General features: G+C 40.7%; 4 protein-coding genes and 1 pseudogene across 4 annotated transcripts; 1 reads left to right on the top strand and 4 right to left on the bottom strand.

Moving 5' to 3' along the window:
- Positions 1–3,088: 3,088 nt before the first annotated feature.
- Positions 3,089–6,445, bottom strand: LOC143394611 (mast cell protease 1A-like). Its single transcript, XM_076849304.2, has 5 exons — positions 6,391–6,445; positions 4,649–4,796; positions 4,056–4,188; positions 3,607–3,864; positions 3,089–3,250 (listed from the first exon to the last, which is right to left on the bottom strand). The coding sequence occupies exons 1-5, from the start codon at positions 6,443–6,445 to the stop codon at positions 3,089–3,091; spliced, it is 756 nt and encodes a 251-aa protein (XP_076705419.2).
- Positions 6,446–23,041: 16,596 nt separating this feature from the next.
- LOC143394612 (mast cell protease 3-like) lies at positions 23,042–25,376 on the bottom strand. The gene is made up of 4 exons (XM_077109058.1): positions 25,177–25,376; positions 24,529–24,664; positions 23,801–23,830; positions 23,042–23,203 (listed from the first exon to the last, which is right to left on the bottom strand). Exons 1-4 carry the CDS (start codon positions 25,374–25,376, stop codon positions 23,042–23,044), a joined length of 528 nt encoding a protein of 175 aa, XP_076965173.1.
- Positions 25,377–34,666: 9,290 nt separating this feature from the next.
- On the bottom strand, positions 34,667–38,030 carry LOC143394613 (granzyme B-like). The gene is made up of 5 exons (XM_076849307.2): positions 37,937–38,030; positions 36,193–36,340; positions 35,632–35,764; positions 35,185–35,442; positions 34,667–34,828 (listed from the first exon to the last, which is right to left on the bottom strand). The coding sequence occupies exons 1-5, from the start codon at positions 37,989–37,991 to the stop codon at positions 34,667–34,669; spliced, it is 756 nt and encodes a 251-aa protein (XP_076705422.1). The 5' UTR covers positions 37,992–38,030.
- Positions 38,031–42,584: 4,554 nt separating this feature from the next.
- Positions 42,585–44,166, top strand: LOC143393759 (nuclear receptor subfamily 5 group A member 2 pseudogene; annotated as a pseudogene).
- Positions 44,167–51,138: 6,972 nt separating this feature from the next.
- On the bottom strand, positions 51,139–54,487 carry LOC143394614 (duodenase-1-like). Its single transcript, XM_076849308.1, has 5 exons — positions 54,433–54,487; positions 52,686–52,833; positions 52,124–52,262; positions 51,680–51,937; positions 51,139–51,300 (listed from the first exon to the last, which is right to left on the bottom strand). Exons 1-5 carry the CDS (start codon positions 54,485–54,487, stop codon positions 51,139–51,141), a joined length of 762 nt encoding a protein of 253 aa, XP_076705423.1.
- Positions 54,488–55,037: the final 550 nt, after the last annotated feature.

Here is a 55,037-nt window from a genome sequence, read left to right on the forward strand (position 1 = left end):
ACTCTGGCCCCCTTCGTTAGTGCTGATATAATCATTACTGCTGTGGATGATATAGTTGACACCTGCTGTTTTCTTTGAAGCAAAATATAGTTTGTGATTATTGTTTTAACAGTTGACAACTGCTGAACTCTCTATTTCGTATTATTGGTGGTGATTAATGTTGGAGACATCATAGTGGGAATTGGGTATTTATTTTAATGCTGTGTATCCTTTGAAATCATCTTTAGTGTTGCTTACTTTGTCCATTCTGTAAGGTTCTGGGAACCAATAGATATATATAAAGTTCACAAGTTAGAGGCTTTGTTGCTGAACTAAACTCTACCAAAGACAATAAACTTTACTCCACAAGTGGAATAATGCAACTAAATCTTCAGCTATCCTTTAATACAAAGAATAAAGAAGACAAAAACCAACACTAATAATTAGAGATTATGAGTGTGAAGAGAGAGGCTACAGAACAGGAGAAAGTCCTGGCCTGCTAATCCTCCAATAGGGGATTAATATCCAGAATATACAATAAACTTAAAGCCTTAACACAAAAAAACCCCACTCCCACAAAGCATTCAGTCAATAAATGGACAAAAGAACAATACGGAAGTTTCTCAAAAGAAGAAACACAATGGGCAACACATATATGAAAAATGTTTTCCATTTTTAGAATTAGGGAAATCAAATCAAAACTGTCCTATGATTTCAAGTGACTCTAGTCAGGTTGGCAATGATCAAGAATATGAACAACAATAAATGCTGGCAAGGTTGTGGGCAGAAAGGAACACTTGTACATTGTTGGTTGTACTACAGACCAGTACGAGCACTCTGGAAAGCAGTATGGTGACTCCTCAAGGAACTAGGGATAGAACCACCATGTCATCCAGCTATCCTACTCGTTGGTATTCCCCCAAATATAAGAATCGACATACTACAATCACCTCCATGGTTATTGCAGTGCAATGCACATTAGCCAAATTATGGGATCAATCTAGATACCTGTCAGTAGATGAATGGAACAAGAAACTGTGGTATATATATGCAGTGGAGTTTGACTCAGCCATAAAAAAGAATAAAGTTATAGCCAGTAATGAATGGAAATGGAGAACATCATGCTAAGTGAAATAAGCCAACTCTGAAATCCAAACGTTGAAATTTTAGTGTTTTACACTGAAACTAGAATAACATTAAGGAAAGTGGAGGGAGCAATAGATATTACAAAGAATCAAGCAAATATAATTAATTATACCAATTAACAATTTGGTTAATTTTACTAATTAAATATAATTAATTATTAGATGAGCAAAAGGGAGTCAAGTAGAGTAGATGAAGGAGAATGTGAGAGAAGAGTTTAGATCAGAGGTAGGAGAGGGGATTCAAAAGATTGGCATTATGAGCTGAATTGATTTTCATGTATGTGTGAGTTTGTCAGGATGAACCCAGTTACAATGTTTCACTGTAAACCTTCAATAAAAAAAAATAAAAACGATTAGAGAAAGCTTCCATTTTCCAAGCACAACTAAGCCTGCCTCTCTTGGTTCAATTGTGGGTGTGGCTAGGCCTCAGTAATAAGTAGGGTTACTTTTCACATTGGCCCATGCTTAAAGTCAGACCCCAGATTTCAGAAAAATATGAACTATGATTCGTGTCTGAGTTTGTGTATATGCCACAAAGTTAAATCAGGACAGACTTTCTCACACTGTGGTCCTTCTTCCCATCTTCCTCCTGCCTCCCGGGAGGGAAAGTCTTAAGCACTGACAGGACTATAAAGTCTCTATTTCCTCTAGATCCCATAATCAGCAATTCTGGATCTGATGTGATAATGTGCTCTACCATGTGACATCAGGACACTTCAAATAAGTTTTATTATCTTGAAAAGAAGATGCCTGTGATTCTTGTAAATTTTAAGCTGAGATGCAGGCCAGGAAAGCCACAAAAATACCACATGGATTCCATGATGACTGCTGCTTTGCAGAATGTTCTTCTGTCCTGTTACAGAGGCAGGCTGGCTCACATAGATGGACATTATAGTCCAGAGTACCAATCAATGAGTTCTGTCCCAGAGGCCAGACGGTCAGTGGTGCCCAAAAGGAAGAGTCTGCAAGGGATCAGGCTGCTGAGTATGACCTGTCTTTGTTGAGCTCTGAGGTCAGGAGCAGGACTCCTCTGCATGAGGAGGACTGATATGGCCTTGACCTAGGTGTAAACTCTGGACTAGAGTTCTGAGGATATACCCTGCCTCCTGGTCCTTTATGAAGGGGGCAGAAGGTGAACTAGTGCTCAAGATCCATCAAGGATGAGAATATTGGTGAACACAGATAGAAAGGGTGCTTGGATCCTCACAGGATTCCAAGGAACCTGGACATGGGTGGTGGAGAGAAGCTGGCTGAGACTGAGATGGAAGGTCATTTGGAGTTTTGGGAGGATGGGTTCTCAGGAGACCAGACACTGCACTGGGCTCTTGCCCCATGACCGGGTATGACAGAACTCAAGTTGCATCTGGGGGTACTGAAAATTATTCCTGAAAGTCTTCATGCTTCCAAGCTGCCAGTTGTGCTGACTTGGAGAGGGAGCCATGCATGAACCACACCTTTTCAAAAGGCTCCTACCATTACCACTAGGGTGGGAATTATGTAATTTCCTTTCTAAATCTGGGTTCTTTTGTGTTTTCATATTGGCCCTGAAGGTGGGTAGGGTAGGGATGTAGGTACAGAATGAGGTAAGATGGCACTGTAGGAATGAGTTTTGTCTAGAGAGGGTCCTTTTTCCCTGGGTAGCTTAAACTCACCATCCTGCAGGCAGCTGGCATTGAACACTAATTTGGAGCCAGTATCAACAAAGCAAGGTTTTATATTCTAGAGGTGGAAGGTGGAGTGTGCCTGAGGGGAAGAATGTAAGGAATCATCAATGTGAGCAGTTCCTGCTGGACATACAGTCAGCACCTTACAGAATGTTATGCTGGTGAAGAAAGGAGGAATCCATCATTTCAGTTGCAGAGATGAACGTTTATTAAGCACCCGGCAGTCTCCCCTCAACGCCTCCACCCGGTGCACTTTGGGCCTATGTTGAAGAAAGGATGAAGATCCGTTCTGAAGCCCTCTCAGTCTTGCCCCTGGAGTTTGAAGGATTTCATTGTTTTTTTAATCCAGCGCAGAAAGCTTGAGATCCTGGTGTAGACACTTGGAGGTGTCCCCTCCTCTTCCCCAAAGGACACAATGCCCTGGGCCACATTTTCACACACAAGGGGACTTCCTGAGTCTCCCTGTGGGCAGAGAAAAGAAGCTCTTAGCTGACCAGGTTCATATCCCGCACTGCCCACTCCCCAGGTGTGTGTGGGCACTATTAGAGGGTTGTGTAGGTGAAATCAGGACCAGGGCAGTCCTCATTCAGTCTGGGGGGCTCCAGCCTGACCCTGACTATTCCCTCCAGTTGACTGATGCCTCTCCTTTTCCAGTAAGTCTCTGTTCATGAAGTGACCAAAGGGAAATCAGTCTCCAGGACCAGAGACTGAATTGGTGAAAGGCTGAGTACATAGGGGCATAAGTATTTCCCTTTGCCCTGATTCTCCTCAACTCTGCTGGGCCCAAGGCAGGGAATAGCCAATGTAGGTGAACTTACATGAAGACAATTTTTCTTCTCTTTTGGGTTCCCCACACAAATCTGGGTGGTGGAGTCATATATACTTTTGAAATGAGAGAGACATTCCTCGTCTTTTTGGATTTCCAGCTGTACTTCATGCAGTTTTGTTGTGGATGTGTTTTGGCCAATGTGTCCCCAACCGGCCAGAGTGCACACCATCCCTGGTGTAACCTGGGAATTTCTTGAGGGTAACTTGAGGAGGCTCACCTCAGCATTCAGGTTGGCCTTATTTTTCAACTAAAGGCAGATAAAGGGAATTCTGATCAACCAACAACTCACGAAAATCGACACAGACATGGGGTTGCATTCTTCATGGCACTGGGACAAGTGAAGGGGTCAATTTGACAAGGAGGGATGGAAACAAGGCCATGAGGATTTAACCCTCTAGGATTAACCTGTGTAAGACCCAGTGGAATGGCATGCCTCACCTGAAGTAACATGATGTCATTGAATGGCTTTCTTTTAAAATTTGGATGGGGGATGGCTCTTCTTATAGGGATGACCTGCTGGGTCGCCTCTTGCTCATTGATGTCATGGGCCCCCAGGATGACAGTGATGGTTCTGTTCCTAGAGCAGACAGTGAGGTAGAGTCACAGGGGATACAAGTCGGTATCCCTGAAGGAAAATGGTTGGCCCAGGGCAGGGGAGGTTGGAGTTGGGAGAAGCTACATGGGAAGAGGACTTGTGGCTGAGCATCTCTTCCCTTTGCTTCCTGGCAGCCAGGGTTGGTGCAGGTCCTAGACTATTGCAGTGTGCTCAGTCATGTACAGAACATGTACAGTCGTGCACAGAGACTGTCTCCAGGTGAGACTCTTAATTTCACATATTTGCACTCTGGTATCTGGGGCAAAACCCACCTCCTTCCCATTCAGCCTTGATCCACGTTCGCCTTTTGTATAACAAGCCACCTGCACTGACTGCTCCTCTCTCTCCATAGCTTACCTGCCCTCCACGGAGCTCTTGTCTTCAGGCCCAAAGGAGAGGATTCCCTGTGATGTTTTCTCTAGAAGGGTGAACTCACCTTTTCCAGCAGTGGGCTGCTGTTAGGACAAAGTCCTCACGAACAAGGAAACCCCCACAGCGTTTTGTTTTATTTGGAGTCTTTATATGAAGAAATGCCATGTAGGGATGGGAATGAGGCACAGCTTCCTGGCCCCCGATGATTTTCCCTGAAAGAAAAGTTCTGTCCTGCCCTTGGTGCTCATGGAGCCACAGGCTGAAGAAGAGGACACTGGGGTAAACTGCAGGGAAGGCAGGATTGAGTGTGGTGTTGTTACCCTTTAGGGGTGCTGGGTTCATTGTCCTTGTTCAGCAAAGAATTGACAAACAGGATGCAGAGACAGCAAGCAAGCAGCAGGTTTATTGCAAGAGGGACAGAGAGAGAGGTCTAAAGAGAAGGTTCCACAACATTCAGAATCTGGTGGGAGAGTTTGATCTTCTTTTATGGTCCAAGGAATTTCTCCTTTTCTTATCATCTCCCCTGTCCACCCTCTCCTCACTATTATTGATTGGTGCTGTGAATACTTCTCTTTTAGTTATTCTATTGGATTCCCCACTTAGGAGCACAAACAAAAAAATTTCTGTCTGTTTGGGTCCCTGGCTTGTGTCCTCCCGCATTTTCATCAAACAGGAAGTAACCTCACTAGAGGACCCTCTATGCTCCTTTGTTCTTGCCCTGCCCCTGGTCTCCTCACTTGCTATGTAGCCTTGGCTGGCTCAAACCTTATACATGTCCCTAGGGGAAAGGTCTAAGTAGCCAGCAGCAGCAAACATGGGCCCTGAGTGTTTGCCAGGCAGCATTCCAGGCTTGAAGAGAGACCCACAAGACTCAGATACTCCCTCTGACCAAGAGCAGGGTAGTCCTAGCTCTGTAATTCCTGCCTCAGACGTCAATGTTGACTGACAGGATTTGAGTTTGGAACAAGTAGTAAAGTCCCTACAGATCCTGGTCAGTCCTTTCTCTGAAGTGTCCCAGAATCTTCTTTCCCCTCATCTTTCCCCCTTAGTTCCCACTGAGCTCCTACTGGGTTCTGCACAGAAAGTCAGGATGCTGAGTTGTGTTTTATGTTTGTCTGTTGGAGCCAGACACCAAGTAGGTTCCCAGTAAAGGTCTTGGCTGTGTGAGGGAATGGCTCCTGATTAGCCTGTGACTGAGGTTGGAGGGGTAGTGCTGGTGAGATTGTGAGCACCAGGGACGATGGGGTCTGACAAAGCCATTGCACCCATCTGTAACTGAAAATGACCTGAGAGAACATGGGGCTGAGCCAAGGCACACGTATCTGTTAAGGGATGAGACTGCCTACAATTCTGAGATCAGATGGATCTTTGGCTTCATTCCTGGGCAGTGTGAGAATGACAAATTTGGAGAAGCAGGTGGATATTGAAGGTAGATATTAAGATATTAATTTAAAAACATAGTGGGCTTTACCTTGATTACAGAAGCCAGCCCCTTTCTCTCAGCTGCCTTTTCTTGGGGAATTGGTTATTTATGTTTTCATATGTGTTTGTGAAAGGGCCTGCTTTCCAGATTAAAGGTTATAGCTGGGAAAGGGGAAGGTGGCCACTGACTCTCATGAAAACCAGCCTTCTGCCCGGCTCCTCCTTTGTGCTCCCATCCCCATGAGGCCCACCAGTTTTTGGGTGAGGTTCACCTTGCTAAGCAGAAAGTTGCTGGAGTTGCGCCTGAGCCAGGATGGTGGGTTGTAGGGTCTGAGCAGGGCTGAGCTTGGGGTTGGGCTTCAGTTGTTGGGGATAGTCACTCACCTGCCTCTGTCCTTGGGCACAGAAGAAAGACCAACAGGAGCAGGAGTGGCTTCATCTTCCCAGGAAGGCCTCTCTGGTCAAAGATGTTGTTGTGTCCTCCTGGTCTTTAAACTCCCAGTGTTCTCCTCTGGTGTGGTGGGGGCTTTTTCATCTGAGATGATCTCACCCTTGCCTCACTGTCTGATCAAGATCTGATGGTTGAGTTAGAGTTTAGCCATGGCTTAGTTCCCACCACTCTTGATTCAGTGCTGACCACAGAAGCAGAAACAGGAACCTATGGTCACAAGATGGGGTGCTATAGGTGCTAAACATTGGCCAAAATGAGTCCTGTGGTCTCAAAATATGCTCATTTCTGTGGTTCTCATTGAATGATGATCATGGAAGGATGATAATTTGTTGAAACCATTTTCTTCATAGGATGTTGTAGATGAGATTCTTTGGCTGTGGAAGAAGACAAGAAAATATTAGTGAATAGAGAAGATGGTGGGGCTGGGGTTACAGGGATGGGCAGAATGGGGTGAGAGCAATGCTGAAGACCGTGTGCCTCAGTGACCCATGTACTCAGTGTTCAGGAAGCCCAGTTTGGTCATGGTTGCTGAGGACAGCTTGTTTCTGCTCCTGTGTGTGTCAGCAGGCTGGTCTTGAGATGCAGAGAGGGGAATAGTCTGAAGGCTCCCTGCCTCACAGGTCAGTGCTTATGCTGGCTGTCACCTGGGAACCTCCTTTCCTCTCCAGGAGGTTCTGCCAATGTGGTCTCCCTGCAGGGGTTTGTTCCTTGCAACATGATGATTGGCTTCTCCAGAGAGACCATTCACTCCTAATTGCAAGGAAGCAGAAGTTGTGTTCCTTTTCACCCAAATTTTAAAAGTCAGATGGTATCAACTCTACCATATTTCATTGCTTGCATCAATCTCAACCCCACCCAGAGTAAACAGCCAGGGACAGACCTTGTCTGTAGAGGGGGCATTAAATGATGCTGTAAGAAAAGCTGGTGGGATCGGAGACACACAGTTGCTGTCATTTAGGAAAGTGTTATCTGCCAACCACTTTGGGTGTTTGTAAAGTTGATCAGAGGAACTAAACCACTAATCCAAAGTCATCGCCTTTGGATAAGTTTGTGAGTCTGCTTTGTTTAAACCATGTGGAAATGGAAGAAGGTCTTTTCTCCCAGCGATATTCTGTTTAATAAATCAATGATACCACGTGAATTGGAATCCAATGCCAGAGAGCCAAAGTAGTAACCTTTGTGCACTGTTCAGAGATCTGCCTTTCTGAAATCCCACTACCATTTGCTACATAAATGACCCTGATGATTCCCCCTGCATGGAAAAAAAGGAAGGATCATGAACTCAGAAATATTCTTTGTTTGGAACATCTCTGTTCTTTTAAAAAAATTTGTTCTTTTTAGTGAAACATCACAGTAGAATGTTTATTTTGACAAATCATACATATATGGATTATACCTTCCCATTTTTGTAGTTGTACATGATGTGGAGTTACACAAGTCATGTATTCATATATGAACAGAAGAGAGTTATGTCTGATTCATTCTACTGTCTTTCCCATTTCCCATTCCCATCTCTCCACCATAGTCCCATTTCCCCCTGACCAATAGAGTGAACCTCCACTCCTGCCTCCCCTCTGCCTATTGTGAGTCGGCATCCACATATCAGAGTGAACATTTGGCCTTTGGTGTGTTGGGATTGGCTCATTCAGTAAGCATGATGGCCTCCCATTTCATCCATTTATTGGCAAATGGCATATTTTCTTTCTTCTTTATGACTGATATTCTATTGTGTATGTGTACCACATTTTCTTTATCCATATTTGTTGATCATTTGTTCTTCTTCTTGTTTGAAGTGTCTGTTCAGTTCCTTTGCCCATTTGTTGATTGGGTTATTTGTTTTTATGTTGTTAAGCTTTTTGTATTCTTTATATATCCTGGAGATTAATGCTCCATCTGAGTGCAGGTTTTAAAGATTTTCTTTTATTCTTTAGGCTTTCTCTTCACACTATTAATTGTTTCTTTTGCTGAGAAGAAGCTTTTGAGTTTGAATCCATCCCATATATTGATTCTTGATTTTACTCCTTGTGCTCTAGGAGTGTTATTAAGGAAATCAAATCCTAAGCCAACAGGATAAGGAATTGGGCCTGCTTTTTCTTGTATTAGGCACAGGGTCTCTGTTCTAGTACCTATGTCTTTGATCTACTTGAGTTTTGTGCAGAATAAGAGATTGGGGTCTAATTTCATTTTGTTACATATGGATATCCAGTTTTCTCAGTACCATTTGTTGAAGAGTCTATCTTTTTTCAATGTATATTTATGGTGCCTTTGTCTAGTAAGTTTAGATAACTGGGTTTCGGTGGATTTATCTGTTTTTCTTCTGTCCTTGCTATTGGTCGTCATGTCTGCTTTGGTGCCAATACCACGGTATGTTTTCAAATTTATTTTTTAATTCTAATTTGGTATATACAACAGCGGAATGCATTATAATTTATGTGACACATACAGAGCAAATTTTTCATATCTCTGGTTGTATACAAAAGGTATTCACATCATTTGTGTTTTCATACATGTACTTATGGTAATATCCATCTCATTCCACCATCTTTTCTACCTCCATGCCCCGTCCCTTTGCCTCTCACTCCTTTGCCCTTTCTTGAGTTTGTCTAATCCTCCAGTGCTCTCTCCCAACCCCACTTTTAATCAGTCCCCTTATATCAGAGAAAGTGTTTGGCATTTGTTTTTTTTTTTGGGATTGGCTAACTTCACTTAGCATTATATTGTGCAACTCCATTCATTTACCTGAGAATGCCATGACTTTATTTTCTTTACCATGATATTTTTGTTACTACAACTCTGTGGTATATAGTTTAAGCTGGTATTGTGAAACCTCCAATTTCACTTTTCTGTGGAAGATTGCTTTGGCTATTTTTGTCCTCTTATTTTTTCAATGAATTTTTGTCCTCTTATTTTTTCTATGAAGTACATCATTGAAACCTTAATTGGAATTGCATTAAATCTGTATAGTGCTTTTGGTAGTAGGGTCATTTTGAAACATTAATTTCTTCTTTAGTGTTCTATAGTATTCATTGTAGAAATCTTTCATCTGTTTTGTTAGATTGATTCCCAGATACTTTATTTTAGTTTTTTTTGTGGCAGTTGTGAATATGACAGTTTTCTCAGTTGACTTATCACTGATGTATTGTAACACGTTTGATTTATGGCTTGTTAATTTGATGTCTTGCTACTTTGCTGATTTTTTTTGAGAGTTTTAGAAGTTTTTTGGTTTTCTAAATATAGAATCATGTTGTCAGCAAATAGGGATACTTTGCGTGCTTCTTTTCCTATTTTTATCCCTTTAATTTCTTTTTTTTCTGTTTTATTCCTCTGGCTAGAGTTTCCAGGACTATGTTAAATGGAAATAGTAAAAGAGAGCATCTCTGCTTTGTTCCAGTTTTTGGAGGGAAAGCTGTCAATTTTTTTTTTTTTAATTTAGAATGATGTGGGCCTTGGATTTAGTGCAGATAGCTTTCATAATGTTGAGGTGTGTCCTACTATTTCTAGTTTTTCTAGTGTTTTGAGCATGAATGGATGCTGTATTTTGTCAAATGCTTTTTCAGCATCAATTGAGATAATCATGTTATTCTTGTCTTTAAGTCTATTGATGTGATTAATGATCTTTTTATTGATTTCCATATGTTGAACCAACCTTGCATCCCTGGGAGGAACCCCACTTGATAGTTGTGCACTAGCTTTTTAATATGTTCTCCTATGTGATTTGCCAGTATTTCATTAAGAATTTTTGCATCTATGTTCATCAGGGGGATATCGATTTGAATTTTCTTTCCTTGATATGTCTTTGTCTGGTTTTGGCATCAGGGTGTTACTAGTTTCACAGAATCAGTTTGGTGTTCCCTCCTTTTCTGTTTCATGGAATAATTTGAGAAGGATTGGTTTTAGTTCTTCTTTGAGGGTCTGTAGACCTCATCTGAGAATCTGTCTGGTCTTGGGCTTGTCTTTTTTGGTAGGCTTTTGGTGGAACATCCAATTTTCTTGCTTGAAATGGATCTGTTTAAATTTCCTATGTCCTCCTGATTCAATCTGGGTAGATAATATGTCGCTATAGATTTTTCCATGTCTTCAAGATTTTCTATTTTATTAGAGTATAAATTTTTAAGATAGCTTGTGATTTTCATCTGTATTTCAGTAGTGTGTATTGTGATATTTCCATTTTCATGGTGAATTTTAGTAATTTGAGTTTTCTCTTTCTTTCTCTTTGTTAGCTTGGCTAAGGTTTATCAATGTTATTGATTTTTATTTGGTCTATTTTAGAGAAGAATCCATATGCTGCTCATAAGAAATTATATTCTCTTGTTGAAGGATGAAATATTCTTTATATGTCAGTTAAGTCTAAATTATTGATTGTATAATTGAGTTCTATAGTTTCTTTGTTCAGCTTTTGTTGGGAAGATCTATCTAGAGATGAAAGAGGTGTGTTAAAGTCACCCGAAATTATTGTGTTGTGGTCTATTTAACTCTTGAACTTGAGAAGAGTTTGATCAATGCAGATGCTCCATTGTTCGGGGCATATATATTCATAATTGTTAAGTATTGTTGGTGTATAGTTCCCTTGAGCAGTATGTAGTGTTTTTCTTTATCCTTTTTGATTGACTTTAGTTGGAAGTCTACTTTATTTGTTATGAGGATGGAAACCCCTGCTTGCTTCTGTAGTCCATGTGAGTGGTATGATTTTTCCCAGCCTTTCATCTTCAGTCTGTGAGTGTCTTTTCCTATGAGACGAGTCTCTTGGAGGCTGTGTATTGTTGGGTCTTTTTTTTTGATCCAATCTGCTAGTCTATTTCTTTTGATTGGCGAGGTTAGGCCATGAACATTCAGGGTTATTATTGAGACATGATTTGTATTCCCAGCCATTTTTGTTATTTAACATGACTTGCTTTCTCCTCTGATTAGATTTTCCTTTTGTGTAATCCCTCCCTCTGCTGATTTTCATCATTGTTTTTCATTTCCTCTTTTTGGAATATGTTGCTGAGGATGTTCTGTAGTGCAGGCTTTCTAGTTGTAAATTCTTTTTATTACATTATCAAATCTAAAGCTTAGTTTTGCTGGATATAAGATTCTTGTTTGGCATCCATTTTCTTTCAGAGTTTGATATATGTTTTTTCCATGATCTCCTGGCTTTGAGGGTGTGGGTTGAAAAATCTCCTGAGATATGAATTGGTCTCCCCCTATATGTGATCTGATTCCTCTCTCTTGTGGTTTTTAAGATTCTATCCTTATTCTGTATGCTAGGCATTTTTATTGTAATGTGCCTTGGTATAGATCTGTTGTAATTTTGTACATTTAGTATCCTGTAAGCCTCTTGTATTTTGTTTTCCATTCATTCTTCATGCTTAGGAAATTTTCTGATATTATCTCTTTGAAGAGGTTATGCATTCCTTTGGTTTGAAACTCTGTGCCTTCCTCTATCCCAATAACTCTTAGATTTGATCTTTTGAAGCTGTCCCATAATTCTTGGATATTCTGTTCATGGTTTCTTACTATCTTTACTGTGTGATCAACTTTATTTTTCAGATTGTATACTTTGTCTTCATTATCTGATGTCTTTTTTCCAAGTGATGTAATCTGTTGGTTATGCTTTCTATTGAGTTTTTTATTTTATTTATTGTATCGTTCATTTCAATGATTTCTGATTGTTTTTTTTTTTTTTCAGAGTCTCTGTCTCTCTTTTGAAGTAATCTTTTGCTACCTGTATTTGCTCTCTTATCTCTTTGCTGGAGTGATCAATTTTTGCCTGTAATTGCTCCTTAAGGTCAATCTCTAATTCACAGGTCATTTTAAGTATGAACCTTCTGAACTTCTTCTCTGACATTTTATCAACTTCGCTGTCCTTGGGATATGTTATTATAGTATCCTGGTTTGTTTGGGGCACTTTCCGACCTTGTTTTTTATGTTGTCTATGTGTCTTCCTTTCTTGCAGTGTGGATCTGAGATGTTACAATTTCTACCCTATATTCTTGTAGTACCCATGCAGATTTTCTGTATCTCACCTTGATGTTGGGCTTCCATACCCTGCTGTTGTCCCTCAATGTATGCTACTGCATGTAAAGTTAATGGTGGCAATAGCAGAGGTAACTTGAGATAATATTTAAGGTGCCCCAAGATGGAAGCAATGTCTCACAGAGGTGGGGCTGAAAAAGTGGACCTCACACTTACTTTGGGATGCCTGCTCTGAGATGCAGCTGCTTCTAGGCTGTGTGTGTTGTCAAAAAGTTAGGGGCTACTCTGTAGGGAAGGCTATGGTGATGACCCCAGTGTCCCAAGGTGGAAGTGGGTTAGGCTTAGGCTCTTAGGTATGTGTGTTGGGGGGTGAACTCAGACCTACCCTGGACTTGGATTCTTCACAAGTCAGTGTGGATGGATCTGGGCTGGGCCTGGACTCCTGTGGTAGTCTGGTGGTTGGAAGAGTCAGTCCTGTGCCAGAGTCTGGGCTCTGGTTGGTGCCTGCTGGTGGAGAGGTTGACACAGGCCACCTATGTGGGCACGTTTGCATATATTTGTTGGTGGATTGTATTTGTTCTCCTGTGAAGAGGCTGTTTAATTCCTTGGCCCATTTTGTAATTGGATTATTTGTTCTTTTGGTGTTAAGTTTTTTGAGTTCTTTATATATTTGAGGATTAATACTTTATCTGAGGTGCATGTGGTAAAGATTTTCTCCCAGTCCGTAGCCTCTCTTCTCACTTTACTGATTGTTCTTTTGCTGAGAAGAAGCTTTTTAATTTGAATCCATCCCATTTATTGATTCTCGATTTTACTTAATTTCCTTTAGGAGGATTGTTAAGGAAGTCAGATTCTAGGTTGACATAATAAAGATCTGGGCCTATTTTTTTTTTTATTAGGTGCAGAGTCTCTGTTCTAGTGCCTAAGTCTTTGATCCACTTTCAGTTGATTTTTGTGCAGGCTGAGAGAGAGGTTTAATTTCACTTTGCTACATATGGATTTCTGGTTTTGCCAGCACCATGTGTTGAAGAGGCTATGTTTTCTCCAGTGAATATTTTTGTCACCTTTTTCTAGTATGACATAATTATATTTATGTTGGTTTGTCTCTGTGTCCTCTATTCTGTACCGGTGGTCTAAGAATTTTTAAATCTCCTCTCTGATGTCTTCTGCTATCCATTGTTCATTCAGTAAGTTATTATGTATTCACCAGGTGTTGGAGGAGCTTTTATTTTTTAATTTATCATTGATTTCTAGTTTCATTCCATTTTGATTAGATAGAATTCTGGTTAGCATTGGTATTTTTTGTATTTGCTGAGAATTACTTTGTTGCATAATAAATGGTCTGTTTTAGAGGCAGATCCATGTGCTACTGAGAAGAAAGTATATTTAGTTTTTGATGGATGAAATATATAAGTGAAACAGGCTTGGAGTAGAATATACCCAAGGGTATACAAATTGGAGGAGTGAAGGGGAGCCCAGTTCACTTCTCCTTTGTGTCTGACAGCTCATGTGCCCAGTTGGTGTAGGATGGGAATCTGAGTGCGGGGGGGATAAGTACACTTATAAAATAAACCTGGGAAGGCTGTGCCCCTAGTCTGCAGTGAGTGGAGGACCAGCCCTTAACCCCACAGTTGTTTTCCTTTGGAGCTCCTGAGAACCAAACTCACACAGAGATGGGCTACTGTCACGCCCTAGGGAAAAGTGGAATAATCTCTTGAAAGCAAGCCTCACCCAACAAAGGCCCTGAGGCCTCATTAGACCCCAATGCCACCTGCTGGAACTCCCCTCATAAAATGTGGCCAAAATTGTATCCTGGGAGGGGACTGAACAAGTCCAAATGGATGAAATGTTAACTGACAGAACATCCTAACCCATCTCAACTCACACTGGTGAGAAGGAAAGCTGAATCTTATATCAAACAGCTTCAATCTTAATCTGCTCCAATTGGCAACCATAGAGCAATACAAAAATGTCCAACCCTTACCATATCAGCACATACCTCAAGAAGAAACAGAAACAAAGATTGTTGGAAAGGGACAGTGACCACCCAATATGGTCAACTATTTTGACCATCTCAGTGGAGAAATTTCCTTCATTCCTTTGAGATTATTATTTGTTTATTTCTAATACTTCTCATGTGTTTATGTGTGTGTGTGTGTGTGTGTGTGTGTGTATGTGTGCATGCATACGTGTGAAATCTGGCTGTGCTGATGGTTAGGAACATAAGTATTTTTTTCTTTCATTTTGAGGATTTTCAATTATAATTTTCTGTAATATTATCTTTTGAGGGTTTAGGGTTTTTATTATATATTTTGGTTTGGTTTGTATTATTTTCATGTTTATTTCTTTTTCTCTCTTATCTTGTCCTACTAATGGCCAAATTCTATTTTTCTCTCTCCCTCTCTCCCAATACTTTGCTTCTTCAATTTTCCCTTGTCTCACTTAAACATCACATGCTACATCTCTTCTGTATTCTCTCTGTTCACTTTTTGAAACTGGGCAGTCCTTTCTAATTTACCCATGTGTTTTCTTTCCCCCAAAGTATATTTTTACCATCTTTCAAAACTAATTGTCTTATATAACTCTGGCCCCCTGTTGTTTTCTTTGAAGCAAAATATAGTTTGTGATTATTGTTTTAACAGTTAACAACTGCTGAACCCTCCATTTCTTAGATTAACGTTGGAGACATCACAGTAGGAATTGGGCATTTATTTTAATGCTGTGTATCCTTTACAATTATCGTTACTATTGCTTACTTTGCCCATTCTGTGAGGTTCTGGGAACCTATAGGTATACATAAAGTTCACAAGTTAGAGTCTTTGTTGCTGAACTAAACTCTACCAAAGACAATAAACTTTACTCCACAATTGGAATAATGCCACTCAATCTTCAGCTATCCTTTAATACAAAGAATAGAGAAGACAAAAACCAACACTAATAATTAGACTATGTGATTTCCACCACTTGAATTGGGGTGATCATCAATATACCAGATAAAATAGTAGATATTTTCAGTTAAATTCCTGATTTAGTTCATATATATTTAATATATATATATATATATATATATATATATATATATATATCTATCTTAAATGTATACTTATTGTATGTATTTTAAAATTATAATCTTTATATGTATTTACTAAACACATAAAAATATGTATTTAAATATATACTTAATACTTATATTTTAAAATATATTCTCTATATATTTATTCAATAAATACATAAAATGTATATTTATTAAGTAAATATATATATTTAGTAAATATAAATGAACTAGATCAAGAGTTTATTAAACATATGTATATATATATATAAGTTAGATAATGAATATTTATATATTTATTGTTGGTATTATTGTTAAATGCAAAAACTACCATTACTACTTAGGTGGCAAATAGTATTACAGACATTGAACAAGACACCAGATATTTATCATAAAGTTGTACATTTTCTCTTGAAATTTGTGTCATTCCTAGATTCTTGTCCCTCTAAAGGAGCTGAAAAGAGATTGGGACACTTCAAGAGCACAGAGTAGACATCTGGCAGCTGAGAAATATTCAGATCTCAACCAGCAACAGTGAATCTCCCTTCACACACAGTCTTTTCCTTCTGAGCCCTGACATTACTCTAATTCAAAGAAGTGAAGATACAAAAGCCCCAAACCAAAAACAAGGAACCAAGGAGGGGCTATCTGAGAGGGTACCGAGGTCTCACCCCTTGGCATCACACCAAAATTCACACTACCTCAACAAAAGAAGCCACTGATAGCAAGGTAGATGAAAACCCCCCAAAAGATGATAAGAAATAGATTATTAAAATATTCATTGAACTAAAAGAAGATCCAAGGAAGGAATCAGGGAGCAATTTCAGGAGATAAAAGAGAGCTTAATAAAGAAATAGAAATAGTAAAAATAAACCAAGAAGAATGCTTAGACATGAAGGACACAATTCATCAAATTAAAAGCACAGTTAAAAGCATCACTAACAGATTGGATTGCATAGAGAACTGAACCTCGATCCTTGAAGACAGAACTTCAGGAATTGGAGGCAAACCTATATGATCGTGAGCACACAAAAGTCAATAAAGGAAAAAGTATAGAAAATGTCCAGATATACAAGAATTCTGAGAAAACGTTAAAAGACCAAACTTGAGAATCACTGGGATAGATGAAATATGTAGTTGCAAGCTAAAAGCATAAAGAGCATTTCTAGGAGATAGTTCCAGAAAAATTTTCCCATATCAGAAACAAGAAGGGCATCCACATATAGTACACTTGAAGGACCCCAAAGAGACCTAGGCATATGAGGAGCTTGCCAAGACACATCATAATCAAAATGTCTACGATAGAAGTAAGGGAAGAGTATTGCAACCCACAAGAGAGAAACACCACATCACATTTAGAAGCAAACCAATAATATTCACTTCTGATTTCTCAATTCAGATTCTAAAATCAGGAGGAGTTAGATATTCCAAGCCCTAAAAGAAAACAAGAGCCAGCCATGGTTAGTATACCAGGAAAGCTTCATTCCAAATTTGAGAGGGAAATAAAAACTGTCCACGACAGGAATAAGCTAAAACAATTCATAAGCACGAAGCTAGCACTAAAAGAATATTCAAAGACAAATTGTGCATAGAGGAACTACAAAACAATCCCCAGAGCTCCAAATTAGAGGAGGTTCAGTTGAAAAATAATCCACTCAATGAGAATCAATACAAGAAAAATATAGCAAGAAAAAAAGCAAAATGCAGGAAATAATAAACACAAATCCGTATGAATGCTGAATGTTAAGTGTCTCAACTCCCCTTTAAAAGACACAGATTAGCAGAATGGATAAATAACATGATCAAACAATAGTCTGTTTAAAAGAGACTCATCTTAGAGGTAAGACATCCAGAGGCAGAAAGTAAAAGCATGGCAAAATAGACTTCATTCCCATGATCCAAAAAAGCAGGCTTGTGTAGCTATTCTCATATCTGACCAAGCTGATTTCAGCAAAAAGTAATCAGAAGAGACAAAAAAGGGTCACTACATTCTAGTAAAGATAACAATCCAACAGGAAAATATAACAATAATTAACATTTAAGCCCCAAATGTCAATATACACAATTACATGGAAAAACCATTCTACGAGAGTAAGTCCCACATAGACCCCAACACAATAATACTGATGATTTTAATGCACTCTTATCACCAATAGACAGGTCATCAAAGCACAAAATCAAGAAAGATATCTGTGAGCTGAACAACACTATAAATCAAATGGACCTAATGTACATATACAGAATATTCCAGTAAAAACAAATGAATTTACCTTTTTCTCAGTTGTGCATGAAACCTATTCCAAAATAGACCATTTTCTGATACACAAAGCTAAAAATCTAGGTAAGTATGAAAAAGTTGATAAAATTGCATGTTTCCTATCAGATCATAAAATCATAATGGAATGAGCCTAGAAATCAACAGCAAGAAAAATCATGAAAAACCCCATAAACACATGGAGATTGAACAATACTCTCTTATTTGGTGAATGAAGCAAAGCAGAAATGAGAATAAATCTCAAAAAATTCTTAAGAGATGAACGAGAATAAAGACATAACATATCAAAATCTCTGAGATAGTATGAAAGCAGTTCTAAGAGGATAATTTATAGTATAGAGGCCTATGTTAAAATATTAGAGAAATCCCTAGTAAATATGTTTATGTTCTACCTCAGGGCCTTAAAAATAAAGGAGCAAACAAACTCCAAATCAGTAGAGGAGAAGAAATAATTAAGATTAGAACTTAAGTCAATGAAATTGAGAATAAGAAAATAATACACAGGATGAATGCAATGATAAGTTGGTTCTTGCAAAGCTAAATAAGATTGACAAATTCTTAGCCAAACTAACCAAATGAAAGATGGAGAAGAAGCAAATCACAAGATCAGAGGTGAAAAAAGGAGATATTACTCTAGATCCTCTGAAATCCTGAGCATTAACAAAATGCAGTTCGAAAATGTATCCTTCAATACCTCCATAATCTGGAAGACATTGACAAATTTCTAGACACCTATGATCTGCCCAAATTGAAACAAGAAAACCTAAACAGATCAATATTCAGCAATGAACTTGTAACTAAAAGCTTTCTGAAAAATAAAAATCCCAGGACCCAATGAAAATAGCAAATAAAAGCTATAAGAAAAAGAAAATTCCAGGACCTGATGGATTCTCACCTGAGTTTTTCCAAATCTCTACAGGAGAATTAACACCTTTTTTTTTTTTTAATTATTCCATGACATTGAAAGAGGGGGACACTCCCAAATATATTTTATGAAGTCAGTATCATCCAGATACCAAAACCAGACAAAGATGCATCAAGGAAAGAAAACTATAAAGCAATATCCCTGATGAATGTAGATGCAAAAATCCCTAATAAAATATTAGCAAACCACATTCAAAAACACATAAAATTACACCATGATGAAATGGGTTTCTTTTCAGGGTGAAAGTTTGGTTCAACATATGAAAATCAATAAATGTAATTCACCACTTAATCAGAATTAAAGATAAGAGTGACATGATCATCTGAATAGAGGCCAAAAAGGCCTTTGATAAAATCCAACACCCATTGATATTAAAAATGAAAAACTAGGAATAGAAGATTACTTCAACATCATATAGACCATATAAAAGTATATGAAAACTGTTCAACATCTGTAACAATCAAGGAACTCAAATTTAAACTATGCTAAAATTTTATCTGCATTTTGGATTTGGAAACAAGCCCAAAGCCAACATCATCCTGATACTGAATGGAGAAAAACTAAAAACATTTCCTCTGAAATTAGTAACAAGGCAAATTTATCCACTCTACCAGTCCTATTCAGTATAACACTTGATACATTAACCATGGTGATCAGACATGAAAAGGAAATCAAAGGAATAAAATTAGGAAAGGAAGAATTTGAAGTATCTCTGTTTGCCTATAATATGATCCTATATGAAGAAGACTCAAAAATACCATAAGAAGACTTCTAGAGATAGAAATCAGTTTTACAATATAGCAAGATACAAGATCAATACCCATAAATCATTAGTTTTACTATATTCCAATAGTGATTCAGTTGAGGAAGAAATCATGAAAACAATCCCCTTCATAGTAACTTCAAAAAGTTAATCTAACTAAGGAGGGAAAAGTGCACAGCAATACAAATTATAGAACACCAAAGCAAGGAATTGAAGATGACCTTAAAAGATGAAAAAACATGCAATCTTCAATAGCAGAATCAATCAATATGATAATCAATATTATCAAAATGGCCAAAATACCAAGAGCAATATATAGATGCATTTCAATCCTCCTCAAAATATCAATAACATTCTTCACAGAATTAGAAAAATAATTCTTCAATTCAATTGGAAAAATCAGAGACCCAGATTAGCCAAAGCAATACTAGGCAAGAAATGTGAAGTATGAGACATCACAATACCTGAACTGTAATTACATCCAAAACTGTAGTAACAAAAACAGCATGGTATTGGCATCAAAATAGACATAGTATTGATAACAAAATAGATATCAAAATAGAAGGGAACAGAATAGAAGACCCAGAGAGATATTCACATATCCATAGCTGTCTGATATTTGATAAAGGCACCAAAAATGCCTCTTGAAAAAAGACAGCATGTTAAAACAAATGGTGCTGCTGCAACTGGACAGGTATCTGTAGAAAAATGAAATTAGACTTTTCTCTCACACCATGCACAAAACCCACATTGAAATGGATCAAAGACTAGGAATTAGACCAGAAACTGTACAACTGCTGGAAGAAAACATAGGTTCAATACTCCAGCAGGTAGTTGCTGACACCAACTTCCTTAATGAGACCCCCAGTGAATAAGGAAAAAAAAAAAACAAGTTTCAAGAAGTGGGATGCCATCCAACTGAAAAGCTTCTGCACAGCCAAGGAAATGATTATGAGTGTGAAGAGAGAGGCTACAAAACAGGAGAAAGTCCTGGCCTGCTAATCCTCCAATAGGGGATTAATATCCAGAATATACAAAGAACTTAAAGCCTTAACACAAAAAAGCCCCACTCCCACAAAGCATCCAGTCAATAAATGGACAAAAGAACAAAACGGAAGTTTCTCAAAAGAAGAAACACAATGGGCAACATATATATGAAAAATGTTCACCATTTTTAGAATTAGGGAAATCAAATCAAAACTGTCCTATGATTTCAAGTGACTCTAGTCAGGTTGGCAATGATCAAGAATATGAACAACAATAAATGCTGGCAAGGTTGTGGGCAGAAAGGAACACTTGTACATTGTTGGTTGTACTACAGACCAGTACGAGCACTCTGGAAAGCAGTATGGTGACTCCTCAAGGAACTAGGGATAGAACCACCATGTCATCCAGCTATCCTACTCGTTGGTATTCCCCCAAATATAAGAATCAACATACTACAATTACCTCAATGGTTATTGCAGTGCAATGCACAGTAGCCAAGTTATGGGATCAATCTAGATACCTGTCAGTAGATGAATGGAACAAGAAACTGTGGTATATATATTCAGTGGAGTTTGACTCAGCCATAAAAAGAATAAAGTTATAGCCAGTAATGAATGGAAATGGAGAATATCATGCTAAGTGAAATAAGCCAACTCTGAAATCCAAATGTTGAATGTTTACCATTTTATACTGAAACTAGAGTAACATTAAGGAAAGTTGGAGGGAGTAATAGATATTATAAAGAACAAGCAAATAAAATTAATTATGCCAATTAATAATTTGGCTAACTTTACTAATTAAATATAATTAATTAATATATTAGCAAAAGGGAGTCAAGTAAAGTAGATGAAGCAGAATGGGAGAGAAGAGTTTAGATGGGAGGTAAAAGAGGAGAGTGAAAATTTTGGCATTATGAGCTGAGTTGATTTTCATGTATGTATGAGTTTGTCAGGATGAACCCAGTTACAATGTTTCACTGTAAACCTGCAATAAAAAAAATTAAAAACGATTAGAGAAAGCTTCCATTTTCCAAGCATACCTAAGCCGGCCTCTCTTGGTTCAATTGTGGGTGTGGCTAGGCCTCAGTAATAACTAGGGTTATTTTTCATATTGACCCATGCTTAAAGTCAGACTCCAGATTTCAGAAAAATGTGAACTATGATTCGTGTCTGAGTTTGTGTACATGCCACAAAGTTAAATCAGGACAGACTTTCTCACACTGTGGTCCTTCTTCCCATCTTCCTCCTGCCTCCTGGGAGGGAATGCTCTTAGCACTGACAGACTATAAAGTCTCTATTTCCTCTAGATCCCATAATCAGCACTTCTTGAATCTGCTGTGATAATATGCTCAAAAACTGTATCATGTAGCATCAGGACAATTCAAATAAGTTTTTTTATCTTGAAAAGAAGCTGCCTGTGATTCTTGTAAATTTTAAGCTGAGATGCAGGCCAGGAAAGCCACAGAAACACCACATGGATTCCATGATGACTGCTGCTTTGCAGAATGTTGCTTCTTTCCTGTTACAGAGGCAGGCTGTCTCACATAGATGGACATTATAGTCCAGGGTACCAATCAGTGAGTTCTGTCCCAGAGGCCAGACTGTCAGTTGTGGCCAAAAGGAAGTGCCTGCAAGGGATCAGGCTGCTGAGTATGACCTGTCTTTGTTGAGCTCAGCTCAGGAGCAAGACTCCTCTGCATGAGGAGGACTGATATGGTCTTGACCCAGGTGAAAGCTCTGGACTAGATTTCTGAGGACTTTCTCTGCTTCCTGGTCCTTCATGAATGGGGGAGAAGTGAGCTAGTGCTCAAGATGCATCAAGGATGAGAATTTGGTGAACAAAGATAGAAAGGGTGCTTGGATCCTCACAGGATTCCAGGGAACCTGGACATGGGTGGTGGAGAGAAGCTGGCTCAGACTAAGATGAAAAATTTTTGAGATTATGGGAGGATGCGTTCTCAGGAGACCAGGCACTGCACTGGACTCTGGACCCACAACAGGACTATGACAGAAACTCAAGTTGCATCCGGGGACACTGAAAATTCTTCCTGAATGTCTTCATGCTTCCAAGCTGCCAGTTGTGCTGACTTGGAGAGGGAGCCCTGCATGAACCACACCTTTCCAAAAGGCTCCTATGGATTACCACTAGGGTGGGCATTATGTAATTTCCTTTCCAAATATGGGTTCTTTTGTATTGTGTTACTGGCCCTGATGTAGGGTGGGTTAGGAATGTAGGTACAGAATGAGGTAAGATGGCACTGAAGGAATGAGTTTTGTCTTGAGAGGGTCCTTATTCCTGGGTAGCTTAAACTCAACCTGTGGCAGGAAGCTGGCATTGGGACAGGTCATTTGGAGCTAGTATCAACACAGCATGGTTTTATATTCTAGATGTGGAAGATGGAGTTTGCCTGAGGGGAAGCATGTAAGGAATCATAAATGTAAACAGATCCTGCTGGACATGCAATCAGAACCTTACAGAATGTTATGCTGGCGAATAAAGGAGGAATCCATCACTTCTGTTGCAGAGATGGAAGTTTATTAAGAACCTGGCAGTCTCCCCTTGCTCCTCCACCCAGTGCATTTTGGGCCTTTGTTCAAGAGAAAATGAATATCAATTCTGAAGGCCTCTCAGTCTTGTCCTTGGAGTTTGAATGATTTCATTGTTGTTTTAATCCAGCGAAGAAAGCTTGAGATCCTGTTGTAGATATTTGGAAGTGTCCCCTCAATTTTCCCATAGGACACAATGCCTTGCGCCACATTTTTACACACAAGAGGACTTCCTGAATCTCCCTGTGGACAGAGAAAGGCTGCCCTTAGCTAGTTTTCTCCAAATCCCACACCACCCACTCCCCAGGTGTGTATGGGCACTGTTAGAGGGCTGTGTGTGTGAAATCAGGACCAGGGCAGTCCTCATTCAGTTTGGGGGGCTCAAGCCTGACCCTGACTATTCTTCCCAGTTTTACTGATGCCTCTCCTCCTTCAGTAAGTCTCTTTCCATGAAATGACCAATGGCAGTCAGTCTCCACTGATTCCCAAGGACCAGAGACTGAATTGGTGAAAGGCTGAGTACATAGGGGCATAAGTAGTTCCCTTTGCTCTGGTTCTCCTCAAACTCTGCTGTGCCCAAGGCAGGGAATAGCCAATGCAGGTGAATTTACCTGAAGACCATTCTTCTTCTCTTTTGGGTTCCCCACACAAATCTGGGTGGTGGAGTCATATGGTCTTTTGAAACGAGAGAGACATTCCTTGTCTTTTTTGGATTTCAAGCTGTACCTCATGCAGTTTTGTTGTGGATATGTTTTGGTCAATAGGTCCCCAGCCGGCTAAAGAGCACACCATCCCTGGTGTAAACTGGGAATGTACTGAGGGTAACTTGAGGAGGCTCACCTCAGCAGTCACCTTGGCCTTCTTTTCCAACTAAAGGCAGATAAAGGGAATTTTGATCAACCAACAGCTCCAGAAAATCCACAGAGTCATGGGGACAAGTGAAGGGTTGAATTTAGAAATGAATAATGGAAACAAGGCCATGAGGATTTAACCTTCTAGGATTAACCTGTGTAAGACTCAGTGGAATGGTATGCCTTACTGTTGAGAGCCACAGCCGAAAGAGCCCCAGCAAACTTCCAGCTGCCAGCAAACTTCCAGACTGCTGGTTGATGATTGGCTCACAGCGGCCCCAGCAACATCTAGCTGATTGGCTCCTCTGCGATGATGCTCATTGGAGATGCTCATTGAGCTGTTTCCCTGCCCTTTCAGACTGCCAGCTGATGATTGGCTCACAGCGGCCCCAGCAACATCTAGCTGATTGGCTCCTCTGCGGTGATGCTCATTGGGCTGTTTCCCTGCCCTTTCAGACCACGGAGCTGCTCATTGGGGGACTTTTTTGGCTCCACCCATGCAACCCAGCCAATCGGCCTCAAGAGCAGGAGGATTGTGGGAGGTGGAGAGGCTGGTGGGTGTGAGAGAGGCTTGTGGGAAGCCGGTGGTGGCAGTTGGGCTCTGAGGGTTTTTTCCTGAGGAGCTGTTTTGTTTGGCGTGTGTGGTTCTAAAAATAAAGTTAGTTTCTTTTGACAAGTGGCTCCTGAATTATGCCCAGCCAGACTGCGGCACCTTACCTGAAGTAACATGTCATTGAATGACTTTCTTTTAAAATATGGATGGGGGATGACTTTTCTTATAGGGATGACCTGCTGGGTCATCTCTTGCTCATCAATATCGTGGGCTCCCAGGATGACAGTGATGGATCTGTTCCTAGAGCAGACAGTGAAGTAGAGTCATAGGGGATACAGGTCAGGATCCCTGAAGGAAAATGCTTTGCGCAGGGCAGGGCAGGTTGGAGTTGGGAGAAGCTACATGGGAAGACAACTCTGGGCTGAGTATATCTTCATTTTGATTCCTGGCAGCCAGGGTTGGTGCAGGTCCTGGAGCGTTGTAGTATGCTCAGTCACGTACAGAACATGCACAATCATGTAAAGAGACTCTCTCCAGGTGAGACTCTGAATTTCACACAATTGCACTCTGGGATCTGGGGCAAAACCTGCCTCCTTCCCATCTAGCCTTGATCCATGTTCTCCTTTTGTATAACAAGCCACCTACACTGACCTGCTCCTCTCTCCCCAGAGCTTTCCTGCCACCATGGTCTTCATGTATTCAGCCCCAAAAGAGAGGATTCCCTGTGGGGTTTTCTCTAGATGTGTGAACTTTCCTTTTCCATCACTTGGCTGCTGTCAGGACAAAGTCCTCACGCACAAGGAAACACCCACATTTTTTTTGTTTTCTCTGTGATATTGATCCAAAGATATGCTATGTAGGGATGAGAATGAGGCATGGCTTCCCGGCCCCCGATGATTTTGCCTGAAAGAAAAGTTCTGACCTGCCCTTGGTGCTCATGGATCCAAAGGCTGAAGAAAGGAGACTGGATCAACTCCAGGGAGGGAAGGATTGAGTGTGGTGGTGTTACCATCTAGGGGTGCAGGGTTCATTGGCCTTGATCAGCAAAACAGGATGCAGAGAGAGCAAGAAAGCAGCAGGTTTATTGCAAGAGCAACAGGCAGATTTCTCTGACGATAATGTCCCCAGAGCTGGGAATCTGGTGGGAGAGTTTCTCTTGTTCTTTTATGGTCTCTGAAGTTTACCTTCTCCTCACTATTATTGATTGGTGTCCCATTTGTACCCACATCTCTTTTAGTTTTTCTATTGGATCCCCTACTTCAGAGCATAAGCACAGAAGTGTCTGTCTGATAGGTCCCCTCCATTTTCCCAAAAGCAGGAAGTTGACCTCACCAGAAGACCCTCTCCATGCTCCTTTGTTCTGGCCCTGCCCCTGGTCTCCTCACTTGCCATGTAGCCCTGGCTGCTCAAGCCCTTATACATGTCCCTAAGTAGCCAGCAGCAGCAAACATGGGGCCCTGAGTGTTTGTCACGCAGCATTCCTGGCTTGAAGAGTGACCCACAAGACTCAGATACTCCCTCTGACCAAGAAGAGGGCAGTCCTTGCTCTGTAATTCCTGCTTCAGACATCAATGTTGACTGACAGGATTTGAGTTTGGAACAAGCAGCAAAGTCCCTACAGATCCTGGTCAGTCCTTTCTCTGAAGTGTCCCAGAATCTTCTTTCCTCTCATTTCCCCCTTAGTTCCCACTGAGCTCCTACTGGGTTCTGCACATAAAGTCAGGATGCTGAGTCGTGTTTTATATTTGTCTGCTGGAGCCAGACACCAAGTAGGTGCCCAGTAAAGATCGTGGCTGTGTGAGGGAATAGCTCCTGAGAATCATGTGGCTGAGGTTTGGAGGGCAGTGCTGGTGAGATTGTGAGCACCAGGGACGATGGGGTCTGACAAAGCCATTGTACCCATCTGTAACTGAAAATGACCTGAGAGAAACTGAGGCTAAACCAAGGCACACGTATCTGTTAAGGGATGAGAATGCCTACAAGTCTGAGATCAAATGGGTCCTTGGCTGCATTCCTGTGCAGTGTGAGAATGACAGAGTTTGGAAGAGCAAGTGGAGATTGAGGTTAGATTTTAAGTAATTTAGAAAATTAGTGAACTTTACCTTGATTACAGAAGCTATCCTTTTGCATTTCTGTAATTGCTATCATTCAGTAGCATACTTTTTAGTCTACAAGTATTAGAGTGGCTGGTATTTTTATTATATATTTGATTCCTATTTCATTTCATTATGATCTGATAGGATGGAAGTTATTATCTGTATTTTTTTTTGTATTTGTTAAGAGTTGCTTTTTGGCATAAGATACCTTCTATTTTAGACTAGGATCCATCTATTGCTGAAAATAAAATGTATTTAGTCTTTGATGGACAAAATATTCTCTATATGTCTGTTAAGTCTAAATATTAATTTATTTTTTAGTTCTATGTTTTCTTGTTTTTAGTATTTATTTGGAGGATCTATCCTGTGGTGAGAGAGATGAATTAAAGTCACCCAGTATTATAATGTTGTGGTCTCTTTGCTTCTTGAGATTGAGAAGGATTTGTTGGATGTACATAAATGTTTCATTGTTTGGGGTATAGATATTTACAAATGTTATGTCTTGTTGATGTATTGTCCCTTAAGCAGTATGAAAAATGCTTCTTTATGCTTCTGATTAAGTTTGGCTTGAAGTCCAATTTACCTAATATGGGGATAGAAACCCCTACTTGTGTAGGTGATCCATGTGAGTGATATGTTTTATTCCCGTACTTTCACCTTCAGTCTATGGATTTTTTTTTTTTGCTTATGAGGTGAGTCTCTTGGAGACAGCATGCTGTTGGGTCTTTTTTTTTTTCAATCCAATCTGTCTATGTCTTTTGATTGATGAGCTTAGGCCATTTGCATTCAAGGTTATCATTGAGATGTGATTTGTATTCCCATTCATTTCTTGTTTTTAATCTGAATTAGTTTCTCCTTTGATTGACTATTCCTATAATGTAATTCCTCTGTTTGCTTGTCTCCCCCCACAGTTTTTTTTTTCATTTCTCTTTCATGGAGTATTTTGTTATGAGTGTTTTATTGTGCAGGCTTTCTAGTTGTGAGTTCCTTTAACTTTGGTTTTTCATGGAAAAATTTTTTTGTCTTCAAATCTGAAGCTTAATTTTGTTGGATATGGGGTTCTTTGTTGGCATACATGTTCTTTCAGATTTTTGTATGCATTATTCTAAGACCTGGCTTTGAGGTGCTGGGTTGAGAGATCAGGGATCCATGTTGGTTTTCCTCTAAATATTACCTATAATATTTCTCTTGCAAACTTTAGATTCTATCTTTAATCTGTATATTAGTGTTTTCATAGTAATGGTAACATTATTGGTATGTTGGAAATTTGTGTATTTGGAGTCCTATTTGCCTTCTGTACTTGATTTTCCATTTCACTTTTTAGGTTTGGAAAATTTTCTGATATTATTCCATTGAGAAGATTGTGTTTGTGTCTTTCATTTGTGTCTCTGTGTGTTCATCTTTCCCTATAAATCTTAAATTTGGTCTTTTCAGGTTATCCCATATTTTTGAAAGTTCTGTTCTTGGCCTCTTAACATCTTTTCTCCACAGTTTACTTTGTTTTTAAGAGTATATATTTTGTCTTTGCCTCAAACTCTGTCTTCCAAGTGATCTAGTCTTTTTCAATTAAATATTTCTTCAATTAAATTCTCTTTAAATTAATGATTTTTTTCAGTTAAAATTTTTAATTTTTTAACTTATTTCTTTATTTTTAGAATTACTGCTTTGTTGTTTTTCAGAATGTTCATCTCTTTATTCAAGTTATCTTTCACTTCCTGTATTTTCCTGCTTTCATTCCTTATACTGTCATTTACTTCACATTCTAAACTCCTTCTCTAACATTCCTTTCACTGTGGTGTGCCGGATTCTGTTATGGGAGTATTTTGGTTTGTTTGGAACAATTTTCCATTGCTTTTTCATGTTTTTATGTGTCTATCCTTCTAGTAGTATGGATCTTAGGCTAGAGTTTCTACCCTGTGGACTTACAATGTCCCTGATACTTACCATTTCCTTACTTGCTGAGAAGCTAGCTGCCTGTCTGCTTTCTTGATTTCATGCCACGGAGCAGCCAGGAATGTGCTGGCCTCTATTCTGCCATTGTGAAAAACTCCCAGTTTGGAACATCTTGATCTCAATTCTCTCAAAAAGTATGTGTGTGTATGTTGTGTATGTGTGTGTGTGTGTGTGTATAATTTAATTTAATTCTACTATCTTTCCTATTTCCACATATCCTCCCCTTCCCTCCCTTCACTTCCCTCTACCTAGTCTAAGGTAACACTAGTCTTCTCTAGTGGCCCCCGCCTTATTGTGTATTAGTATCTGCATATTAGAGAAAACATTCGGCCTTTTTTGGGGGGGGGATTGGCTTCTTTCACTTAGCATGATATTCTCCAACTCCATTAATTTACTTACAAATGCCATAATTTCACTCTTCTTTAAAGCTGAGTTATATTCTATTGAGTATATAGACCACATTTTCTTTATCCATTCATCTATTGAGGGACACCTAGGTTGGTTCCATAGTTTAGCTATTGTGAATTGAGCTGCTATAAACATTGATGTGGTTGTATGACTGTTACTACAGCTGATTTTAAGTCCTTTGTGTATAAACTGAGGAGTAGGATAACTGATCAAATGGTGGTTCCATTCCAAGTTTTCTGAGGAATCTCCATAATGCTTTCCATTGTGGTTGCACCAATTTGCAGTCCCACCAGCAATGTATAAGTGTACCTTTTCTCCCACATCCTCACCAACATTTATTGTTGCCTGAATTCTTGATGAATACCATTCTGATTGGAGTGAGATGAAATCTTAGAGTAGTTTTGAGTTATATTTCTCTAATTTCTAGATGTGTTGAACACTTTTTCCTATATTTCTTGATCAATTTTACTTCTGCTTTTGTGAAGTGTCTGTTCTTTTTCTTAGCCCATTAATTGGGTAATTTGTTTTTTTTGGTGTTTTATTTTTTGAGTTTTTTATATATTCTAGAGATTAATGCTTTATCAGAGGTTCATGTAGTAGGAGTTTTCTCCCATTATATAGGCTCTCTCTTCAATTATTGATTGTTTACTTTGCTGAGAAGAAGCTTTTTAATTGGAATCCATTCCATTTATTATTTATTGATTTTACTTCTTATGCTTTAGGAGTATTGTTAAGGAAGTCAGATCCTAGGCCTACATAATGAAGATTGGATCTATTTTTTCTTCTATTAGGCATGGGTTTCTAGTGGAGTGGACTGAACTGGTTCAAATGGACACAATGGCAACTGACAGTACATCCTAACCCATCTCAACTCACACTGGTGAGAAGGGAAGCTGAATATTATATCAAACAGCTTCAATTTTAATCCAATTGGCAACCATAGAGCAACAGCCCTTGCCATATCAGCACATAGCTCAGGAAGAAACAGAAACAAAGATTGTTGGAAAGGGGCAGTGACCACCCAATATGGTCAACTATTTTGACCATCTCAGTGGAAATATTTCCTTCATTCCTTTTGGGATTATTATTTATTTATTTATAGTATGTCTCATGTGTTTGTGTGTGTGTGTGTGTGTGTGTGTATGTGTTTGCATGCATACATGTGAATTCTGGCTGATAGTGAGGAACATAAGTACATACACTTATTTTTTTTCTTTATTTTGAGTATTTTCAAATATAATTTTCTGTAATATTATCTTTTGAGGGTTTAGGATTTTCATTATATATTGGTTTGTATTATTTTCATGTCTTTGTTTCTCTTTCTCTCTTACTTTCTCCTGTTAATGGCCAAATTCTATTTTTCTCTCTCCCTCTCTCCTAATACCTTGCTGCTTCAATTTTTCCTCTTTGTCTTACATAAACATCACATGCTACATCTCTTCTGCATTCTCTCTGTTCACTTTTTGAAACTGGGCACTCACTCTAATTTCCCAATGTATTTTCTTTCCCCCAAAGTGTATTTTTACCATCTTTCAGAACTAATTGTCTTATATAACTCTGGCCACCTCCATTAGTGCTGATATAATCATTACTGCTGTGGATGATATAGTTGACACCTGCTGTTTTCTTTATAACAAAATAAAGTTTATGATTATTTTAACAGTTGACAACTGCTGAACCCCTCATCACTCCAACGTCATTCCAACAGTGATTCAGTTGAGGAAGAAATCATGAAAATAATCCCATTTATAGTAACTTCAAAAAATTAATCTAACTAAAAGCACATATAAGGAGGGAAAAGAGCCTGGCAATAAAAATTATAGAACACCAAAGCAAGGAATTGAAGATGACCTTAAAAGATGAAAAAACATGCCATCTTCAATAGACAGAATCAATATTATCAAAATGGCCAAAATACCAAGAGCAATATACAGATTCATTTCAATCATCATCAAAATATCAATAAAATTCTTCACAGTATTAGAAAAACAATTCTTAAATTCAGTTGGAAAAATCAGAGCTCCAGAATAGCCAAAGCAATACTACGCAATAAAAATGAAGCATGAGGTATCACAATACCTGATCTGTAATTAAATCCAAAACTGTAGTAAAAAAAACCAGCATGGTATTGGCATAAAATAGACATGAAGACCAATGGAGCAGAATAGAAGACCCAGAGAGATATTCACATACCCATAGCTGTCTGATATTTGACAAAGGCACCTAAAATGCCTCCTGGAGAAAAGACAATCTGTTAAAAATGGAACCTCTGTGTTGTGCAGAAGCTTTTCAGTTTGCTGGCATACCACCAGTTATTTTGTTCAACTATAGCTAAAAAGATAAAAAAATGGATACACTACAGCAATACAATCACCTCAAAGGTTATAGGAGCACAATGCAAAATAGCCAAATATTGGGATCAACACAAAACCTGTCTGTAGATGAATGGATTCAGAAATTCTGGTATATATATATTCAGTGGAGTTTGACTCAGCTATAACTGGATAGCTATCTGAAGAAAAATGAGATTAGATTTTCTCTCACACCATGCACAAAGCTCACATTGAAATGGATCAAAGACTAGGAATTAGACAAGAAACTGTACAACGGCTGGAAAAAAAAAACATAGGGTCAATACTTCAGCATGTAGGTGCTGGCATCAACTTCCTTAATAAGACCCCCAGTGAATAAGAAAAAAAATCAAGTTTCAAAGTGGAATGCCATTAGACTGAAAAGCTTCTGCACAGAGTAGGAAATAATTAAGAGTGTGAAGAGTGAGCTTACAGAATAGGAGAAAATCCTGGCTCACTAATTCTCCAATAGGAGATTAATATCCAGAATATAAAAAGAACTCAAAGCCTTAACACACAATGCTACCACCCCCACAACATATCTAATCAATAAATGGGCAAAAGAACAAAATGGAAGTTTCTCAAAAAAAGAAAAACAAATAGACAACAAATATATGAAAAAAATGTTCACCATTTTTAAACTCAGGGAAATCAAATCAAAACTATTCTATGATTTCATCTGACTCTAGTGAGGTTGGCAATGATCAAGAATATGAACAACAATAAATGTTGGCAAGGTTATGGGCAGAAAGGAACACTTGTATGTTGTTGGTGGCATGGCAGACCAGTACAACCACTCTGGAAAGCAGTATGGTGACTCCTCAAGAAACTAGGGATAGAACCCTATCCTAGGGATAGATCCAGCTATCCTGCTTCTTGCTATTTTTCCAAAGAAAAGAATAGATATACTGGGGCTGGGACTGTGGCTAGTGATCACCTAGTATGTGTGAGGCGCTGGGTTTGATCTTCAGCACCATATAAAAAAGATAAATAAATAAAGCAAAGGTATTGTGTTAAACTACAACTAAAAAAAGAAAAAAGAAAAAATGGATACACTATAGCGATACAATCACCTCAAAGGTTATAGCAGCACAATGCAAAATAGCCAAATATTGGGATCAACACAAATACCTGTCAGTAGATGAATGGATTGTGAAATTGTGGTATATATATTCAGTATAGTTTGACTCAGTCATAAAAAAGAATAAAATTATAGCCAGTAATGGATGGAAATGGAGAATATCATATTAAGTGGAAATAAGCCAAACCTTGAATCCAAATGTTGAATGTTTTCTCTCTTGTGCTGAAACTAGAGTAAAATTAAGGAAAGCAGAGGGAGGAATAGATATTATAAAGAACCAATCAAATATAATAAGCACAGCAATTATACCAATTAATAATTTGGTTAATTATACTAATTAATCAAATATAATCATTACTAATTAAATTTAATTAATTAAATTTTTTTGTTCATCAACAAAAGGAAATAAAATAGAATAGAAGAAAGCGAATGGGAGAGGAGAGAATGGGAAGAAAAATGTGAGAGTGACAGGGTTGGCATTATGAACCAAAATTGATTTTTCAGGTATGTGTGAGTTTGTCAGATGAACCCATATACTATGTATAAAGCTGCAATAAAATATATTAAAAAAAGATTAGAGGAAGCTTACATTTTTTTTAAGCATACCTAAACCTGCCTATCTTGGTTCAATTTTGGGTGTGGCCAGGTCTTAGTAATAACTAGGGTAACTTTTCATACTGGCCCAGGCTTAAAGTTAGACCCCAGACTTCAGAAAAAGATAGACTATGTTCTATGTTTGAGTTTCTGTACAAGCTCCTTTTCCATGCCATAGTTAAATCAAGATAGGCGTGTTCCACTCCAGTACTCCTCCCTAACTTCCTCCTGCCTCCTGGGAGGGATGCTCTTTTTTTAATATTTATTTTTTTGTTTTAGTGGACACAATATCTTTATTTTATTGTTATGTGGTGCTGAGGTTCAAACCTAGTGCCTCATGCATGCTAGGTGAGCACTCTACCACTGAGCCACAACCCCAACCCCAGGGGAGTACTCTTAAGCACTGACAAACTAGAAATCTCTATTTCCTCTAAACCTCATAAATAGCAGTTCTTAGGTCTGCTGTGATAATGTGCTCAAAAACTGTACCATATAACATCAGGACAATTCAAATGAGTTTTATTATCTTGACAAGCACATGCCTTTGATTTTTGTAAATTTTAAACTCAGATCCAGGCCTGGAAAGCCACAGAAGGAAAGTGACATGCAAATCAGATAAACCACATGGATTCCATGATGACTGCTGATTTGCAGGGATCCTGTTGCCTGGCACGAAGTATTTGCCCAGTGAGCATTGATGTATTGGTTGATGGCAGAATGCTGCTTCTGTCCTGCTACAGAGGCAGGCTTTCTCACATTGATAGACATTATAGTCCAGGGTACCAGTCAGTGAGTTCGGTCTAGAGGCCAGGCTTTCAGTGGTACCCAAAGGAAGAGCCTGCAAGGGATCAAGCTGCTGAGTGTGACCTGTCTTTGGCTCTGAGCTCAGGAGCAAGAATCCTCTGCATGGGAGGACTGACATGGCCTTGACCAGGTGAAAGCTCAGGACTAGAGTTCTGAGGACATTCCCTGCTTCCTGGTCCTTCATGAATAGGGCAGAAGGTGAGCTAGTGCTCAAGATCCATTAAGGATGAGAATCTTGGTGAACACAGATAGAAAGGGTTCCATGGAACCTGGACATGGGAGGTGGAGAGAAGCTGGCTCAGACTAAGATGGAAGATCATTTGGGATTGTGGGAGGATGGGGTGACGGGAGACCAGACACTGCACTGGGCTCTGGCCCCATGACAGGGCCATGACAGACACTTAAGGTGCATCTGGGGACACTGAATATTTTTCTTGAAAGTCTTCATGCTTCCAAGCTGCCAGGTGTGCTGATTTGGAGAGGGAGACCTGCATAAATCACATCTTTCCAAAAGGCTCCTACCCTTTTCCACCAGGTGGGAAATACAATTCCCTTTATAAATCTGGGGTCTTTTGTGTTTTAATAGTGGCTCACAAGCAAGGTAGGGTTAGGGTGTAGGGACAGAATGATGTAAGATGGCACTGTAGGAATGAGTTTTGTCTAGAGAAGGTCCTTTTTTTCCTGGGTAGCTTAAACTCAACCTGCTGCAGGGAGCTGGCATTGGGACAGGTCATTTGGAGCCAGTATCAAAAAACAGTGTGTTTTGTATTCTAGAGGTGGAAGGTGGAGTGTGCCTGAGGGGAAGCATGTAAGGAATCATAAATGTAAACAGATCCTGCTGGACATACAGTCAGCACCTTACAGAATGTTATGCTGGTGAAGAAAGGAGGAATCCATCATTTCAGTTGCAGAGATGAAAGTTTATTAAGCACCTGGCAGTCTCCCCTCTACTCCTCCACCCAGTGTACTTTGGGCCTTTGTACAAGAGAAGATGAAGATCAATTCTGGAGGCCTCTCAGTCTTGTGCCTGGAGTTTGAAGGATTTCATTGTTTTTTCAATCCAGAGCCTAAAGCTTGAGATTCTGGTGTAGACACTTGGAGGTGTTCCCTTCTTTCCCCCAAAGGACACAATGCCCTGGGCCACGTTTTTACACACAAGGGGGCCCCCAGAGTCTCCCTGTGGGTAGAGAAAACACCATTAGCTGGCCTCCTCCAATTCTCACACCTAGGCCTCTCCACTGGGGGTGGACACTTTGTTTGTGAATTCAGAAATAGGGCAGTCCTCATTCAGTCCGGGGGCGGGGGTCCTCAGACTGATCCTGACTACTCCTTCCAGTTGACTAAGGCCTCTCCTCCCCCAGTAAGTCTATTTCCATGAAGTGACCAATGACATTCAGTTTCCACTGACCCCAGGACCAGAGACTGAATTGGTGAAAGGCTGAGTACATAGGGGCATGAGTAGTTCCCTTTGCCCTGGTTCTCCTCAAACTCTGCTGTGCCCAAGGCAGGGAATGGTTAAAGCCGGGGACTCACCTTAAAAGAAGTCTTGTTCTCCTTTGGATTCCCCACACACATCTGGATGGTGGAGTTGTATGGTTCTTTGAAACGAGAGACACATTCCTTGTCCTTTTGGATTTCCAGCTGTACCTCATGCAGTTTTGTTGTGGATATGTTTTGGCCAATGCGTCCCCAACCGGCCACAGTGCACACCATCCCTGGTGTAACCTGGGATTTTCTTGAGGGTAATTTGAGGAGGCTCACCTCAGCAGTCAGCTTGGCCTTCTTTTCCAACTAAAGGCAGATAAAGGCAATTTTTTCAACAAATAGTCCACAAAACTCCAGACAGTAATGGGGTTGCCTTCTTCATGGCATTGGGACAAGTGAAGCCTTCCTTTTAGGAAGGATGGTTGGACAGAAGGACAGCAGATTTAATCCTCCAGGATTAAAGTGTGCAAGATCCATTGGAATGGCATTCCTCACCTGCAGTAACATGATGTCATTGGAATAGTTGCTGTTGTAATCTGGATGGGGGAAGACTTTTTTTACAGGGATGATCTGCTGGGACCTCTCTTTCTCTTTGATGTTGTGGGCCCCCAGGATGACAGTGATGGATCTGTTCCTAGAGCAGACAGGGAGGTAGAGTCACAGGGGATACAGCTCAGGATCCCTGAAGGAAATGGTTACTCAGGGCAGGGCAGGGTGGAGTTGGGAGGACGTGTAGGGGAACAGGACTCTGGGCTGAGTATCTCTGGCAGCCAGGGCTGGTGCAGTTCCTGGAGCAGATGGAGTGTGCTCAGTCATGCACAGAGCTCAGGTGTCTCCAGGTGAGACTCTGAATTTCTCACATGTACACTCTGGGCTCTTGGGAAAAACCTGCCTCCTTCCCATCCAGCTTTGATCCACGTTCTCCTTTTGTTTAACAAGCCACCTGCACTGACCTGCTCCTCTCTCCCCATAGCTTACCTGCCCTCCACAGAGTCTTGTCTTCAGGCCAAAAGGAGAGGATTTCTTGTGGGGTTTTCTTTAGATGTATGAACTCACCTTCTCCAGCAGTGGGCTGCTGTCAGGACAAAGTCCTCACGCACAAGGAAACCCCCACATCCTTTTGTTTTAATTGGAGTCTTGATCCGAAGAAATGCCATGTAGGGATGAGAATGGCGCACAGCTTCCCGGCCCCCGATGATTTTCCCTGAAAGAAAGGTTCTGTCCTGCCCTTGATGCTCATGGAGCCAAAGGCTGAAGAGAGGAGACTGGGATCAACTCCAGGGAGGGAAGGATTGAGTGTGGTGGTGTTACCATCTAGGGGTGCGGGGTTCATTGTCCTTGTTCATCAAAGAATTGAAGAAAAGGACACAGATATATGAAGCAAGCAGCAGGTTTATTGACAAAGGGACAGAGAGATGGCTCTGAAGAGAAATGCCCCAGTGCTCGTATCTGGTATGGGAGTTTTGGTTTGTACTTTTTATGGTCTCTGGAATTTCCTCCTGTCTTTATCATGTCCACTGTCCACCCTCTGCTCACTATTATTGATTGGTGTCTTCTCTGTCCTTGCTTCTGTTTTAGTTTTTCTACTGGATCCTCCTTTAGGAGCATGAATATAAAGTGTCTGATTGGGTGCCTGGCTTGTGTCCTCAAGCACTTTCATCAAGCAGGAAGTTGACCTCACCAAAGACCCTCTCCATGCTCCCTTGTTCTGACCCTGCCCCTGATCTCCTTGCTTGCCTGGCTCTTAAGCCCTAGAGGCAGGGTCTAAGTAGCCAGCAGCAACAAACATGGGGCCCTGAGTGTGCACCTGGCAGCATTCCTGGATTGAAGAGTGACCCACAAGACTCAGATACTCCCTCTGACCAAGAGCAGGGCAGTCCTTGCTCTGTAATTCCTGCTTCAGACGTCAATGTTGACTGACAGGATTTGAGTTTGGAACAAGCAGCAAAGTCCCTACAGATCCTGGTCAGTCCTTTCTCTGAAGTGTCCCAGTCTTCTTTCCCCTCTTGTTTCCCCCTTAGTTCCCACTGAGCTCCTACTGGGTTCTGCACATAAAGTCAGAATGTTGAGTTGTGGTTGATGTTTGTCTGCTGGAGCCAGACACCAAGTAGGTGCCCAGTAAAGATCGTGGCTGTGTGAGGGAATGGCTCCTGATTAGCCTGTGGCTGAGGTTTTGGAGGGCAGTGCTGGTGAGATTGTGAGCACCAGGGAAGATGGGGTCTGACAAAGCCATTGCACCCATCTGTAACTGAAAATGACCTGAGAGAACATGGGGCTGAGCCAAGGTACATGTAACTGTTAAGGGGACGAGAATGCCCATGACTCTGAGATCAAATGGGTCCTTGGCTGCATTCCTATGCAGTGTGAGAATGATAAAGTTTGGATAAGCAGGTGGACATTGAGGGTAGATATTAAAATATTTGGTTAAAAAATTAGTGGGCTTTACCTTGATTACAGAAGCCAGCTCCTTTCTATAAATTTCCCTTTCTTGGGGAATTAATTATTTATTCTTTCCTGTTGATAATTGTACTTTCATGTGTTCGTGAACGGACCTGCTTTCCAGATGGTAAAGGTAGGGCTGGGGAAGGGGAAGGTTCCCAGTGGCTCTCATGGAGACCAGCCTTCTGCCCTGCTCCTCCCCTGTGCTTCCATCCCCATGAGACCTGCTAGTCTTTGGGTGAGGTTTACCTTGCTGTTCAGAAAGTTGCTGGAGGTGCACCTGAACCGGGATGGTGGGGTGCAGCATCTGAGCAGGGCTGAGCTTGGGGTTGGGTCTCAGTTCTTAGGGATAGTCACTCACCTGCCTCTGCCCTTGGGCACAGAAGAAAGACCAACAGGAGCAGGAGTGGCTTCATCTTCCCAGAAAGGCCTCTCTGGTCAAAGAGGTTGTTGTGTCCTCCTGGTCTTTAAACCCCCAGTGTTCTCCTCTGGTGTGGTGGGGGCTTTTTCCTCTGAGATGATCTCACCCTTCCATCACTGCCTGATCAAAATCTGATGGTTGAGTAATAATTTGGCCAAGCCTGAGCACCCATCACTCTTGATTCAGTGCTGACCACAAAAGCAGAAAACTGGAACCTGTGGTCAGAAGTTAGGGTTGCTAGAAGTGTTACATTGGCCAGTAGTGGGTCCTGGGACTCAGGAATCTGCATATCATTGTGATAGATCCAGGAAAGTATTTATTTCTTGGGCTTTCATTGACTTTCAGGATGATCATTTGTTGAAACCTTTTCCTGGGTAAAAGTTGAATATATGGAGATGAGATTCTTTTGCTATCATAGAGGATACAAAAACGTTAGTAAATAGAGAAGATGGAGGGGCTGTGGTTAGAGGGATGGGCAGAGTGGGGTGGGAGCAATGCTGAAGATGGTGTGCCTCAGTTGCCCAAGAGCTCAGTGGTTCAAAACCACAATGACAGGGTGAAAGCCAGCAATAGGTTGGTCTCAGCTGTATTGTGACAGCAGGGAGCCTGGTAATTTTAAGAATTTTTTCTCTCCTGGGAGTTCTCTAAGAAGAAGTTTTAGGGTCCATGGCCAAGAAGGCTGGAAAGCCATTATGAGAAGGGGTCTTATGTGATTTCTGAGAAGCTGTTCAGAAGACTCTTACCTCAGATATCCTCCCTGGTAGGATTCTTCAGCTGATGCAGTGATTTTGACCTTAATTGCTGAAGAGTCTCAGTGGTTTTCTATCCTTGTGCTTTATTCGTCTTTTCTGACCTCACTTATTTTGAATCCTTTCTCCTGGAAGTCAGTCCCAATCACCCAGGTACCATAGGAATCCACTTATTTCTCAGAGATTGAAACCTCTAGGTCCACGAAGACCAAGATTGTGGAGATAGACGCAAAATTGCTTGAGTGTGAGCCATTACATGTGAGAGTCAAAGGGGCAACTCTTACCAGCACCCCTTTGTTTTTGGAACCATGTATTCTAGCTGTGGAGAAACACAAGCATACCTTTACTGCTGGCTTAAAGCACACACTACCTCCCAGAGTACAGCATCCCAATCTCACAGGTGGTGGTCTGTCATCTGTCCTTGTTATCTTCCATGAACTCTTTCACAATTTTCTCAGTCTAGCTGCTTCTGGGTGATATGGCACATGAACCTACTTCTGCACTTCTCTTATGGTGAAATATGTTTGTTGGTAAAAAGCAGTGTTGCGTGAGAGACAGTACACCAAAGAAGTCCTGTAAGTTCTGTAGCTGAGCCAAGACTGGTGCTGACAGCAGTATGGCGTTGGGCTGGGAAACAGAATAATACCAACACACAATCCCCAAACACGTGAGCAGACCTTGCATTCCATTGGTTCTGTGTCCTACTGGGACCAAGTTGCAGATCTTTCCTTGGCTGTGCTGGGATTTGACTTCCAGTGGGCCTGGAGGAAAGGAGGAAAGGGGAAGTGGGGAAGCATTTCCTATCTTAGAGTTTAACCCATTGAGTCCCAAGTTTTCAGTTCTGTGACTATTTCAACAAAAGCATCATGGGTGTATTAAAATAGGTTGTAAATAATAATCTAGAGCTTATATATGCTCTCTATATGTGCATGTGCATTTATATGTGTGTATTAGAATGCCCTAAGCATTTACTTGTGATTTTTCATGAAAGAATAGACTTGTAAAAACATAAAATCCATTTCAAAGTTACCATAATTGCTACATTTGTTGCTCAATTGTTTTTAATAGCTGTTCCATATTTTGGACATAATGGGTGAGACAATGGAAGATGTTCTCCTCAAATGGAGAGGATTGGGATTCTTTCTCAGACTAAGGAGAGGGGAAGGAATCAGCCAGTTTAAGGTTCTCATCTGCCTCGGATTCCACTCACTTGTGCCTCTGGGTGTTTTCTACTACTAGAGGAAGGTGCTGTGAAATCCTGTTACTGAGCAGCTGCAGGAGGGCGCAGAGACTTTCTCTCTAGGGAGGTTTCTGAGCAGAAAGCAGCTCATCTCATGCCTAGAGATGCTGGGAAGCCACCCCAGGCTGGGCGTTAGAAGACACTTAAGGAAGGTTCCTTTCTGCCATGGTGGTGAGGGGACCTGGGCTTGGTCCAGGTCTATCCCACCTTTTGTGACAACTTTGGTCAGTCATTACCCTTGGACATTCCTTTCTTCTTCCTCTTCCTGAGGAAGATGAAGGCTTACAACAATAGTTTTTAAAGTTATCAAAACCACAGAACCATTTCCTCAATGTAGATAAAACTCCTAAATTGGATATGTAGGCATAGGACCAAGTCACTTTTCTAAATACTATTTTTTGTTTGCTTTTCCTTCTGTGTTTTCTTTTTTTTTTCCAGTGCAGGAGCCTGTTCCTAGCATGTCTTAGATGCAGGAATTTTTTTCATCCCCAAATACGAGTTTGTGTGACATTCATTATATTATGCTCTTTCCTTATAGAAGGTCATTATGAGATTGTGTGGCAGCATGATTTGTACACAATGGGATGGAAAAGAGCATACTTTTGAGAGTTACATAACTGAAGAGAGATATTTTACTCCATGTCTAAAAAGAGTATAGTGTGGTGTGTGTTTGGGACAAAGGGGCATTAATCTAGAACTAGAACTTGTGCTGAACTTCCAGTGCCCCATTAATGGACAGACTCTGATACAGGGCTGCGGGGTTAGCCCCACATAGGCATACCTTTATTTAACAAAAAGTTAAACGCTGCATCTGTGACCTCCAAGACAAGAACTTCCCACCAAAGAGACTCCCAGGTGGCACTGGGGACATGGATGGGAGCAGTAACCATGATGGCCTGAATATTAGAGCCATGTTTCCATTTTCCCAGGCCCCAGGAGCCTCCCTGATTCATGTTGTTCTGTATGACAGGGGTAAAGTAATGACAGGGATTATGTTTCTGAGCAGTCCAACTGCATGTGTGTGTCTCCTTCAATGTCAATCTGTACACTAGCATTTATACTTGTTACTCTTGTTTTTAAAATTTGTTCTAATTAGTTACACATGACAATAGAATGTATTTTGACATACATGTATGGAGTATAACTTCTCATTCTTCTTGTTATACATGATGTAGAATTACATTAGTCATGTAATCATATATGAGCACTGTCTAGTGTGGGGGGCTGTGTGCGCTGAGTAACCAGCATTTTCTTTCCCTGATTTGTAGAGGCTCTGTTGGTCACTACTGTAGTGATCTGGACACACTCAAAGTGGCCCCAGATGGCTGCCCCAGATGGCTGCCCCGATCTTGGAAGTAGCAGAATGTGTCTTCATGCATAGGCGTGGCCTCTTACAGCCCCAGGGTTCGAATTACCTTACCTGTCCTTGTACCCTGCCTATCTAGACCTTTTTTGGATGGAATTTCGAAAAAATGAGGGTCCCTCCAATAAAAATTCACTTCCGAATGTGCTTGCTCTCTCTCGCCAGTCTCTCATGACATTCCTCACTTTCCCGTTTAGGGGGCCTTGAGGCCCAGAGTTGAGGAGCTGTCCTGAAGCTTGAATTAAAGGTAAAGTGTGTGTCTGTGTTTTATTTGGTATCCTAGGAATTTCACTCTAGTGACCTTTAGTTTAATTGCCCTTGCTAGTCAGGGATGGCAGTCTAGTAAAGTCTGATTCCTTCTACCATCTTTTCTATTCGCTTCCCACTTCTTTCACATCTTTCCCCCTTTTCTAATCCGAAGTACATATATTCCTCCTTGACCATAGCTGTCCCCACCCACTTTGTTTGTGAAATTAGCATCTGCATATCAAAGAAAATATTTGGCCTCTGATTTTTTGAGATTAGCTTATTTCTTTTACCACGATAACTTCCAGTTCCATCCATTACTGGTAAATGCCACAATTTTGTTCTTTTTTTATGGATGAGTAATATTCCATTGTGTTTATGTACTACAGATTCTTTATCCATTCACCTGTTGAAGGGCACCTAGATTGGTTCCATAGTTTAGCTATTGTAAATTGAGCTGCTATTAACATTGATGTGGCTGCATCGCTGGTGTATGCTGCTTTTCAGTCTTTTGTGTATAAACCAAGAAGTGGGAGAGCTGGGTCTCATAGTGGATTTATTCCAAGTTTTCTGAGATATCTCCATACTGCTTTCCATAGTGGTTGCACCAATTTGTAATCCCACCAAGAATGCATGAGTGTACCATTTTTCTCACATGCTTGCCAACACTTGTTATTGCTTGTATTCTTGATAATGGCTATTCTGACTGGAATGAGATGAAATCTTAGAGTAGTTTTGATTTGCATTTTTCTAATTTCTAGAGATGATGAAAATGTTTTCATATATTTGTTGATCAATTATAATATTTTTTTCTGTAAAGTGTTCAGTCCCTTAGCCCATTTATTGATTTTTTTTAAAATTTGTTTTGAGTTCTTTATATATCCTGGAGATTAGTGCTCATCTGAGGTATGTGTGGCAAAGATTTTTCTCCCTCCTTCCCAGCACCGTCACCCTTGGGGCCGGAAGGGGCTGCTCTCTGGTACACGAGAGAAGTCAACCAGGCAGGAGAGGGAGGTTGCTGGGCTTCCGGACTGATACTTACTCCCCATTCCGGCCCTCGGCCGCCTTGTCATGCTGCCCAAAGCGGAGATGGAAGCCCTGGGACTGGCTCGATTGCATGGGGAACAGGGGCAGATGCTGGAAAACATGCAAGTGTCTCAATTTAAAATGGTGAATTACTCCTCTGATGAAGATCTCCAAGAGCTTTGTCCTGTGTGTGGAGATAAAGTGACTGGGTACCATTGCAGGCTTCTCACTTGTGAGAGTTGCAAGGATTTTTAAGCGAACAGTCCAAAATAATAAAAGGTACATATGTATAGAAAACCAGAACTGCCAAATTGACAAAACACAGAGAAAACGTCCTTACTGTGGATTTCAAAAATGTCTAAGTGTTGGAATGAAGCTAGAAGCGGTAAGGGCCGTTCGAATGTGTGGAGGAAGGAATAAATTTGGACCAATGTACAAGAGAGACAGGGCCCTGAAGCAACAGAAAAAAGCCTTCATCCAAGCCAAAGGACTTCAACTGGAAGCCATGTCTCAGATGATCCAAGCGATGCCCTCTGACCTGACCATCTCTTCTGCCATTCAGAACATCCATTCTGACTCCAAAGGCCTACCTCTGAACCATGCTGCCTTGCCTCCTACAGACTATGACAGAAGTCCCTTTGTAACATCTCCCATTAGCATGACAATGCCACCTCATGGCACCCTGCAAGGTTACCAAGCATATCGCCACCTTTCTAGCCGGGCCATCAAGTCTGAGTACCCAGACCTGTACACCAGCTTACCTGAGTCAATAATGGGCTATTCCTCTATAGATAGTTACCAGACAAGCTCCCCAGCAAGCACTCTACATCTGATACTGGAAACTTTGAAGTGTGAGCCTGATGAGCCTCAAGTTCAAGCCCAAATCATGACCTATTTGCAGCAAGAGCAGGCTAACCGAAAGCAAGCATGAAAAGCTGAGCACATTTGGGCTGATGTGCAAAATGGCAGATCAAACCCTCTTCTCCATTGTTGAGTGGGCCAGGAGTAGTATCTTTTTCAGAGAATTTAAGATTGATGACTAAATGAAGCTGCTTCAGAATTGCTGGAGTAAGCTCTTAAACTTCAACCACATTAACCGACAAATGGTACATGGAAAGGAAGGATCCATTTTCCTGGTTACTGGGTAACAAGTGAACTATTCTACAATCGTATCACAAGCCGGGGCCACCCTCAACAACCTCATGAGTTATGCACAGGACCTAGTAGCAAAACTTCGCTCCCTACAGTTTGATCAGTGAGAGTTTGTGTGTCTGAAATTCTTGGTATTCTTTAGTTTGGATGTCAAAAACCTTGAGAACTTCCAGCTGGTAGAAGGTGTTCAGGAACAAGTCAACTCCGCCCTGCTGTACTACACCGTGTGCATCTACCCCCATCAAACAGAGAAGTTTGGGCAGCTACTTCTGCGACCACCTGAAATCTGGGAGATCAGCATGCAGGCTGAGGAATACCTCTACTATAAGCACCTGAACAGGATGTGCCCTACAATAACCTTCTCATAGAAATGTTGCATGCAAAAAGAGCCTAAGTTATCACACCTAGGAGTTCTGCTTCCTGAACACAAAGAGATTTGAGGGGTGGGGGAAAGAATAGGAAGAGGAAAAAAAATACTCTGAACTGCTCCAAGCAACACTAATTTAAAAACTTGGTTAAAGATACTGAATTTAAAAAGGCATACTAATCAAATACTTAATAGCAAATAAATGATGTATCAGGATATTTTTATTGCAAACTGTGAGTCAAAGGCTTCATGTCCCCAAAGGATTCATGTGAAAGACATTGTAACGGAGTGGATTGAACTCAAGATGGATTCCAAAACTATGTCAGAATAAAAATGGGCAGACCAATTCTTGTATATTTAAACTGATCTCCACTATGAAGAAATTTAGGAACTAATGTGTGTTATTAATTAGGCTTATACAGTGGGGAATTGAGCTTACAGAATTCCTCCCTGTTGAAGCTGAACTGAAACAATTCTCAAGAATGCATCAGCTGAACCTGCAACAGCCTCTCTCTCTTCCTTGGAAGGCCTCGCACCTTCTGCCCTGTGATCACCAAGTCTGTACAAAGGGATCTATGCTCAGCCACGCCCAGTAGTAGCTCTACTAAATCATGAATTCCAAATGTCTGTGTCTTAGACCTGCAAATGGCTAATAAGAACAGTCTATAAATATGTCAGCTTGCCATTTTAAATATGTTCTCAAGTTTGTTTTGTCACGTGTTCATGTTTTTAAAAAGAGCAGGCAGTATCCCTCTTCTATCTTATATAAGCATTCATGAATATTAAGGGAAATGACAACAATTTTTTTAAAGCAAATGCTCCATAGCTAAAGCAAGTTAGATCTTATTTCTGCTACTGAAATTTGCTGAAATTTCACATTTGCTGAAATGTGGCTTTGGCATTGTTGGACTTCATAAGAATTTCTGACTGAAAGGCTTGTTAAGCCACATCCATCCTTTTAATCATAAAGGTTTATAGTTCATTAAAAAAATTCAGCATTAATCTTTTGCTGGAATGTCAAATAGTCACAGTCCAAAGTAGTTGAAAATAAAAACTGAAGTATGTCAAGCTATGGAAAATGAAAAGGAAGGAGAAGCTGATAGATTGATTGACACAAGGTTCATTCTAGTTGCCACTGAGCATTCCCTGTCTTGAGATGGGAATGGTAATTTTTGTATCCAGCCTGGAAAAATACTACAGTCATTTAAACCTTCCCCAAAGGGGAAAGGAAGAGAGTGATACTGACCTTTCTAAGTCAGACCAAAGTCTGCTGTAGAACAAATATTGGAGGACAAAGAATTGCAAACAAATTCTCCAAACAATGCTGTCAGTAATATTAACATGTGATGCCTCAAAGTCTTGCCTTATTGCACAATTCTGAAAGTAACTGTGCAGATGTGGATCAACTTTAAAATACAGTATTAATACTTTAAAGTCAGATAAAATATAGTGTTTACATTCTTTAGGTCCTTTAGGTTGGGGGGATCATGATATTGCAGGATAACAGAAATAGTAATTTCTTTAATGTTATTTTTCTGATTCCTAACTATTTTTAACAGTACTTAATTATTGTATGTTGTGAGACACTAAAATCAAAAATGGGAATCTCATTTAGACTTTAACTTTTTTGAGATTATTGGCAGCACAATCACTTGTAGAAACTGTAAAAAAAGTATCTCCTAGTCTTTTAATTTTTTTTCATAAATGTTTCTGGCTTTTGAATAGTTTATATTATATATCGTAGTTTCAACTGTAGACAATCATGATGCTAATTTATTGTTCTTGGTTTCACCTTTGTATAAGATATAGCCAAGACTAAAGAAACCAAATACATGTGTTTACTGTAGCATGTCTTCAAGTTAGTGGGATATAGTTCAGGGACATAGAAGGGTCTTAATGAATTAAAATCATCCACTTGATTAAATGTCTGTAAATCTTTCTAATTCTCACTATAATTATTTAATATCTATTATAAATTATGTGATCTGTAACTTCCTCTGTTTTCAAGTAAATTTAACAAGGTGGAATCTTACCCGGTTTTCCTTTCAAGCATTGTAAGTCATATACCAAAGATATTAGTTATTACTTCAACATGTAAAAAGATAATTATTTTATTACTTTTATTAATCACTTCTAATGCCCACCCACCCAAACGGTACAGGCTAGCAAAGACCAGCCTTGACTTGTGCCATGTCTGTCACCTGTGTTATCTTCATGGCTCAAAGAGCAGTGAAGAATCGCTGGTCAGAGCTCACAGCCAAAGCACCCCAGAGCTCGGCAGCATCACTGCTACCCCCATTAAAAACCAAGTCAATTAGAAGACACATGGAGGGGAACAGTGATGTGGACAGTCAAGAAGTCAGTTCCATCCCATGTGTGTGACATGAGCAGAGGTGATCATGAGATCAGGAGAGCTGTAAGGAGGGTCTTTAACATTACAAAAATGTCAAATACAGCCAGGAGCAGTGGTGCACGCCTGTAATCCCAGTGGCTTAGGAGGCTGAGGCAAGAGGATTGCAAGTTCAAAGTCAGCCTCAGCCACTTAGCAAGGCCCTAAACAACTCAAAGAGACCCTATCTCTAAATAAAATACAAAATAGGGCTGGGGATGTGGCTCAGTGGTCCAGTGCCCTTGAGTTTAATCCACATTCAAAAGTACATAAAAAAGGTAATACACTATGATGAAGTGGGTTTCATTGCAGGGTGCAAGGTTGGTTCAACATATGAAAATCAATAAATGTAATTCACCACTTAAACATTAAGACAAGAGTGACATGATCATCTGAATAGATGCCAAAAAGGCCTTTGATAAAATCCAACACCCATTCATGTTAAAAGTGATGGAGAAACTAGGAGTAGAAGGAACTTACCTCAAATCATAAAGGCCATATAAAAATATATGAAAACTGTGCAACATCTGTAACAATCAGGGAAATCAAATGAAAACTATGCTACAGTTTTAGTGCATTTTGGATTTGGAGAGAAGCCCAAAGCCAACATCATCCTCATGTTGAATGGAGAAAAACTAAAAGCATTTTCTCTGAAATTAGGAACAAGGCAAATTTATCTACTCTACCACTCCTATTTTATATAACACTTGAAACATTAGCCATGATGATCAGACATGAAAAAGAAATTAAAGGATAGAATTAGGAAAGAAAGAAGTTGAAGTATCTCTGTTTGCCTACAATATGATCCTATATCTAGAAGACTCAAAATACTGACAAGAAGATTTCTAGAGCATAGAAATGAATTTAGCAATGTAGCAGGATACAAGTTCAACACCCATAAATCATTAGCTTTCCTATACTCCAACAGTGATTCCGTTGAGGAAGAAATCATGAAAATAATCCCATTCATAATAACTTCAAAAAATTAATCTATCTAAGTAGGGAAAGAGCTTGGCACACAAATTATAGAACACCAAAGAAAGGAATTGAAGGTGCCCTTAAAAGATGAAAAAACATGCCATCTTCAATAGACAGAATCGATATTATCAAAATGGCCAAAATACCAAAAGCAATATACAGATGCATTTCAATCCTCATCAAAATATTAATGACATTCTTCACAGAATTAGAAAAACAATTCTTAAATTTAACTGGAAGAATCAGAGACCCAGAATAGCCAAAGCAATACTAAGCAAGAAAAGTGAAGCATGAGACCTCACAATACCTGATCTGTAATTACATCTAAAACAGTAGTAACAAAACCAGCATGGTATAAGCATCAAAACAGACATGAAGACAAATGGAACAGAATAGAAGACCCAGAGAGATATTCACATATCCATAGCTGTCTGATATTGACAAAGGCACCTCTTGGAGAGAAGACAGCCTGTTAAAATAAATGGTGCTGGGGCAACTGGATAGCTATCTGTAGAAAAATGAAATTAGATTTTCTCTCACACCATGCACAAAGCTCAGATTGAAATGGATTAAAGACTAGGAATTAGACCAGAAACTGTATAACTGCTGGAAGAAAACATAGGTTCAATACTCCAGCAGGTAGTTGCTGGCACCAACTTCCTTAATGAGACCCCCAGTGAATAAGAAAACAAACAAACAAACAAAAAACAAACACCAAGTTTCAATAAGCGGGATGCCATCAAACTGAAAAGTTTCTGTACAGCATAGGAAATGATTAAGAGTGTGAATAGTTTGCTCACAGAACAGGAGAAAATTCTGGCCTGCTAATCCTCCAATAGGGGATTAATATTTAGAATATACAAAGAACTCAAAGCCTTAACACAAAACACCCCCACCCCCACAACATAGCCAATTAATAAATGAACAAAAGAACAAAACAGAAGTTTCTCAAAAAAAAGAAAAAAGAAAGAAAGAAAAGAAAGAAATTAACACAAATGGACAAGATATATATGAAAAAATGTTCTGGGCTGGGATTGTGGCTCAGCAGTAGAGCGCTCGCCTAGCACGGGCAGAACCCAGGTTCGATCCTCAGCACCACATACAAATAAAAGCATTGTGTTGTGTCCATCTACACCTAAAAAAAAGGGTTCACCATTTGTAGATTCAGGGGAATCAAATCAAAACTGTCCTATGATTTCATCTAACTCTAGTCAGATTGGCAACGATCAAGAATATGAATAATAATAAATGTTGGCAATATTGTGGGCAGTAAAGGTACACTTGTATATTGTTGGTGGCATGGCAGACCAGTACAAGCACTCTAGAAAGCAGTATGGTAACCTCAAGGAACTAGGGATAGAACCACCATATGATCCAGCTATCTCACTTCTTGCTATTTTCCCAAAGGAAAGATGGACATACTATAGCAATACGACCACCTCAATGGTTATAGCAGCACAATGCACAAAAGCCAAATTATGGGATCAACCCAGGTGCCTGTTAGTAGATGAATGGATTAAGAAATTGTGGTATATATTTATTCAGTGAAATTTGACTCATCCATAAAAAGAATGACATTATGGCCAGTAAATGGATGGAAATGGAGAATATCATGCTTATAAGCCAAACTCTGAAATCCATATGTTGAATGTTTCCTGTCATATGCCAAAAACTAGAGTAACATTAAGGAAAGTGGAGGGAAGAATAAATATTACAAATAATCAAGCAAATATAATTAATTATACCAATTAATAATCTGGTTAATTATGCTGATTATAATTAATTAGTAGATATACTAAAGGAAGTCAAGTAGAACAAATGAAGGAGAATGGGAGTGGAGTAGTTAGATGGGAGGGAAAAGCTGGGAGTGAAAAAGTTGGCATTATGAACTGAAATTGATTTTCAGGTATGTGTGAGTTTTTCAGATGAACCCACATACTATGTATAAAGCTGCAATAAAATATATTAAAAAAAGATTAGAGGAAGGTTACATTTTTTTAAGCACACGTAAGCCTGCCTATCTTGGTTCAATTGTGGGTGTGGCCAGGCCTTAGTAATAACTAGGGTAACTTTTCACACTGGCCCAGGCTTAAAGTCAGACCCCAGACTTCAGGAAAATGTGGAATATGTTTAAAGTCTGAGTTTCTGTACAAGGGCCTTTTTCATGCCATAAAGTTAAATCAGGACCCTGATCACACTCTAGTCCTCCTCACCATCTTCCTTGAGCCTTATGGGAGGCTCTTAAACACTGACAGGTAGACTGGCACACTGACAGGACTAGAAAGTCTCTATTTCCTCTAAACCCCATAATCAGCAGTTCTTAGGTCTGCTGTGATAATGCTCTCAAAAGTGTACCATGTAACACCAAGACAATTCAAATGAGTTTTATTATCTTGACAAGATGACTCTGATTCTTGTGGACTTAAAACCCAGATCCAGATGAGAAAAGCCACTCAAGCAAAGTGACATGCAAATCAGATAAACCACATGGATTCCATGATGACTGCTGTTTTGCAGGGACCCTACTGCCTGGCACACAGTATTTGCCCAATGGGCATTGCTGTATTGGTCGATGGCAGAATGTTGCTTCCTTCCTGCCACAGAGGCAGGCAGTCTCACATAGATGGGCATTTTGGTCCAGGGTACCAATCAGTGAATTCTGTCCCAGAGGCCAGGCTGTCAGTGGTGCCCAAATGGAAGAACCTGCAAGAGTTCAGGCTGTTGAGTGTGACCTGTCTTTGTTGGGATCTGAGCTCAGGAGCAAAACTCTACATGAGGAGGACTGACCCAAGGATGTGGGCTTGACCCAAGTGAAAGCTCTGGACTAGGGTTTTGAGGTCATTCCCTGCTTCCTGGTCCTTCATGAATGGGGCATAAGATAAGCTAGGGCTCAAGATCCATCAAGGAACACAGGATAGAAAGTTTGCTTCCATCCTCACAGGTTTCCAGGGAACCTGGACATGGGAGGTGGAGAGAAGCTGGCTCAGACTAAGATGGAAGAGCATTTGGGGTTGTGGGAGGATGGGCTGACGGGAGACCAGACACTGCACTGGCTCTGGCCCTAAGACAGGGCCGTGACAGCCACTTAAGAAGTATTTGAGGGCACTGAAAATTCTTCCTGAAAGTCTTCATGCTTCCAAGCTGCCAGTTGTGCTGATTTGGTGAGGGTGCCCTGCATGAACCACACCTTTCCAAAAGCCACATATCCATTTCCACTAGGTGGGAAATATAATTCCCTTTACAAACCTGGGGTCTTTTGTGTTTTAATAGTGGCCCACAAGCAAGGTAGGGTTAGAGTGTAGGGACAGAATGATGTAAGATGGCACTGTAGGAATGTCTAGAGAGGGTCCTTATTCCTTCGGAGCTACTATCAACAAAGCATGGTTTCATATTCTAGAGGTGGAAGGTGGAGTGTGCCTGAGGGGAAGCATGTAAGGAATCATAAATGTAAACAGATCCTGCTGGACATGCAATCAGAACCTTACAAAATGTTATGCTGGTGAAGAAAGGAGGAATCTAGCACTTCTGTTCTAGAGATGAAAGTTTATTAAGTACCTGGCAGTGTCCCCTCTACTCCTCTACCCAGTGTACTTTGGGCCTTTGTTCAAGAGAAGATGAATTCAGGAGGCTTCTCAGTCTTGTCCCTGGAGTTTGAAGGATTTCATTGTTTTTTCAATCCAGCGCCGAAAGCTTGAGATCCTGGTGTAGATACTTGGAGGTGTCCCTTTCTTTTTCCCAAAGGACACAATGCCCTGGGCCACCTTTTTACACACTAGAGGACCCCCAGAGTCTCCCTGTGGGTAGAGAGATCAACCCTGAGCTGGCTTGCTCCAATTCTCACACCATCCCCTCCCCATAGGTGGTTGGAACTGTTAGAGGGTTGTGTTTGTGAATTCACAAACAGGGCAGTCCTTGTTCCCTCATTCAGTCCGGGGGGCTCCAGCCTGACCCTGACTATTCCCTCCAGTTGACTGATGCCTCTCTTTCTCCAGTAAGTCTCTGTCTATGAAGTGACCAATGGGTATCTAGTCTCCACTGACCCTCAGGACCAGAGACTGAATTGATGAAAAGCAATTTGAGGAGAAACAGGGGCATGAGTATTTCCTTTTGCCTTGTTTCTCCTCAAACTCTCCTGTGCCCAAGGCAGGAAATAGCCAAAGCAGGTGAACTCACCTGAAAAGAATTCTTCTTCTCTTTTGGGTTCCCCACACAAATCTGGATGGTGGAGTTGTATGGTTTTGTGTAACGAGAGAGACATTCCTTGTCTTTTTGGATTTCAAGCTGTACCTCATGCAGTTTTGTTGTGGATATGTTTTGGCCAGTGTATCCCCAACCAGCCAGAGTGCACACCATCCCTGGTGTAACCTGGGAATTTCCTGAGGGTAACTTGAGGAGGCTCACTTCAGCAGTCAGCTTGGCCTTCTTTTTCAACTAAAGGCAGATAAAAGAAATTCAGATGAACCAACAGCCCACAAAACTCCAGTCATGGGATTGCCTTCTTCATGGCACTGGGACAAGTGAAGGCTTCATTTTAGGAAGGAGGATTGGACAGAAGGACAGCAGATTTAATTCTCTAGGATTGAAGTGTGCAAGACCCATTGGAATGGCATTCCTCACCTGCAGTAACATGATGTCATTGGAATAGTTGCTGTTGTAATCTGGGTGGGGGAAGACTTTTTTTACAGGGATGATCTGCTGGGACCTCTCTTTCTCTTTGATGTCGTGGGCCCCCAGGATGACAGTGATGGATCTGTTCCTAGAGCAGACAGGGAGGTAGAGTCACAGGGGATACAGCTCAGGATCCCTGAAGGAAAATGGATACTCAGGGCAGGGCAGGGTGGAGTTGGGAGGACGTGTAGGGGAACAGGACTCTGGGCTGAGTATCTCTGGCAGCCAGGGCTGGTGCAGTTCCTGGAGCAGATGGAGTGTGCTCAGTCATGCACAGAGCTCAGGTGTCTCCAGGTGAGACTCTGAAACTCTCACATGTACACTCTGGGCTCTTGGGAAAAACCTGCCTCCTTCCCATCCAGCCTTGATCCACGTTCTCCTTTTGTATAACAAGCCACCTGCACTGACCTGCTCCTCTCTCCCCATAGCTTACCTGCCCTCCACAGAGTCTTGTCTTCAGGCCCAAAGGAGAGGATTCCTTGTGGGGTTTTCTTTAGATGTATGAACTCACCTTTTCCAGCAGTGGGCTGCTGTCAGGACAAAGTCCTCACGCACAAGGAAACCCCCACATCGTTTTGTTTTAGTTGGAGTCTTGATCCGAAGAAATGCCATGTAGGGATGAGAATGGCGCACAGCTTCCCGGCCCCCGATGATTTTCCCTGAAAGAAAGGTTCTGTCCTGCCCTTGGTGCTCATGGAGCCAAAGGCTGAAGAGAGGAGACTGGGATCAACTCCAGGGAGGGAAGGATTGAGTGTGGTGGTGTTACCACCTAGAGGTGCGGGGTTCTTTGTCCTTGTTCAGCAAAGAATTGAGGAATAGGACATAGAGAAAGCAAGCAAGCAGCAGGTTTATTGCCAAAGGGACAGAAAAATGGTTCTGAATAGAAGGGTCCCCAGAACTGATATTGAGTGGGGGAAGTTTTGGTTTGTTCTTTTTTATGGTCTCTGGAATTTCCTCCTTTCTTTATCTTATCCCTGTTCACCCTCTACTCACTATTATTGATTGGTGTCTGTCTGTGCATACTTCTGTTTTACTTATTCTATTGGGTCCCCCACTTAGGAGCACAAACAGAGAAGTCTCTGTCTGATTGGGTCCCTGGCTTGTGTCCTCAAGCACTTTCATCAAGCAGGAAGTTGACCTCACCAAAGACCCTCTCCATGCTCCTTTGTTCTGGCCCTGCCCCTGGTCTCCTCACTTGCCGTGTAGTCCTGGCTGCTCAAGCCCTGATACATGTCCCTAGGGGCAGGGTATAAGTAACCAGCAGCAGCAAACATGGGCCCTGAGTGTTTGCCTGGCAGCATTCCTGGATTGAAGAGTGACCCACAAGACTCAGATACTCCCTCTGATGAAGAGCAGGGCAGTCCTTGCTCTGTAATTCCTGCTTCAGGATTTGACTGACAGGATTTGAGTTGACTGACAGGATTTGAGTTTGGAACAAGCAGCAAAGTCCCTAAAGATCCTGGTCAGTCCTTTGTCTGAAGTGTCCCAGTCTTCTTTCCCCTCTTGTTTCCTTCTTAGTTCTCACTGAGCTCCTGCTGGTTTTGCACATAAAGTCAGGATGCTGAGTCGTGTTTGATGTTTGTCTGCTGGAGCCAGACACCAAGTAGGTGTCCAGTAAAGGTCTTGGATGTATGAAGGAATGGCTCCTGATTAGCCTGTGGCTGAGGGCTAGAGGGGAATGCTAGTGAGATTGTAAGCATCAGGGATGATGGGGTCTGGCAAAGCCATTGCACCCACTTGTACCGAAAAAAAGACCTAAAAGAAACTGAGGCTGAACCAAGGCACATGTAATTGTTAAGGAGACAAAGATGCCAAGGATTCTGAGATCAGATGGGTTCCAGGTTTTTTCCTGTGCACCTTGAGAATAACAAACTTTGTAGAAGCAGATGGACATTGTTAGAATATTACTGGGCTTTACCTTGATCACAGAAGCCAGCCCTTTTCTCTAAGCTGCCCTTATTCATTCTTTCCTGTTTGTAAATATACTTTCAAATGTCTTTGTGATAGGATCTGCTTTCCAGATGGAAAGGGTAGAGCTAGGGAAGGGATAATTGCCAATTGGCTCTCATGGAGACCAGCCTTCTAACCTGCTCCTCCCTTGTGCTTCCATCCCCATGAGACCCGCCAGTCTTTGGGTGAGGTTTACCTTGCTGTTCAGAAAGTTGCTGGAGGTGCACCTGAGTCAGGATGGTGGGGTGCAGCATCTGAGCAGGGCTGAGCTTGGGGTTGGGCTTCAGTTGTTGGGGATAGTCACTCACCTGCCTCTGCCCTTGGGCACAGAAGAAAGACCAACAGGAGCAGGAGTAGCTTCATCTTCCCAGGAAGGCCTCTCTGGTCAAAGAGGTAGGCACGTCCTCCTGGTTTTTAAAGTCCCAGTGTTCTCTTCTGGTGTGGTGGGGGCTTTTTCCTCTGAGATGATCTCAGCCTTCCATCACTGTCTGATCAAGATCTGCTGGTTGAGTAATAATTTGGCCAAGCCTAACCACCCATCACTCTTGATTCAGTGCTGACCACAAAAGCAGAAAACTGGAACCTGTGGTCAGAAGTTAGGGTTGCTAGAAGTATTACATTGGCCAGTAGTGGGTCCTGGGACTCAGGAATCTGCATATCATTGTGATGGATCCAGGAAAGTATTTATTTCCTTGGCTTTCATTGACCTTCAGGATGATCATTTGTTGAAACCCTTTCCTGTGTAAGAGTTGGATATATGGAGATGAGCCTCTTTGGCTATGTCAGAGGATACAAAAACGTTAGTAAATAGAGAAGATGGAGGGGCTGTGGTTAGAAGGATGGGCTGAATGGGTTGGGAGCAATGCTGAAGATAGTGTGCCTCAGTTGCCCAAGAGCTTAGTGATTCAAAACC

This window comes from Callospermophilus lateralis, chromosome 3 (assembly GCF_048772815.1).
Source record: "Callospermophilus lateralis isolate mCalLat2 chromosome 3, mCalLat2.hap1, whole genome shotgun sequence".
NCBI lineage: Eukaryota > Metazoa > Chordata > Mammalia > Rodentia > Sciuridae > Callospermophilus > Callospermophilus lateralis.

What these genes read in the sequence shown, in the direction of transcription:
- LOC143394611 (XM_076849304.2), bottom strand. Translation starts at nt 6,445, where the DNA reads ATGAAGCCACTCCTGCTCCTGTTGGTCTTTCTTCTGTGCCCAAGGACA. An exon ending in GTGCCCAAGGACAGAGGCAG is followed by an intron (nt 4,797 to 6,390) that starts GTGAGTGACTAT and finishes CTTTTCTTTCAG; the next exon opens with GGAAAATCATCGGGGGCCAG. An exon ending in ATGACATCATGTTACTTCAG is followed by an intron (nt 3,865 to 4,055) that starts GTGAGGCATGCC and finishes ATCTGCCTTTAG; the next exon opens with TTGAAAAATAAGGCCAACCT.
- LOC143394612 (XM_077109058.1), bottom strand. Translation starts at nt 25,376, where the DNA reads ATGGTAACACCACCACACTCAATCCTTCCCTCCCTGGAGTTGATCCAG. An exon ending in ACAGAGAAAACAAAAAAAAT is followed by an intron (nt 24,665 to 25,176) that starts GTGGGTGTTTCC and finishes TGTCTGCTCTAG; the next exon opens with GAACAGATCCATCACTGTCA. An exon ending in AGGCCAAGGTGACTGCTGAG is followed by an intron (nt 23,204 to 23,800) that starts GTGAGCCTCCTC and finishes CTCTGTCCACAG; the next exon opens with GGAGATTCAGGAAGTCCTCT.
- LOC143394613 (XM_076849307.2), bottom strand. Translation starts at nt 37,991, where the DNA reads ATGAAGCCACTCCTGCTCCTGTTGGTCTTTCTTCTGTGCCCAAGGGCA. An exon ending in GTGCCCAAGGGCAGAGGCAG is followed by an intron (nt 36,341 to 37,936) that starts GTGAGTGACTAT and finishes CCTTTCTTTCAG; the next exon opens with GGAAAATCATCGGGGGCCGG. An exon ending in GCAGCCCACTGCTGGAGAAG is followed by an intron (nt 35,765 to 36,192) that starts GTGAGTTCATAC and finishes CTCTAGGAACAG; the next exon opens with ATCCATCACTGTCATCCTGG.
- LOC143394614 (XM_076849308.1), bottom strand. Translation starts at nt 54,487, where the DNA reads ATGAAGCTACTCCTGCTCCTGTTGGTCTTTCTTCTGTGCCCAAGGGCA. An exon ending in GCAGCCCACTGCTGGAAAAG is followed by an intron (nt 52,263 to 52,685) that starts GTGAGTTCATAC and finishes TGTCTGCTCTAG; the next exon opens with GAACAGATCCATCACTGTCA. An exon ending in AGAAGAAGAATTCTTTTCAG is followed by an intron (nt 51,301 to 51,679) that starts GTGAGTTCACCT and finishes CTCTACCCACAG; the next exon opens with GGAGACTCTGGGGGTCCTCT.